Consider the following 72,089-nt stretch of genomic DNA (forward strand, 5'->3'; position numbering starts at 1 on the left):
AATAATCACCCACTTAAGATGAAATTCATTATAAGTTTATATTATGTGAATCATTGAATGTGGATTTGAGGCTATATGTATCAGTCTTGTATCATAGGTGCCAATAAGTCATAGCAGTCTTGTGCACTAAAGTTTCTCCTATCAAGAAGCTCTAACTCAATGCAAGACTCTAACTTAAACACTTTGTTTTTGCAGGGTGGAGGGTGTAGGTGTCAAAATTGTAAGATAGAATGGGAGAGGGAGGGTCGTGATAGATTGTGGTTGTCTACATATTATGAAAGGTTTCCTCCGCAACCCACCTTGAAAATTAAAACTTGACAGACCTTAATGCCCTTTTAGCTATTAAATCATGACATATTATTTTTAATTTTATATCTATTGTAATATTAAATTTATTAATAATCAAAATGAATTAGAGTGTAAAATTTAAGTTTTTTTACCCTTAGGAATACGAGGGAAAGCCAAGTCTTGTGTTGGATTTTGGCATTGAAGGGTTGCCAATCTAAAGGGTTTCTTTTTCACAGAATCTATCTTGCAAAATGGAAATCACATCCTAATTTAGACTGCTCATTTATTAGCACCACTGTGACTTGTCCTGAATTGTAAAAACTGAATAACCAAAACACAGGGTTATCCTGAATTCAAAAAACAAAATTGATTTTTTTTCCACTTTATCATGAATTTTTTGTTAATCAAATTCATCTAACTCGAAGGCCTAAAATTGTTATTAACCGAATTCATCTAACTCAGAATCCTAAGATTGTTATTAATCAAATTCATCTGACTTGGAAACCTCAATAGAAACAATAGTAGGTACTCCATGGCATGGAATTAGACTGATTCCAACTAGTCCAGACATTTCTTTGTATTCAAGTGGACATCTTAGATGGAATTTTGGTTATGAAAGTAATGTAAATGAACTATTTTTGGCTTGATCTTGTGTCTCAATAATCAAACAACATTTTAACTTACATAATAAAATAAACATTTATATAACAATTGTTACCATATATTTTATAATTTATGAAAACTTAATAGATTCACATAACTTGGTAGATTAAAAAGTAAAATCTTGTTCGATACTCAAGGAAACTTAACATTTGGAATTTTGCATTGAACATGTTGACTTAAATCCTACTTACATTGGCCACTTCTTCAAATCCCTTATTCCAATAATTGATAACAACATAATATGAAAATATGTAACTTTTTCCTACCACCATTCATAAAACTTATCAATATGTATGTAGTTATGAAAATAGTGTCGTGATATCAGTTATGTATTAATGTACATAGATAGTTCCAAATGTATTTGTCATCATATGTGTTTCTCTTGACTTGATAATTGCAACAAATTATGCAGCTTGAAGGTTATGTCATGGTTTATTTATTATTACTCCTCACTCCTCTACAAAGCACAACTCTATTACGAAGCAACTTCTACTTCAACTTACAATGACAACAATTTTCATCTTCACTTTTCAATGGATGATCCCTAAAGAAGGGGTCTATGATGGCCAACCTCTGGTGAGCAATGAAGGAATGGTTGTTGTGATATGGACTGCTCCAATCTAGGTCTTTATGTTACCATATGTGCATAGAACACAGAGAAAAATGAGGGGAAAAAACTAAAAATCAAAGGTACATTGGTTATACTTATATGACAGCTCAATCACACAAACACAGTTAGTCTGCGAGGTGTCCAAGCAACCAAAGACTGCTAGAATTTCACAAATGATTGACGATGGATTTATTTGAAAACAACAAAACCAACTTACAATTATGCATCAAGAGGAGCAATGGGATTGATTATATATTATATATGGAAGAGGGATAGACTAAACCCTAGGGATTGATGTTATCTACATCTCTATAAAAATAAACTGTTTGAATACAAATATTTGAGCATGAGCAAGATGGAGTTTCATCTGTGTACTTTACCGTTAGTTATGAGACTCTACTTGGCAAGAGTTTCATCTTTGTATTTTATCATCGGCTATGAGACCCTATTGTAGCAAGATGTGTCAAAAATATCTTACCTCAAAAGAGGTAAGCATCAACATGTTGTCTCATTTAATAGGATTTTTCATTTCAAGCATCTTAGAAAAATGAATAAGGAAGAAAATGGTTTTTTGTAGGTTTTATCAGTTTATCTAATATGGACTAATCAACCTAAGCCAAAAAACCATCCTAAGCAACTAGTATAGAAACCCAATCAGTTAAGAAGAGGAAGACATGTATCGACCACTTATGTTAAACTAGTAAATGGGGGTGGAAAAAATAGAAGAATGTTTTGAAGGTTGCAGGGGAATTAGAGTAGATCGTAGAAGCAGTAGAGGAAACTAACTAGGTCGATGTTGCATAAGAAACCACCATATAGGCCTAACTAGTTAAAAATAAGAAGGGTATTGGCCACTTACAAGGTAACACTCATGACATTAAACCCTTATTTCAAATAAAACCTTCTTATGTTACATTATTGAAAATTTGTTAGAGAATAAGGAGGATGAACAAGAGGTTATCTCAAGAATTGGTTATTGCCCAAGACAAAATGAAATATTCCATAGCTGAAGAAAACTTATACACTTTGGTCCATGCTATTGAGGAGCAATGTAAAGGGGAACAACCACCTTCCCTTGACTTATCCAGTTATAATGTTAAGTTTAGATCAAAACCCAATTCCCATTCCAAGGCAATGAGTATGATTCAAATTGTTAATCATTACATAACAATGTTTGAAAGAAAATAATGTAATTCTCAAAATAATCATAGAAATGAAATGAAAATGATAGGAATTATAAATACAAAATATGAATTATAGATTAATCTATAGGAAATGAGTAAAAAGAAGGTTAATCATCAATGTTGTATGTGTTTGTTAATTACATAATTAATAAATTACTCAAAGGGCTAATGAGCATTAATAAGCATATATTCTATATTTAGTAATTCCTATATTTGAAAATAAATTTTGATGAATTTTATGCTATTTGAAATTTTTTATTTTTATTTTTATAAAACCTACATGATTCTATCATTTGTTTATGTTTGAAACATATATTTTTCATTGTCATCAATTGAATAAAAACGATAGCTTTTATTCATATATTTCTTATGTTTCTTCCGCTTTCCATCTCCCCATTTTCATACATAGCTTGAGCATAAGGTAATAATGGCTTCTCTTTATATAGTGCTCATACTTCTTCAACTTTCCATCTCCCAAATTTCAGAGATAGCCTGAGCATAAGGTAACAAAAAGCATAGCGAGGATTTTTCAAGAAGGATGTGTGCCCAATCTAGGCAATTGAGCGAACAATTGGACATATGTGTGTACCATAGGGTCCAGGGGATTGTGGCGAGAGTTGGGGGATCATGGAAAGACTTGATGGTAGTGCCAACAACCAAGCATTTAAAAAAAAACAATTAATGTTAATGAATAAATGCTAGAATAATGATAGCATTACTTCATTATGAAAAAAAACATTACCATATGCTTTTAAAATTAAGTTTTCCATACTATATGTGCCTCTTCGCCTTGGAAAGAGGCTGAATAAGACGTACATAAGATGTACAAATTGCTCATTTGCTGATGAAAAGCATTATCAACATTTAATATGGTGGACGAGAAGTATATTATAACACTTGTCTTCAAACTTTAGGTTTGTTGTTTTAATTGGACTATTACTAATGACCGATTGATTACTATATTCCTTGTTGCCTTTCGAAAGGGACTAATAATACTAATTAAAATTCATATTAAATATTTCTGAACAAGAAAAAGATATTTTGTGAACTAGACAAATATCGTGATTATCATAAACAATAATTAAACATTAAAATTGATTTTTAGTTCATGAGAACCATTCCTATCAAGATCTACTTCCAATAAATTTTAATTTCATTTGGATACATATACCATGATCTTGTTATATGCCGTATGTTATATTATTTAAATATTGATTTTTTTTTATAATTAAAATAAATATTTTAAATAGTCTTTTTTTTAATTAGTGGGAAATGTGAATATACTTATAATAAAAAGATATAATATAAAAAGTTTAAATAATTTTTATTATTAAATTAAATTAACTTAATTAGTGTTTTTAACCTAACTGTGAAAAATTATATAATAATAATCCTATAAAAAAAACTTTCTAAAAATGATTGAATTAAGAAGAAATAGATTATCATTATATATCATAAAATTAATGTTGAAACCATCAGTCCAATTAAATTCTATAATGCAAAGTCCCGCTATGTAAAGTGCATAGCTTTAGCCATTTGAAGCAATAACCACTCATTAACTTCAAATAACAAGTTTTAGAGAAGAGAGTTTTATCCAAGATACTTACAAAATTCACTCATAATTATTAATTGAATCGTTTCTTCCCTCTTCTAATTGGTTTATATAAGTATGAAGCTAACAAGTTTCTTATCAGTTCTATTTGTATTTATATATAGTTTACATCTTACATCCTTCTATAGAAGATAACATGACATCGTGTTTGATGAGAAGTATGTGATAATATTCGCAAGAAAATCAAATATCTAAACATTAAAATAAGGATAAAACATGTCTAAACACGGTTGAGGAATCCAGGATTACGGGTAAAATAAACCATATTATTTCCTCTACTTTCATTACCTTAACCCCCCCCAAGAAAAAAAATGTTTCTTTCACTTTCTCAGATTTTAGACCCATTTCTCTTTGCAATACCATATACAAAATCATTTCCAAAATCATTTCAGAAAGAATTTGAGGCATCCTATCAAGCTTTTTGACCCAGGTACAACATGGCTTCCTAATCAGAAGGAACATCCTAGAAGCCATTGCTATTACTCAAGAATGCCTGCACTCAATGCACACAAAAAATATTGAAGCGGCCATCTTGAAAACAGACCTTAAGAAGGCCTATGATTGTCTCGACTGGGGATTTTTGAGGTGCTTCCTTATCAAAATTGGGCTCAATAATCAATGTACTAATTGGATAATAGCTTGAGTGGGAAATTTCAACTATGCCATTCTTATCAATGGTATTCCATCTACCTTTTTCTCTGCTGCCAGAGGTCTTCGACAAGGGTGTTCCCTTCCCCCCTTCTGTTCATTCAAGGAGGTTAGATGTCGCCCACTAAAAATCAATAGGGAAAACTTTTTTTCTCATAACTTATTTGTCGATGACATTTTGATTTTTGCAATGCTCTGCCGGCATTCCTGGAATTGTCTACACAGAATTTTGGGAAATTTTCAAAGAGCTACAAGTTTTCTTATAAATGATGACAAGTCTTCCTTTCATCATGGGGATGTAAATATGGAAGTAATAGATTATTTGGTCCAACTCTATAATATACAAGCAAAACCACTAAAAGAGGGCATGAAATACTTGGGGTATCATCTGAAACCATTGGGTTATACAAGTGTTGATTGGACGTGGATCCATAACAGGTACTTTATGAGAATAGCAAGATGGGAAAATAAATGCCTTTCAATGGTTGGGAGGATGATTTTAACTCAATCTGTGTTGGCCCAACTAATGGTATATTGGGCCCATTTATTTTATATACCGTCAAGTGTTATCCACAATCTAAATAGATTAACAACAAATTTTATAAGGTGGGGGGGGGGGGGGCGGGGAATAAGGGAAAAAGGAAATTTCACCTGTCTAAACTGACAAACCTCACCCTTCCAAAGAATGTGGGGAGATGGGGTATCATGGATCTACGAAGTTTGGTCTAGAATTGCTGTGTAAATCTCTATGGAGAACCGTTTTAGGGGACAAGATATGGAGTAAGCCCATCAGAATGAAATACATGGGCAATAGAGATATTACTTATTGGTACATGAAAATATCGATAGGATCTACTATATGGAGGAGCTTCCTTAAGATAGAACAGTTCTTTCTCAAAAACCTTGTGTGGAGCTTTCAGATAGGGAACAATATAATTATTGGCCTTGATCCCATTGTGGGCGGAGAAGAAGATATATCCTTTTCTCCACTAAAAGGGAATTTTTAACTGGGCACAAGTTATAGATGAATGGCAGGGTATTCTTCCTATCTGGAAAAATGCCTCTGCATTGGGCCTAAATGGTTTATTAGCCCTACAGTGGAATTAGATTATTTGGATAATGAAAAATAGGGGAATATGTAGATCTGAAGCTGAGGATGTATTATCTAGAAGGGGAAGGGAGGGAAGATGAAAATTGATGGAAAAGACATATATTTATCTCTTCTAGAGGTCCATATTCCACTTTCCGAAAAAATCTTCCCTTTCATGTTTTGGAAATCTGGGTGTCCCTATAAGATTATCATATTCTCATGGCTTGTTTTTCACAATAAAAATCTTACCTGGGACAATTTGCAAAAGAGGAACTCGTATGGCCCTGCTATCGGCTTAATTTACAAATCTGAGGAAGAATACAATTTACACATTTTCTTAAAATGTGTTCATTCCCAGGAGCTTTGGAAGAATCTGGCCCCTTACTTTGGCTTCAATTATGTTACTCATTCCTCAATAAAAGAAGCATTTTTTAGTGGAGTAAACAGAAAGCGATTTGGAGACCTATCCCTCTATTAGTCTTTTGGTCAATCTAGAAATGGAGGAATATGGTCTTGTTTCAAGACAGAAAGGATAGTTTTAAAATTGTTTTTGAACTTATCATTTCCCAGTACAATTCATTTCCACCCCCCATCCCTCAGTAGAAAAATGAAAATTCAAAGGAAATATTACCTTTCGAGAGGAGTTTTCTTAGGGCTTATTTTGATGGGGTTGCTCAAAATGGAATATGTGCTTATGGAGTCTTCATAAGTATAAAGGAGGATCAGCATTTAGCAATCTATTGGAATGGGGGAGAAGGTACAAACAACAAAGCAGAAACTATGGCTCTATCAAGACTTCTTCTATTCTATAACTTCCTAAATATAGATTCCCTACAGATCTATGGACACTCCAAACCTATAATAGACCATGTAAACAGTAATTTTTCCATAAAAAATCACAATCTATCCAACTAGATGAACATAAGCACTTCTCTCTAGAAAACTACAAAGGATTTCTCCATTAACCATGTCAACAGATCCCAGATTATACTTGCAGATTATCTTTCAAAGAAAGGGCTCCATACACAGATTGGAAAATGGAATATGAACATAACCGTGGGGAACGAAACACATCAAATCCAGGATTTCTCTCTTCCGGGTACATAGTGATCATACTACAGGCCCTGGTATGTTTCATGAACCTGTTTTTCATATTTTTCTTCTTAACTGCACATGTTTCTCAGTGATTGCAAGTATCGTTGGTTGTGGGTTTTGTCTCCTATCCCCAGAATCTATCTATGGTATGGTTTCTAGAGCATTGTTTTCTATCCTACATCTTTGCAGCATAGCTTGTTTATCGAGCCACAAGTATTCGGCTCTCTATCCTACTGTATTGTATTTTGGAATCAATGATTTATAATACTATCAAGCTTTTTTCATACTAAAAAAAGCCTCATACCTTTTCAATCAGACCCTTGCCCTCCTACCCTTTCCTTACGCATTCAGTCCCCATTCTGAAAGCTGCCATAGCCCTGTACATGGGCCCCCATAACACTATCCTAGACCAATCCCAGGATGATTCACATTATACAGACATGCATTATGCGTTACGACCAATGTCGACTTACTGCTACGGCACACACCAAGAGAACGACACACTGCTAATGGTGGTAGCTAACAGCACAAGCCCACACTAAGGCACTTGCAATACATTCAATTCCGTTACATCCAGAAACAACCATCCCAAGAATGTGAGTTAGGTGTGCGCAACAATTACCCTTACAACCGACGATACTACCTGACATGATGTGTTACCACTGACCGATATCAGCTTACTGAATGACCCTGCACTTAGACACTGCCTAGTTTCAGGTCGGGTGAACAAGACAAGAAAGAGCAGAAGGAAGTTAAGTTGTGGCCGAAAGATTATGTGGAGGCAGAGAAAACTAGAAGAAAGAGCTGAAGCGGAAGTGATGTGGTGGAAGAATTTAAGGAGTTTGAGTGAGGTGCAGGGTTTTAGGGTTTGAGCTGAGTTTGAGTTGAAACAGAAAAATGGTTTGAGAACTTTTCAAAAAAGAAAATAGGAATACAACATAAAATCATATTTATTAAAAATATTGAAATAATAATATTATTTTAAATAGTTAAATTTACAATATATGAATTTTTATAAAATTTAATATAAATTTCAGAAAACGTAATGATATAAAAGGTGTTTATTTAGAGGAATCACATGTTAATCCAGTGAATGTGTACCATATGATTAAGCACAAATAAAGTTATATAATCAGAACCATCTTAACCGCAGATAACGCATATTCCAACTGGGATGAAATATATTTTTTTAATATACCCTAGTGAATTTGTAGTGGTTTTGCTTTTATCCACAAGTCATGTGTAAATTTTCGTTGTTTAAGTTATATTTTTGAATGTTATATAAAACATATAACATAAATTTTTAAGTCCAAAAAAACTTTTTATGGATTGAGAAAATTGACAATAAAAAGACCTAAACAAGAACCAAAATGTAAAATAGTGAGACTTGATCTTGCATATTAAAATATTTTATTGATGGCCCATATTGAATTTTTTTATTACTATGAATGTTTTTAAATGTCACATATTTATTTTATATGAAGTATTGAACAAAATAACACATCTCCTTATTATTTTTATTAGGAATCACTTGATATTTTTTAACTTTTAATTACTTTTTTCTTTGGACATTGAATATTTTATTATATACAAAATTAAAACATTTTCTTTTTATATATAGATATATATGAAATTGATATCAACATATAGTTAATATAGATATTGAAATAGTTTAGTTAAATTTTATGTAGAAATATTTTTTTAAAGTAAGACTTAAGAATTTTACTCATATTCTTTTTACTTCTAACTATATTATTATTTTTTTAAATTAGTACCGAATTAATTTTATTTATGACAGAAAGTGAGTGAAACATTTTTACCACATTGGATTGTGATATCAATAACAAAATGAGCGACCATATTCACTGTTTGGGCTTCAAAATGTCATACAAATGTCACTCATTACCATACATTTTTCACCTATGCTTCCATTATATCACTCATTATTCGCCGCCATGTCACTTCATTTTCCCTATTCCTCACCTTTAATGGGTCTCATTTATATCTTCCAAATATTATTTATTTTTAAGCATTTTGAGAAATTCTTGATTAAATATTAGAAAATAATATATTTTACTTCAGATATGGAAAGTGGATTGTTTTTGTGACATGTGTAGGTGCCAAGGAAGCTTCCAAGACACCTTTATGTGGCCTTGAAGGATCAAATCCGAATTTGAAGAGATAAACCTCATGGAGAAAATCAAGGACAAAAAGGGGTTAGAATTTGAAGAGATAAACCTCATGGAGAAAATCAAGCACAAAAAGAGGATATGTATCTAAATGCTTGAGAGATTTGTGGGATCATATTCTGGGAAAGTAGTGGATGATCATTATGAATTTTTTACTCATCCCATTGTATAAATAGGAGTACAATCTCCTCCATTTGTAATGTTTAAGTTTTTGTAAATCTTGAAGTTTTTTTAATCTGGAAGTTTTTGTAATCATGATTTTGAAATAAAGGATCATACTTCAATTTTGCTTCTACATCTGAGTCTCCATTGAAGTGGTATGCTTGTGGAGTTATGGAGGGCCCCCATGGCCTCACTTGCATGCTTATTTGTTTATAATTTACTTTATGTTTTTGCTTGATTTCAACTTTCAAGTTTTCTTAAATGTTCTAATATTGGAAGGATCTTATTTGAAGATGTTCTTGTAAGAGAACTGTAAGATCTCAGACAATTATTAGATCTAGGTTTATTTCATTTCAGCTGTTAATTTCTTATTAGATGTTCTAATTTTGGAAGAGATCTTGTAGAAAGTATTCTTGTAAGAGAATCATAGATCTCAAACAATTGTTAGATCTAGGCTTGATTAGTTAATAGGAATCTTTCTAGATCTATATATTTTAGATAAGCACTTCTAAGTTTACCTTCTCGGGTTGACATTAAATTAAGCTCTAATTTGCATCCGCATTTTAGACCACACAATGGCCTTGTGTTATCCATGCTTTATAATGCTTTCAATTGAAACTAACTAAAAATGCATATTCTTTTTTATGTTTTCTTACAACATACATTGTGTTTGTATTTAGATTTTTTTTGAAAAGGAACATGTGTGAACTTCATGTTGAGCATGGACGGAATCACATATCTTGCTCATATTGGATGTATAATGTGCCTCTAAGAAAAATGACTTGCATACTTTCACTACAAATTATGTTATTAATATTCTACATAGTAGTAAAAAATTTCTTTAAAATGATATAAATTTGTTGATTTGTGGTGTTAGGATTAGTCAAGTATTCTTAGATTTTATTATAGGAGAGTCACCTAACAATCACATAAGTACTATATAAGTTTTAGTTAAAAAGTACTCTCTCACAAAATGTCACATCATTGCTATTCAATGCTTACACATAACATGTATGTGTTGAAAGTTTGTGTACGAACCAATTTCTTGTTTGAGAAGAATTAGCTCAAATAACCATCAATTATAACCCATGCACTAAAAAACATCATCTTTTTTATTTTTAATAAAACATCATCTTTTATTTTCTTTTCTTTTAATATATTTTGACTTAATAATTTTAATTTTCATCTCACCCTTTTTCTTTATTCTTTAATTGAATTATTCCAATTATACAAAAATATAAATTAAAAAAAATACTCAAAAAAATATCGCCCTCAAACCTACCTTAATTCAACATTTCTCCCCATATTTCAGTTGATAATCAATTTATCTAATCTTCTAGACTCCACTATGATCTATTAACAAATATACCAAATTAAATAAATTCTTTACTAATCACCTTATTTATAAACATTTAATTATCAAATTTATTTTGACGTTTCTTTTTCCCTTAATTCAACATTTCTCCCCATATTTCAGTTGATAATCAATTTATCTAATCTTCTAGACTCCACTATGATCTATTAACAAATATACCAAATTAAATAAATTCTTTACTAATCACCTTATTTATAAACATTTAATTATCAAATTTATTTTGACGTTTCTTTTTCCCTTCCACCTCCTCGCAAAATCCACAATGTTAGGTTGATAAAAAATTAACTTTGAAGAATATTATTTTATTGTTATAATATTTCGTTGCTTATTACTAAATAATTAATTCGAATTCTCAAGAACAGTGTTTTCTTTTTCCCTTTCGCCTACTGTCGAAATCAAAATTATGATAATAAAAAAGTTTCCAGAATGTGATTTTATTGTTATAATATTTCCTGGTAGTTTGTGCCTATTACTCAATCACTTGTAATAACTTTCTCAAAATCTGTAGAACATGGTTTTCACTTAAGAATGTGTGAAATGTTACCAGTAAAAAAATATCGTAGGTATATTCAAATAAAATGTTACGAGTAAAAAAATATTGTAGGTATTCGATTAATTAAAAATTAATAAAATTACTATAATTATTTTTAGTTTTATTTTTATTTTTATTATTATTATTATTAAAATGAAAAAAATAATTAATAAATTTATTTTAAAATAGAATTTTTAAATTTTAATTCAATTATCAATAATATAATTATAAATAGTAAAGAGTTAAAATTTATAAAATATTTTAGTAACATTCAAATTTCAAAAATTTTGATTTATCTGAAATGAAGTTATGTTTTTTTTACTTTTAAGTTTAATTAAAAAAATATTATATATTTAATTAAAAAATAAGCTCTTAAAGATAAGAATTAATATATTTAATATAAAGTAGTGGTTAAAGTTTTTCATTATATTAAATAAACTAATTATAATAACAAAATTTTAATAGATTTATAAAGAATAAGGTTAAGAATTGGTACATAGATATTATATATTTATAATGTAGTTAGAAATTTATTTAATAAGTTTAATTATACTAAATAAATTTATAATATTACAAAAAATTGAATAAAAATAAAGAGTTAGGAAATTGTTATAAAATATTATTTATGTAAAAAGAAAAAGAAAATGTTAGAAGTATATTTATAATGATTATGTTAAACAAAATAAATCATAATCTAGCAAAATTTAAATAGTAATAAAAAAATAGGGACCATAAATGATAAACCCCATAATGAGGGACTATAAATATCTAAATATTAGTGACTAGCTAATATTAGTCATATGCTAGGACAATTATTTCCAATATATTAGGTGTGAAATGAATCATATTTCTTTTCTCACCTAATATTAATATGGTATTGACTCATAATATTCTAACCAAACTTATTTATAAATTAAAAATAATATTAATAAAATATAGTATTGACCAATAATATTCCAACTAATCTTATTTATAAATTAAAAATAATAAAATGATAAATAATGATGGAAAGGAAACCAGGAGTCTCTTTGTTTTCAATATTTTTACAGGCTTGATCTTGGGACCAATGGCTTATGGGCCACGAGTCCTTCATATTCTTCAGCTGCAGATTCTGGTTTCCGCTCTTTCTCCAACATCTTGCCCACATTTTCACTTACTTCAACCGTAAGAAAGTTTACGTGTACCTAATCCTACAACAACTTTGCTGCTTGTGGATTTTATAAGTTTGGGGGTTTCATAAAATGCATCGTACACATCTATTCCCAGGCCCACTTGTTGCAAAATTATTCTACCTCTGTCACAGAGAGCAATGAGTGACTACAGGGCTTGAGCCCAATGGAATTTGGTCTTTTCAACAATTTCGGTCATGGTTAAACATTACCATATCCCCATGTCCCAGACACAAAAACACACCCAAAACTACGTATGGTAAGAAGCGTGTTGTACTCATGCAATTCAAAAACTTTGTATTCATCGCGCCATAGATTACCAACAATACCCATATGATGGGGATGAATCGGGGAAGCCTCGGCCCTGCACCGTCCTCATCCTCTGCTATTGCTTGGCTCTCCTCTGGACATGAAAGCCTTGAACCTATGCTTTCAAATGTTCATTCTAAAATTTGAGATCATAAACAAATTTCACAAGCAACTCCTTATTACCTCTCACGCTGGAACAAATGTTTCATCTTAGAGATTACCTGCAATATATATATTTGATTGACGTAGAGGTTTGGGTCCTTCACACAAGATAATTACACATACGCAGACAAAAATTCACAATGAAGCATTCCTGTATAAATTCACAAAACACGTTTTTATTATTTGCAACTCGGTTACAACTACACACTTGTCCAATTAACCATGGGGAGATCGAGTCACAAAAATCAAAGAACTATTACAGTTTTCATATGCAGAATCTTTATTAGCATATTACCGTCACCTCCACAGCTTGACCATACAAGGATGGGTGTGCTCTGCCCTGGCCCTCTCACTTTGTCAGACCTTCCCTCACTCGATCTATCTCTCCCCTGCTGCCTCTTTTTTTTTTTCCAGAAAGAAGTTATACATAAGTCATAGCTAACTACTTCTTTCCGCACATGAAAGAATTAGTTATACAGTTATAACTCAATCTTTATCTTCATTTAACTAAACTAGACCACTTTTAACTACTTGCCCTTATTGAAATTAACACAAATTTAACAACTAAGTCTTCCTCAAGTCTTGCATTAGCCACAACATGTGACCACTCTGTCACATTGTTGGCCAAAGTCTAGATGCTCCTGCATCATACTCTCACACTTGAAAACATTCATGATCTCCTGATCATGTGCTTTCAAGAAAAAAAGAATTCCTCCTGGATCCCAGACTTTGTCCTAGAGTTGTCCATATGTTATGTTCCTCCATTTAGGTTGCATGTCAGCTACTTCCTACTTCATCTTCCATCTTTGGTCGCAATAGTTTGGAGCTGCAAAAACCGTAATAAGTTTTCCATCGTGTTCAATTTCATAATCTTCCTCTTTAACTTCATGAGACCTGACCACCAGCTCAAGATTGTCTTCTTGGAAAGACCTTTTGGTCACATCTTCTCCAAAAGAAAAACCAACAACTCATTTGTTGGGTCCATGCCCTTTATGGGGCTGTCGATCACTCTAAAGTATTCCACACATCAGACCCTATTTAGGTGGTTCTCGAAATCAAATAATTTCTTTGATATCCTCCAGTATTATACCATCAACACTAAAAAGACTACCACAAACAACAAAAATCTTGTCATTGAGGATATGAGCCAAAAGCAAGCAACAAAACGCTTCAGCAAAAAGCTCAACCATGCTTTAATTGTATTTGGACTTGACTTCACCCTCAAAACTATAAATCTGGTTCTTACTCCTGCTTTCATGACTTCCTCTTGCAATATAGAGCTCAGTTGGACACATACACTTGAATACGAATAGCACAAGTGTGACCTCAACTGAAAATGATCCTCAATCAACAAAATCACCATTAAAAAGATAAGGATTGTCCTCCGAAGGAAGCCTACTAATCTCAAAGATGTTAAAAAGGTCATAATACTAACCATAGGTGTCATCACAAATAGTGAATTACTTTCCAATCGAAATATTGATGTCAACCAGCGATGGCATCGCCTCCAGCAAATCCTCTACTTGCAGTAATATTTGAAATGCACACCTTCTGCGTATGTTTTCCAGATTCTTGAAGTCTTCCATCACTTTCTTTATAAGTTCCAATGTTATATTTTCTCCTTCTATTCCATGCTGTAGCTCTACCTTTATTAAATGAAAATCAATGGAATCAACAACAGAATGATTCACAAGATCAGTCACTAAGATGGCCTCAACAAATCTAATTTTTTTTACTGTTGTTTCGGTCTCTTCAAGATTTTTGGTGGCATCAGGATCATTTGGTCAAATTCTCTTACCCTGCTAAAAATCTTTTAGTACTTGACTAATCACCTTTTCTGATGCTGCCAGCCTTTGCCTTCTGGTCTGCTTCAACATCAGTTTCTTTATGTTCTCAATCTCTGTTTCTAGTCGATCTTCTTGCTGGTCTTATTCATTAATTCTCCCTTCCTGATTTAGCTGGTTGCTACTATCTAGCTGCATCTTTCTCTATTTCACACATTTAGACTGTGTGTCTCCTTTCAACACTACTTCAGCTTCTTGTTCTAGACTTTCTTGTTTCATCAACACTTCAGTGTGTTGATTTAACTCATTCAAAAAGTTTTCAAGTTTTTTCCCTGCATCATCTATTTTAATAATGCTTCCTCGCCCTGGTTCACAGTTGTTAACTTCTTCCTCTGCTTCTGCTTCCTTTACTACAAACCTCTTGCAATTTTCATCAGGTATTGGTGCTTTTAACCATTTCTCCAGTAACTCTAGCTCCTTCTCCCATACATTAGCTTCTTGATGAGCACTGCTTCCTTTTTCTCCTTGATCCTGTTGTTGACTTCTTGCCACTGTCAGCACCTCTTCCTTTTCTTCACCTTTTGCCAGGTGAATTTCTACTTTAGGTCATCTTCCTTGAGGTACTTTTTCCAGGTTGATCAACTCAACATTTCCCACGGTTAACTCAATCATGCCTATCATCATGACATCATGATGATCTTTTACTATGCTTTTAGAAATTATGGTCTCTTCTTCTTGAAATTCTTTGACAATCTTCATTGGGTGTCCCTTTTCACCTTTATATGTTGCTTCCACTAATATTTTTTAGCTCTCTCCTTCTATGCAGTTTTCCCTTCCAGGACTATAAACTACATTCTGTGTAGGTGACACTGAATCGCTTGAAAAAAATGTTGAGGAGTCATTCAGTGGAGAGGAACAATAGCTAGGACCACATGCTTCCTGCCAAGAAATGTCTCTACCAACTATGGGCAACCCTGTTATTGATACATTAACCAACTCAGTGGAATCAGAATGTCCTGAGTGGACAGGGTGATTGTTGTTTCCCACAGTTAAATTTTCCAAATTTCGAGTTTCTTTTAATGTTGTAAGATTACCTCTATTGCCGTGAAGACAAGATGTCAGCAACTTAACCCTTTCTTCAATTGATTTCATGTCCCCACCTGCCAATTTTTCAAGGGAACCATCTTGATATGCATCCCAAACCACGGGAACAGAACAGGGTTGATCACTACATTTGATGGCATTTCTGCCAGGTTTCTGTTGACCAATAAATAGAAAATTAAACGATGATTTGTCTTCCCCTGCCTGTCGAACTGATACTTCCACGTCATTTAAACCCTCTTTAACCTCTTCTGTCTCTCTCGGGCTACTCCTGGAAAGTTGCACATCCTCTACAGAATATTTTTTAGATGTTACATCTTGAACTAACGAATTCTTTCCTACTGATAAAACACTCTTCCTGATGCTCACCTAGCCCTCTTACATACCTGAACTTCCTTCGAGCGGTAACATCGTAGCCAAGATTTCTGGCAACGGTGTATGCAATGTTGGAAGCTTATGTGGAACATTAATTATTTTATTTGCGTCTTTCCCGTAAGGTTGTGTTTCCATGGTTCCATCAGTTTTACCTTCTGCCACTAGTTCAACCTGTTTCTCTGAATTTCCTTTGAGTCTTCGTGTCAACATTTCAATATGTTGATGCAAGTTCTCTTCTGAACTTTTGAGACCCTCATACAGTCTCACCTCTTCCTCATCATCATCCAGAGATATTCCTTCCTCTGGCTTGCAGATAACTTCATCTGCTTCATCTGCTTCTCCTGCTTCTTCAACCATTTTCCTCTGAACAAATTTGCCTGCGACATCTTCCATTCTTATCCTTGACTCAAAGAATTTGAGTTTCCTTGTCCATAAGACAATCTCCTCTTACTTCCACCTCATCTATAATGAGTTCCAAATCACCTTCTTTCCTTTTAATGGAAAGGTTTGTCCTCTTTTCTGGTCTTCTAGTTCTTGTAGCAGCTCTATCAATATCTCCAATCTTGCTTTCATGTCAGCAAGTTGCTTGTCAAGCTCCTATTGACTCATCCTCTTCATGCCCTTTGTCTTGGCATTCTTTCTTCTATAGTGACTTTCTTTGGAACCTCTGCAATGGTCTTCCATCATCTTTGTCTTCATCCTTTCTTCTTGAGCTACTCTCTCCACTGCAATAAGCCTCCGCAATAGCAAGTCCTCCTCACGGCAATCTTACCTCACTAAGCTCTCCACACTCAGTCTTTTGGTAAGCATGGTCTTCCATCTGGAACCTCCTCTTGACCACCATCTTTACTCTTCTTAGGCTTTTGCAAGCTCTCACTCTCCCTTGAGAACACCTCAGAGTGCTTTCTTTGCTCTGCTTTTCCCTTTGCCTGCTACTGAAAACCTTCACTCATAGTTTATCAACTCAGTTAAAACAAATATCATCATATATATATTTTTTTATGATCCCTGCAGGATCATGTTCATCTGCATTTTGCATGCACTGTCTCAAATTATTTTCTTTCTGCAAATTCTTTCTTTGAGAGTTAAACTCTTCTCCTCTCTGTTCTCCTATGTGTTCAGATTTAAAATCTCCCTTGAAAATGAAATTCTCAATTCTCTCTACTATCTTCCATTTTTGTTATCCTTGATCTATTTTTGTCTTTGGCCATTTTCCCTCTGCAACTTTTCCTTTACTATCTTACCTCTTTACTATAGTTAGCATTTTTCTTCTTCCAAGACCTGCTTTCTCCCTGTGTAACCTTCGAACCCTCGCACACAAAATGTGCTTGTTTAGTCTTTTTATCCTGCCAGTATTTCTGATTACCAGCTCTGTCACCTTGGCTGCTCACACTCTTCTTTCTCAGCACACAAAAACTCCTTTCCACAGGAAATATTTTCCCGCTCTGATACCACTTGATGAAAACGAAACCAGGAGTCTCTTTGTTTTCAATATTTTTACAGGCTCAATCTTGGGACTAGTGGCTTATGGGCCAACGAGTCCTTCATATTCTTCAACTACAGATTCTAGCTGCTGCTCTTTCTCCAACATCTTGCTCGCATTTGCACTTACTCCAACCGTAAGAAAGTTTACCTGCACCTAATCCGACAACAGCTTTGTTGCTTGTGGATTTTATAAGTTTGGGGGTCTCAGAAAATGCATCGTACACATCTATTCCTAGGCCCACTTGTTGAAAAATTATTCTATCTTTGTCACAGAGAGCAATGAACGACTACGGGGCTTGACCCCAATGGAATTTGGTCTTTTCAACAATTTTGGTCATGGTTAAACACTACCATATCCCCATGTCCCAAACACAAAAAGACACCCAAAACTACATATGGTATGTCGTGTGTTGTACTCATTCAATTCAAAAACTTTGTATTCATCGTGCCACAGATTACCAACAATACCCATATGATGGGGATGAATTGGGGAAGCCTCGGCCCTGCCCTGTCCTCATCCTCTACCACTGCTCGGCTCTCCCCAGGACATGAAAGCCCTGAACCTGTGCTTTCAAATATTCATTCTAAAATTTGAGATCATAAACAGATTTGACAAACAACTCCCTGTTACTTCTCACACTGGAACAAATGTTTCATCTCAGAGATTACCTGCAATATATATATTTGAATGATGTAAGGTTTGGGTCCTTCACACAAGATAATTACACATACGCAGAAAAAAATTCACAATGAAGCATTCCCGTATAAATTCACAAAAACACGTTTTTATTATTTGCAACTCGGTTACAACTACACACTTGTCCAATTAACCATGGGGAGATTGAGTCACAAAAATCAAAGAACTATTACAGTTTTCATATGCAGAATCTTTATTAGCATGTGACCGACACTCCACGGCCTGACCATACAAGGATGGGTGTGCTCTGCCTTGGCCCTCTCACTTTGTCAGACCTTCCCTCACTTGATCTATCTCTCCCCTGCTGCCTCTTCTTCTTTTTTTCTAGAAAGAAGTTATACATAAGTCATAGCTAACTACTTATTTCCGCACATGAAAGAATTAGTTATACAGTTATAACTCAATCTTTATCTTCATTTAACTATACTAGACCAGTTTCAACTACTTGCCCTTATTGAAATTAACACAAATTTAACAACTAAGTCTCCCTCAAGTCTTGCATTAGCCACAACATGTGACCACTTCGTCACATTGCTGGCCCAAGTCTAGATGCTCCTGCATCAAATAATCTTTGCAATTAAAAAATTTCTAACAAGTTCCTTTAAATGTAGATATCTATCAATTACTTTTATAATTAATAATACTAATATTAATTTAAAATTATGGCGTCACTCATGAACAGCGACGCTCACTATTCAGATGGGGCCGATCACTAGTCAACAATCAGCATAGTCGGGTCACTCTCATCCCGTGCAGTTATTGTTCATTTGTAGCTAGAAATGTGTATAAATTGTGATGTTTAGTAATGAACCAAACAAGCTTTCAGTGTGGATTATGTTCTCTGATATGGTATCAGAGCCAAAGTGTGAAGGCTCGGTGGAGTAGTGAGCTTGTCCACTAATAGTTGTGTGCCTACGTTGAAGAGGGATGCCTTGGAAGATTAGTGAATCAGTTTATCGTATTGTTGTGTGAAAGATCTGCCAGTTGCTGCATGAAAGATACTGATGAGTAACGCTGTTATAAGTTGGTTAGTGTGAAATCGTGTAGGTGTGTTTTCAGTTGTAGTCGCTGTAAAATTGAGTAGTTGTTTTCATCTTCAGTTTGCTCAGTCGCTGCACTTCAGCAGTTGTTTTCATTTACATTGTGCTCGGCCACTGTATTTCAAAGCCTTTGTTGTGGTAACATCCTTTATATGTTTTTTAGTATTAAAATGGAGCACACATTCTTTTGAGATTGATGTTATAAAGTGTAATGAGAGCAAGTGGGTCTATGAGAAGAAAAAAAAAATATTAAGCGTCGTGGTTTCTATAAATGGTGAGAAGGAATATAGTTGAAAATAATTATATTATTTTGTATTAATGGAGAAAATGGTTACACAAGTTGTAACGCATCTCCCTAGTTTAGGATTAGTTCCTAGAGTTAGGGGTTTGGTTGCAACTTCCTAATTTCTAGTATTGTACTTAACGATGTAATCCTTCATTCATGAATGTAGAGTGTACGAGAGTGATCTTTCTGTTCTGAGTGTAGTCTCCAGGTGCAAGCCTCACCTGTGAGCTACATCTCCTTCTTTTCCAATTATGTTCACATTTTATCTTGGTATCAGAGCTTAGATTGGGTGAGCCTGATCTTTCATTGTCTTTGTGGCTGAAGTGCCTTTGTGGCTAGCTTGCCTTTGTGGTGGAATCACCTTTGTGGCTTGAGGTGCCTTTGCGGCCGTGTGTACACAAGAGATTTGTGCTCAATTGAGCAGGTGGATTGCAGAACACTTGGCTCGGACTCAGATGATTTTTAATTTTCTGAGTAGAACGGGGTTGGCACATTTTTCACACCGACAAACATGCTAGGAAGCACAACTAGTGCATCTGTTCGGCCATTAATCGCACCACCACATCAAAATACCAGACTGGTGTGGAGTCGCACGGAAAATCGCGCCAAGCATTCTAACTTAAACCAATTTCATCTGGGTGCAGGTTTTTCACTCGGGAGGGCACCAACTCACCTTTAAGGAGATCCGTGGGAAGCCTCATCTTCGTTGGACAACTTGCGAAGGGTGCAGATCAGAGAAGCTATGGATCTATCTGGGAGAGGCAGATCAGATCAGTTTTGATCATATCGATTTTTCCACTGTATTGAAAAACGACGAATTTGCTCATCAGAGCGGGATTGATTTTGCAGATTTGTCAGATATTGCAAGATCTGAATCAGTGGGTAGATTCATTTTGTAGATCTTATCAGAATGAGTAATACGATGGAATCTTATCTCCATGAGTTTGGAAAACTCGATCGATCTAACTTCACGAACTGAAAGTTTAAGTCTAGACCTTGCTTGAGGGTGCAAATGCTTGGTCCATAGTTACAGGTGATGAACAAAGGCCGAATTTGATTACAAGGGCGACTACACAGGAACAAGAATGGGATAAGCGAGAAAACAAGGAAAAAGTTTTGCTGAAGATGTCCATCAAGGACAACATAATCCCCCATATCAGAGACTGTAAAATGTCTGCGGAGATCTAGACAACCATCAAAATGCTGTATCAGACCTAGAACACAAGTCAAATTATGGCACTCAAAAGCAAGCTATTTTCAATGAAGATGGACAAAAGAGAGAATGTTGCTGCATTTATTGCGCGAATTAGAAGTGTAAAAGACGGATTGGGGAACATTAGGGAGAAGGTGTCTGACTCAGATCTCATCACAATCACAATGAATGGGATGGAAGATGAATTTCAAATGTTCATCACTGGATTGGTAGCAAGGTAGAAAGTGCCTACATTTGAAGATCTGACAGGGATGTTGCTGCAAGAGGAGGAGTAGCGACAGAACTTGAAACTTCAGAGCGATGATCTTGCTATGATGGCGAAACAACGACCATTTAGAGGGAAGCAGGCATAGCAGCAATCACAGTCGCAACTGCAGCAGAGAGGAGGAACATCGCAAAAGAGTCCGTATAAAGGTATGCGTGTAAATCATCCTATAAAGAAATGTTATTATTGTGGAGAGTAGGGTCATATATAGCATGAATTCTTTAAGAAGTAGACACATGATGCAAAGAATAAGTTGGTGATAGCAAAGCATAGAGGATATTTTGTTGAAGAAGATGTTGAAGAAGATAAAGATTTCAGTCATGAATTTCGACTGTTCACAGCTAACCGTGCCCTTTCAGCATCTAGTGAGGACGATATCTGGTATGTCGATTCCAGAGCATCCTCTCACATGACAGGTAAAAAGGAATTTTTTGAAAGTCTTGAAGAAAGTACATACGGATCAGAAATCTATGTAGGAGATGATAGTGGATATGAGATTAAAGGTTATGGGGTTATTCTAGTCAAGTTACCAAATGGAAAAATTAGTCACCTTAAAAATGTTTTATATGTACCTGGAGTTAAGAAAAATATGATATCTATATCCATGATAACTGATCAAGATATGCAAGTCGATTTCTTCAAGACTCATTGTGTGATAAAGGATTGCAGGAAAGAAATAGTTGCAACAGGCGTGCGCGTTGGAAGCCTATACAGACTGGATGTAAAGATTATATCAAAGCGAGCCATGGTTGTAGGTGGATCGACAGCCGAACAACTCTGGCATCAGAGATTCAGTCATTTGAATTTGTAGGACCTCATGTTATTGTAGAGGAAAGGTATGGTTGAGGGACTCCCTGTCTTTCATAATACTCAGTTAAATTGTGATGGATGTGCCTTAGGTAAAATGCATAGAGAATAGTTTCCTGTGCATGATAGAAGGAAGGAAACATATATTTTAGAACTAGTACACACTGATATATGCGGACCTATGTAGACAAGGTCGCTAGGTGGAGCGTATTATTTTCTGTTATTTACTGGTGACTGCACTAGATATTCATGGGTTTATTTTCTGAGTAAGAAAAGTCAGACTTTCCAGTGCTTTATAGAATTTAAAACCTTGGTGGAAAAATAGTTTGGTAAGAGTATAAAAATTCTCCGATCTGATCAAGGGGGAGAATACAAGCTAGGCGAATTCATGAAATTTTTCAAAATATCACGGGATCGTTCAGTAGTTTACAGTGCCACACACACCACAGCAAAATGGAGTTGCAGAGTGCAAAAATAGAACCTTAGTGCAGTGCACAAGGAGCATGTTACAAGGTAAGGGTCTGTCTAATAGTTTTTGGGCAGAGGCTATTAATACTGTTGTATATTTGAAGAACAGAAGTCCTACCAGGTATCTTGACTTCAAAACTCCTTTTCAAGCTCTATATGGATTCAAACCAGTAGTAAACCATCTAAGAGTATTTGGGTCAAAATCATTTGCCCATATACCCAAAGTTGATAGGAAGAAATTAGACCCTAAAGCTGTTAAATGCATCTTTGTTGGTTACGGCACAAAATTTAAAGCATATAAATTGTTCAATCCTGAGTCTCATAAGATATTTGCAAGCAAGGATGTAGTGTTTCATGAACATGTTCAAGAAGGGAAAGATGACATTAGTGATGATTGGCACATTCCATTGTTGATAGACGAAAGTAGTGAGGATGAACAGGAGCAGAAACAGGAGCAGAAAGAAGAGCAGGAAGAAGGTGATAATGCAAGCCAAATTAGATCTAAACAAAGCAAATTTGAGGTAAGTCCCCTACCAAGGAGGTCAGGTAGGAAGACTCAAAAATCAGTAAGATTGAAAGACTATGCTTTGATGTCAAATATTTTGAACATTGTAGAGCCCACTAATTACAAAGAAGCTAGTCAATCTAAGGCATGGAGGGCTGCAATGAATGAAGAGATAGAATCTATTCATAGAAATAATACTTGGCATTTAGTTGAACTACCTAAGAATAAAACACCCATAGGATGTAAATGGTTGTTTAAACCAAAAATGAATGCAGATGGAAGTATAGAAAAGCTAAAAGCAAGGGGTACTCACAGCAAGAAGGTATAGATTTTGATGATACCTTTGCACCTGTAGCAAATTTAAACACTATCAAAAAGCTTATCTGTCTAGCAACTAAACATAATTGGGAGCTACATCAGCTTGATGTTAAATCTGCATTATACTGGACAAACTTTTCTTACCCAAGGAAAGTATGCCAGAAATCTGTTGGAAAAGTTTGCCATGGATTAGTGTAGATCAACAACGACACCTTTGCAGCAGAATTTGAAGTTGTGCAGTGACGATGGCACTAAGGAGGTGGATGCCACTATGTACAGACAACTGGTTGGAAGCTTGATATATCTCACAACAACCAGACCAGACTTGGCATACTCTGTTAGTGTGTTGAGCCAATTCATGTCAAAACCACTTGAAAGTCACTAGGTAGCAGCAAAAAGCGTGTTGAGGTATCTTTGTGGTACTGTTAATTATGGAATTTTATACACTGACTCATCTGATGTTACTTTAGCAGGTTTTTCAGATTCAGATTGGGCAAGTAACTTGGATGATCGAAGGTCCATCACAGGTTACACATTCAGCATAGGATCATAGGTCATAGCATGGAGCAGCAAGACGCAGAGTACTGTAGCCTTATCTTCGTGTGAAGCTGAGTACCAAGCATTGTGTGCAACAATCTGTGAAGCGATCTGGTTGAGAAGGCCTCTCAACGATGCAGGAGAAGAACAGAAGAACTCTACTTCCATCAAAAGCGACAACCAGAGCACTATTAAATTAGCATACAATCTAGTGTTCCATAAAAACACCAAACATATAGACACTCAATTCCATTTTGTTAGAGAGAAACTACAGTCAAAAGAAATTATTGTTGAATATTGTAAAACTTGTGACAATATGGCTGATATTTTTACAAAGCCTCTTGCACGTGTGAAGTTTGAATTGTTTAGAAGGATGCTAGGAGTTGAGGACAACCCTTTCTCCATTAAGGGGGGGAGTTGAAAATAATTATATTATTTTGTATTAACGGAGAAAATGGTTACACAAGTTCTAACGTATCTCCCTAGTTTAGGATTAGTTCCTAGAGTTAGGGGTTTGGTTGCAACTTCCTAATTTCTAGTGTTGTACTTAATGATGTAATCCTTCATTCATGAATGTAGCATGTACGAGAGTGATCTCTCTATTCTGAGTGTAGTCTCTAGGTGCAGGCCTCACCCGTAAGCTACATCTCCTTCTTTTCCAATTCTGTTCACATTTTATCTACCCAACTCCAACTATCGCCCATGTACGATCTATATTAGATCTAACCAACTACCCACTCTACCTTCTCTACATTCTTGATAGCCCATCTTTCTTTGTCTTTGTAGAGTTTTTCAGTGGCATGTTTCGGTCCTATTCCCCATTACTGAGAAAAAGTAAGCCACCGGTTCGAGTAAAAGATACTATCATTACCACCTCGATGATTAGACATCCAACTCATAATAGCAACGATCCTATTGCAAGAGCGGAGCTCTACCAACTGAGCTATATCCCTCGTACTTGGACCAAGTGGTCCATACATGAAAAAAATAAAATAATAATAAGATGCTTTTTATTTTTCTACCTACTATTTTCCCTGGTGTAGCTGGGCTATCCTGGACTTGAACCAGAGACCTCGCCCGTGAAGTAAATCCTCGCACCTACGATACTATCCAATCAAATAATTGGAAGAGAATCAATAGATTCCTTTTCAGGATCGATTCATCCTTCCCGAATGCAGCATACAACTTCCTCTCCATTGTACTGCGCTCTAAAAGTGTGCTTGTTCCCCTTTTCTTTTTATTTCCTCACCGAGCCAATGGCGAGCAAATGGAAATCACTTTTGATGAGAAAAGGAGGTGTTGAAAGACCCTCCTGGCCCAACCCCGGGACACTCCAAGATCCTTTTTCGAGCCTGCTCTGCTCCCATGTGAGGAGATGGATAAAGACATCCCATCCGTTACACTCATCCAAGGGTTGTTCGTAGTGGGGGGTCGAAGACCAAGGAGTTATTTTTATTTACACCAAGCATTCTTCTATTCTTATGACTAGAGCCAATCTACTGGGCCCTATGGAAAATGAATTGATAGAATTTGATTTCACGTTATTCCTTTAGGGAATAATGAGGAGATCCTATCGATTGTTATTTCCTACGGTCCTACAAAGCATGAAAAGGCTCAAAAGGTATGATCCCTTCGTCACCCTACCTAGAATGAAAAGGGTGATCCCGTAGTTCTTGGTCTATGAAGATGCGTTGTTAGGTGCTCTATTTTCCACATCTAGGCTGAACTTCAACCTGTGCCCAAGAGATAGCCATCCATACATTGATAAGGGATGTATGGATTCTCGAGAAGAGAGGATCTAAGGTGGATAACCACTGGCACTACTAGACCACCCAGATCCACAAATGAATAGAGAGTTGGATCTGTATTCGATCTCACCTGAATCGCCCCATCTATCCTCCTGAGGATAATTTCAGTTCCAAGCCCCAGTTCGAACAAACGAGAGGAGTACACCATGCTAATGTGCCTTGGATGATCCAAATCTTCGGGTCAGGCACTGATGAACACATTGAACTATCCATGTGACTAAAAGCCTTCACAGCCCAGGCACAATGACGCGATTATCAGGGGCGCACTCTACCACTGAGCTAATAGACCTTCGTGCACGCCTCTAAGTATGGAGACCTGCCCCTACACCAACACAAATATATTGGAAGAACCAATATAGAAAATAAGCTAATAGCCCATTGTGCAAGCCTCCCGAGGATGGAGGCCTCAATATATCCAAAATAGTAGATGAGAAACCCTAACTCTTTTTTTGCTACCCCATGTTCCTGCCTGGGTGGCAACATGGGGAGGTAAATGGGAGATGAGATTCTATCAACTTGTTCCAACCTGGGATGATAAGCTCATAGTTTCACTTCATTGTCGAGACCCGAAAGAATACTCCCATCTACGAGCTTTACTCAGATGTGAGTCCTTTCGGAAGCAGTGTCAAACGAAGAAGCCCAAAAAGCATTAGCTCTCCTTGAAAAGGAGGTGATCCAGCTGCACCTTCCAGTATGGCTACCTTGTTACGACTTCACTCTAGTCACTAGCCTAGCCTTCACCATTCCCCTCCTCGCGGTTAAGGTAATGACTTGGGGCATGGCTAGCTCCCATAGTGTGACAGGCGGTGTGTACAAGGCTCGAGAACAGATTCACCGTCGTATGGCTGATCAGCGATTACTAGCGATTCTGGCTTCATGCAGGCGAGTTGTAGCCTACAATCCAAACTGAGGCCAGGTTTTTTAGGTTAGCTTGCCCTCGCGGGGTCCCGACCCTTTGTCCTTCGGCTTATCACCAACAGTTTGTTCAAGGTTCCAAACTAAATGTTGGCAACTAAACAGGAGGGTTGCGCTCGTTACGGGACTTAACCCAACACCCTACGGCACGAGCTAACAACAACCATGCACCACCTATGTCCATGTTCCCAAAGGCACTCCTCTCTTTCGGGAGGATTATCGGCATGTCAAGCCCTGGTAAGGTTCTTCTCTTTGCATTGAATTGAACCACATGCTCCACCGCTTGTGCGGGCCCTGGTCAATTCCTTTGAGTTCCATTCTTGTGAACGTACTCCCGAGGCAGGATATTTAACGCATTAGCTACAGCACTGCGCCAGTCAATACACACAGCGCTAAGTATCCATCACTTACGGCTAGGACTACATGGGTATCTAATCCCATTTGCTCCCCTAGCTTTTGTCTCTCAGTGTCAGTGTCGGCCCAACAGAGTGCTTTCGCTGTTGGTGTTCTTTCCGATCTCAATGCATTTCACGTCTCCACCAGAAATTCCCTCTGCCCCTACCATACCCCAGCTTGGTAGTTTCCACCGCCTATCTAGGGTTGAGCCCTAGGATTTGATAGCAGACTTGAAAAGCCACCTATAGATGCTTTACGCCCAATCATTCCTGAGACCGCTTGCATCCTCTGTCTTACCACGGTTGCTGGCATAGAGTTAGCTGATGCTTATTCCTCAGATACCATCATTTTTTCTTCTCCAAGAAAAGAAGTTCATGACCCATGGGCCTTCTCCCTTCATGCAGCATTGCTCTGTCAGGCTTTCACCCATTGCAGAAAATTCCCCACTGCTGCCTCCCGTAGGAGTCTGGGCCGTGTCTCAGTCCTAGTGTGGCTGATCATCCTCTTGGACCAGCTACTAAGCATTACCTTGGTAAGCCATTTCCTTACCAACTAACTAATCAGACGTGAGACCCTCCTCGGGCGGATTCCTCCTTTTGCTCCTCAGTCTATGGGGTATTAGCAGCCGTTTCTAGCTGTTGTTCCCCTCCCAAGAGTAGGTTCTTATGCATTACTCACCCGTCCGCCACTGGAAACACCACTTCCCATCTGACTTTCATGTGTTAAGCATGCCGCCAGTGTTCATCCTGAGCTAGGATCAAACTCTCCATGAGATTCATAGTTGCATTACTTATATCTCCCTTGTGGACAAGGCTGATTCAACATTATCTCTAGGCATAACTTGTCTCCATTTGCTTTATATAAGCTCATCATGGAGTTTCCAGTATAGCCATCTCTACCCTCTCTGTCAATCCCACGGGCCTAACATGACGATAGACCCATAAAAGAGATGGGAGGACCCATGAACATATTTCAGCAAATGCTCTCAGGCATAACTTGTCTCCATTCATTTCATATCAGCTCAGCCCAGAGTTTCCAATATAGTGATCCTTACCCTACGAGCTTCTATAATATATGTTCTCAACTTGATATCTATAAAGATAGATGGATCATCCATATCCAATTTTTTGTCCATCTACCATAGTAGACTCACTCATTCATATATGATGAGGGGGCCCTTTTAACTCAGCGATAGAGTAACGCCATGGTAAGGTGTAATTCATCAGTTCAAGCCCGATAAAGGGCTCATGTTTCCAATGAAGAAAGAAGGCTCGGGTGTCCATTTCTCATCGTATGATCCACATCTTTTCAAGATGAAAACCCTTTTTTAGGGATGAAAATTATCTGTCATGATAGGTTTCAGGCAAAACATTTGTTATGACGGAGTCTCACAACTAATATGGGGGGAGGACCACTATATTTTTATCAATAATAGTCTTCTTCATCTTGCTACTATAGGATTAGTATATAGTTTACTCGATCTTTGTCAATTTTGAACATATCAAAGATATTATGGATACTTGGTAATTTCAAGTTACTAGTCTTCAAAAGAAGTGGAAAAAACAGAGAAGTAAGTGAACTTGACCCATTGGCATATGAATATATAAGCTACTCTGGTATTGAAATTTGATGGAGATTTGGAAAGTGGTCCTTTCCTATCTGAAATTAATCAATCTTATTTAGTTGATCGAACTCCCTATTTTTCTGTTGATTGAATGTTTTGTTGGATCGATTTTTATGATCTCTTCTCCCTTCCCTGGACAGAAAGAGATATAGATCCTGAAGTAAGTCCATTCCGAGCCGAATTACAGACAACATATTTTCTCTGTTTAGACGAAATTGATACACAAATAAAATATGTGATTCTGTTATGATGTACTAAATATTTTCATATGAATGTACCGTATGGTGATTACACTGGTGAGAAACGGATCGAAATTAAGATGTGAAAAGAGAAAACAAAAGGGAAAAAAGGTTTTCACTTTTGGATCACAATGGTTCAATATATAACTTATTGCTATAGAAGGAGAAGAACTTTGGAGTCATTTCATTTAGCTCTATGAGTTATGAAAAAATCGACTCGTTCTTGCCCGTAGACTCATTCGTATCGGACCACGATATAGTATACATAGAGATGGATGAGAGAGAATAGAAATACTCCTTTTCATTTTGTTGCATTGTAGAAGGTTCAAGATGAGAATGAATAAAAAATATTGAATGGAATATATACTGTGAATAGAATCTGGTCAATGGAAGGCAGAAAGCGCACTTCCCTCCCCTTCAATTGTTCCATTGATGTTATTCAATAGGTGATTCGAGGATCAGATAGGAACTCTAAAAACTCGGGATCGAGCGATCATGCATTTACCTATATTGAATCGATTTGGTCCATTTTCAAATATTTGTTCCAACAACGAATCTTCGGAACCTTATTTTTTTGAAAGGATGATGGATGAAAAATTGTCCCCAATTCATCGTATACCTTTTGATCATATAGGGTGCTCGGAAAGGGTCGAAATAGTGAAATAGGAGGATCGTTATGACTATATCCCTTGGAAAGTCTACTAAAGAAGAAAAAGCTTTATTTGATACTATGGATGACTGGCTACGTAGAGACCGTTTCATTTTTGTGGGTTGGTCCGGTCTATTGCTCTTTCCTTGTGCCTATTTTTCCTTAGGTGGATGGTTCATGGGTATAACCTTTGTGACTTCATGGTATAGTCACGGATTGGCCAGTTCCTATCTTGAAGGTTATAATTTCCTAACTGTCGTAGTTTCTACTCCTGCTAATAGTTTAGCACATTCTTTGCTGCTATTATGGGGACCCGAAGGATAGGGAGATTTGACTCGTTGGTGTCCATTAGGTGGTCTATGGACCTTCGTTGCTCTTCACGGTGCTTTTGGTCTAATAGGTTTCATGTTCTGTCAATTTGAACTTGCTCGATCTGTACAATTGCGACCTTATAATGCAATTGCATTCTCTACTCCAATTTCTCTCTTTGTTTCTGTTTTTCTGATCTATCCATTGGGATAGTCCAGTTGGTTTTTCGCACCTAGTTTTGGTGTAACAGATATTTTCCATTTTATCCTCTTCTTTCAAGGTTTTCATAATTGGACCTTGAATCCATTTCATATGATGGAAGTTGCCAGAGTATTGGGTGCTGCTCTTCTATGCGCTATTCATGGCGCGACCGTGGAAAATACTTTATTTGGAGATGGTGATCGTGCAAATACGTTCTGTGCTTTTAAACCAACTCAAGCCGAAGAGACTTATTCCATGGTCACTGCTAACTGCTTCTGGTCCCAGAATTTTGGCGTTGCTTTTTCCAATAAACGTTGGTTACATTTCTTCATGTTATTTGTGCAAGTGACTGGTTTATGGATGAGTGCCATTGGAGTAGTTGGTCTAGCTCTAAACATACGTGCCTATGATTTTGTTTCCCATGAGATCTGTGAAGCAGAAGATCCTGAATATGAGACTTTCTACACAAAAAATATTCTCCTGAACGAAGGTATTCATGCTTCGATGGTGGCTCAAGATCAGCCTCATGAAAACCTTATATTCCCTGAGGAGGTACTACCCCATGGAAAGGCTCTTTAATGGAACTATAGGTTTAGCTGGTCGTGATCAAGAAACCACTGGTTTCACTTAGTGGGCCGGTAGTGCCCGACTTATCAATTTGCTGGGTAAATTTCTTGGGGATCACGTGGCTCATGCCAGATTAATTGTATTCTAGGCCGGAGAAATGAACCTATTCAAAGTGGCTCATTTTGCACCGGAAAAACCTATGTATGAAGAAGGATTGATTCTGCTTCCCCATCTAGCTACTCTAGGATGGGGAGTCGGTCCTGGTGGGGAAATCGTGGACACTTTTCCATATTTTGTATATGGGGTACTTCACTTAATTTCTTCTATGGTTTTAGGTTTTGGTGGTATTTATCATGCACTCATAGGACCCGAAACGTTAGAAGAATCTTTTCCATTCATTGGCTATGTATGGAAAGATAGAAACAAAATGACCACAATTTTGGGTATTCACCTATTCTTGCTAGGTGTTGGTGCTTTCCTTCTGGTGCTAAAAGCTTTGTCTTTTGGAGGTGTATATGATACTTGGGCTCCCAGTGGTGGAGATGTAAGAAAAATTGTGAACCCGACACTTAACCCAAGTGCTATATTTGGTTATTTACTGAAATCTCCTTTCGGAGGAGAAGGATGGATCGTTAGCATGGACAATCTAGAAGATGTAATTGGAGGACATGTATGGTTAGGTTCCATTTGTATCTTCGGTGGTATCTGACATATCTTAACCAAACCTTTTGCATGGGCTCGCTGTGAATTCGTATGGTATGGAGAAGCTTATTTGCCCTATAGTTTAGCAGCTCTATCCCTCTTTGGTTTTATTGCTTCTTGTTTTGTTTGGTTCAACAATATTGTTTATCCCAATGAATTTTATGGGCCCACCAGCCCAGAAGCCTCTCAATCTCAAGCGTTTACTTTTTTAGTTAGAGACCAACGTCTTGGAGCTAGTGTGGGGTCTGCCCAAGGACGTACTAGTTTAGGTAAATACCTTATGCATTCTCCGATTGGAGAAATTATCTTTGGAGGGGAAAGGATGTGTTTTTGGGATCTCCGTGCTCCTTGGTTGGAACCGCTAAGGGGCCCCAATGGTTTGGATTTGAGCAAGTTGAGAAAAGACATAGAACCTTGGCAGGAATGATGTTCAGCAGAATATATGACTCATGCTCCTTTAGGTTCTTTAATTTTGTGGGTGGTGTAGCTACTGAAATCAATGTGGTGAATTATGTCTCTCCCCGAAGTTGGTTATCCACCTCCCATTTCGTTCCAGGATTTTTCTTCTTCGTAGGTCATTTGTGGCATGCGGTAAGGGCTCATGCAGCTGTAGCAGGATTTGAGAAAGAGATTGATCATGATTTCGAACCTGTCCTTTTCATGACTCCTCTTAACTGAAACAATAGATCAAACCAGATGGAAGAAAAATTGATTCAATTTCATTACATCTATCTCCCATATCGGCGGGATAGGAGTCTTTTCAAATACTCTTTTTCCAACTGGATCCTTGTAGCTCGGCTATATATAGCCGAGCTGTTCTCTGTTTTTTTTTATTGGACCGGTTAATGAAATTTTTGAAAAAACAAAAGGAGAGAGAGGGATTCAAACCTTGATAGTTTTTTATCTATACCGGTTTTCAAGACTGGAGCCATTAACCACTCAGCCATCTCTCCCGGGGACAACTTCTATTCTACCCCTTCGTATAATCCCTAACTATAAGCATAAATTTAGGTCGATACCAACTATACCTATGACATATGATGATTTTTCATCATCTAGAATGGAAGAAAAAACGAAACGAATTTCCCTCTCCTCTCACACTCAAATATCAAATTGAAAAAGTTTGAAAGCTCGATCAATTTATGGTCAAATCCTTTCCATAGTGCATTTGATCAGAATTGAAAATTGGGGATCGGATGGTATAGTCTATTCAATCTGTTGGGAGCTTATAAGATCACAACCATGACTATTTCTTTCCAATCGGTTGTGTTTGCATTAATTGCTATTTCATTTTTACTAGTGATTGGTGTACTTGTTGCACTTGCCTCTCTCGATGGTTGGTCAACTAGCAAAAATGTTGTATTTTCGGGTGTACCATTATGGATCGGATCAGTCCTTTTTGTAGGTATCCTTAATTCTTTCATATCTTAGATATGTTCTAGATGTTTTAGGTTCACACTCCCTCCCCCTCCTCCTAGAGGGCTTTATAGCTTTTATGAAGGGCCTTTTACTTCAGGCCCAAGGAGGAGGGGTTTTCCATATCTGTAATTGAATTAATAATTGGACCATTCAAAAATGGTATCTACTTATGAATGGGATTGAACATATATGTATTTTCCATTTCAATTATATGAATATATAGATATTTATATAATTGAAATGCCGGTATAGTTGAATGGTAAAATTTCTCTTTACGAAGGAGAATATGCGAGTTCGATCCCCGCTACCCGCCCTTCACATGGAATATGAAAAAGAATAGTTCATGTATTGATCAGAATTGAAAATTGGGGATCGGATGGTATAGTCTATTCAATATGTTGGGAGCTTGTAAGATCACAACCATGACTATTGCTTTCCAATCGACTGTGTTTGCATTCATTGCTATTTCATTTTTACTAGTGATTGGTGTACCTGTTGCACTTTCCTCTCCTGATGGTTGGTTAAGTAGCAAAAATGTTGTATTTTTGGGTGTATCATTATGGATCGGATCAATCCTTTTTGTAGGTATCCTTAATTCTTTCATATCTTAGATATGTTCTAGATGTTTTATGTTCACACTCCCTCCCCCTCCTCCTGGATGGTGTTGGGTCCCTATAATACTAGTGATTACCCCATTAATATTGTAGTTATACCCCTTATTTATACTGTTGTGCCCCTATTACCCCCATGTTGTTATTTCTGTGCCCCATAGAATCCCTCTATTTTTATTTTTGTGGATTTATATTATTATTGTTAGGTCGGCTGGATTATATTGTGACTCCTTACACTCCTATATATAGAAAGGAGGTTTTGTCATTTGTATCATCCAAGAATTGTTCATTTATGTAATGTAAAGGAGGTTGCCCCCTCGAAGAGGCTGAATTCTAAGGTGTTGATCTATCTTTTCTATCTTTTCTTGAGCTGGTTTCATAACATTTGGTATCAGAGCTTTGGATTCTAGGGTTTCGCTGCTCCAAACAGGTCATCGTGGCATTTTCACTATAACTTTGTTTCTGTGACGTTTCAGAAGTCACAAAAAAAACCCGTTTGGGAAGAAATCACGCTGAACCTTGGGTGGGAATTTCAAATCTTTTCGCGCGATATTTGCGGAGATATGATCTGAGGAAGTTGGTCTTTTTGCAGACTCCTGAATTACATTCAAAACAGGTGACCTGGGGAAAATCGTCATAACTTTCTCTCTGGGGATCGGATTGAAATTTCGTAAGAAGGTACAGAAAGAGAACAGACTGTAGTTTCTTGTGTGCAAGTTTCAGATCCAAAGGTTGAAACAGTGACTCGTGGCATGTCGTACAAGTTCGCTCTACTGAACTAGTCTAAAAGCAAGTCACTGTGGGAGATTTCACATAACTCTTCCTTGGAGAATCCAATTTGGGTCAGACTTGTGGCATTGGAAAGAGGACGCAGAAGGCTACTACAAGTTGCAACTTTAGAATTGGATGATCTGAAATTACAGAGATACATCAGATTCAATATCAGGCTTCTATAAAGTGAAAAAAGGTGTGTAGTTTTTTTTAATTTTTGTGTAAGCTTGGTTTAACGGAATTCAAAGGGCATAGTAAAGCATTATTATCGGTAACTGATGCCCCGAGGAAAGAAAATGCAAACACCTAGTAAGGAACCTGAAAGCTCTAGCATGACTCATGAAGAAGAGGAAGAAATGCTACATGATATATCAAAATTACAAGAACAAGTGCAACATATGTCACGCTCACAAAAGCTAACAGAAGCTAAGATAAATGGCGTGGAATCTAAGATAAATGGCGTGGAGTCTAAGATAAAGGGCATGGAAGCTAAGATGGATGATTTGAAGACAGATTTGAAGACAAACATGGCAGATTTGAAGACAGATTTGAAGACAGATTTGAAGACAGACATGGCAGATTTGAAGACAGATTTGACAAATTTTCTACAAGAAATACTTACTAATGGTGAAAAGGTTGTAAAGGAAACTCATGATGTGAACAAAAGTAATGTTAATCATGATTCCATAGACTCTAATGTTGGATCGAAGACCCACCATATTCCAAAAATCGATATGAGGAAGTTTGATGGCAAGGATCCCGCCACATGGATATTACAGATGGAGCAGTTCTTCGATCTCAATAATGTGCAAAACACACAAAAGGTACGTATGGAAACTGTATATTTGGAACCAAATCAGTTTGTATGGTATCAATGGCTTTGCTCTCGTAAAAAATTTATCACTTGGGCAATTTTTACGGAAGAATTGATAGCACATTATGAAGATACAAAAAGCAACACTTTTTTTAGCCAATTGATAAGTCTCAAACAAAAGGGTTCAATAATGGAGCACATTGAGGAGTTCCAAAAATTGAACATAAGGGTAAAAGATATTCCAGAGGAGCATAGGATTGATGTGTTCATAGGGTCTTTAAAGGATAATATCCAACATGATGTTCGCCTTTGGGAACCTGATTCATTAGAGAAGGCATTCAGGTTAGCAAGAAAAATGGAAAGCAAAATTATGGCAACTAGGAAGCATACCACTCACAACTATAAAGACGGAAGTGTTGTTGCCCCTAGTCTTCCACAACCTATAAGGTTGACACCACAACAATTGGAAGAAAAAAGAGCAAAAGGGCTTTGTTACAGTTGTGATAGCAAATACACTAAAGGTCATAAGTGTGCTGAGAAGAAATTATTCTACATAGATTGTGAAGAGGAAGAAGAAAAGGAGCAAGAAAGGTCAAAAGAAGAAGATATACTCCAGGAACAAAGCCTAGATGAAGAAAAAATAAATCCGACCATATCTTGTAATGCATTGGCGGGAATTACCACTCCTCAAACCATCAAGATAGAAGGACAAATCAAGAAGAAAAAGGTAATAGTGTTGATTGATTCAGGAAGCACCCACAATTTTATTCATTGTAGGGTAGCAAAAGAATTGAATTGCTTCCTATATCCAGCACCAGAGTGTCAAGTGATGATTGCAAATGGAGGAACAATAAATTGCTCTGGAAAGTGCCATAATATCAAGCTATCCATGGGAGAATATGTATTGACTAGCCCAATGCTTTCCATTCCAATGGGAGGTGCTGATGTTGTACTAGGAGTCCAATGGCTACAATCCTTGGGTACAATAGCTTTTAATTTTCAAGAACTTTTCATCAAATTTTCTACGGAAGGAAAGGAAGTTGAATTAAGGGGTATTGCAGGGAAACCAGGAAAGATAATCAGCTCTAATGGTATGACAAAGCTTCTAAAAAAGGAGCAAAGAGGTGTAATTGCACAATTATGTTCGCTAGATGTTTCCACATTGGAATCATCTATTTCTCCAGATCTCCAAAAAGTCCTGGACAATCATTCCAAGGTATTTGAGACTCCCAAAGGTCTCCCACCTATGCGTGATCATGATCATGCTATTCATCTGATTCCAGGAAGTGTTCCTCCAAACATCAGGCCGTACAGATATCCCTATGTCCAAAAAAGTGAAATTGAACGTATGGTTGCAGAAATGCTAGAGGCTGGTATAATTCAACCAAGTCAAAGTTCTTTCTCTGCTCCAGTAGTATTGGTGCACAAGAAGGATGGATCATGGCGCATGTGTCCAGATTATAGGGAGCTCAACAAGCTCACTATTAAAGATAAGTTCCCCATTCCTGTCATTGATGAATTACTGGATGAATTGCATGGATCAATTTACTTCACCAAGTTGGATCTTCGTTCAGGATATCATCAAATCAGAATGAAGATTGAAGACATTCCGAAAACGACATTTAGAACTCATGAGGGTCATTATGAATTTTTGGTCATGCCTTTTGGCCTTACCAATGCACCTTCAACATTTCAAGGTTTGATGAATTCAATTTTCAAACCATTCCTTAGAAAATTTGTGTTAGTATTTTTTGATGATATACTAATCTACAGCAAGTCTTGGAAGGATCATGTTGAACATGTTGACAGGGTGCTACAACTATTGGAGGAGAAACAATTATATGCAAAAAGATCCAAATGTTTCTTTGGAGTCCAGGAGGTGGAATATTTGGGTCATATTGTATCTCATGAAGGAGTTAAGGTAGACCCTAGCAAAATTAAAGCCATTAAGGAATGGAAAATCCCCACATCCATAAAGCATCTGCGAGGATTTCTTGGGTTGACAGGGTATTATCGCAAGTTTGTTAAGAATTATGGGAGAATAGCAGCACCTCTAACAACATTATTGAAGAAAGATTCATTTTCATGGACTCCGGAAGCAACAAAGGCCTTTGAACATCTTAAAGAGGCAATGTGCCAAGCACCGGTCTTAGCTACACCGGACTTCACAAAAACCTTTATTGTGGAATGTGATGCTTCAGGAAATGGAATTGGTGTTGTTCTAATGCAAGATGAAAGACCCATTGCTTTTGAAAGTCGTCCAATCAAGGGAAAGTTTTAAGAAAAGCTATTTATGAGAAGGAAATGTTGGCAATACTCCATGCACTTAAGAAATGGCGACCCTACCTAATGGGAAGACACTTCAAGGTAAAAACGGATCATGATAGCCTTAAATACTTTTTAGAACAAAGATTATCCTCTGAAGAGCAACAAAAGTGGGTCACAAAGATGTTGGGTTATGACTTTGAAATCATCTACAAAAAAGGGAAGCAAAATGTGGTGGCAGATGCACTCTCAAGAAAGGATGAGGATGTGGAAGCATTGTTGTGCGCCATTTCTATTATCCAACCAGATTGGATAAACGAAGCAAAGGAGGAATGGAAGAATGATGAAGAAGTGTGGGCACTTATTCGAAAGCTACAACAAGATTCCAGTACATCTGATACATTTAGCTGGCAAAATGATTCGTTATGGTACAAAGATCGCTTATACCTCTGTAAGAATTCCCAGCTAAAACAAAAGATTCTTATGGAATTGCACACTTCTCCCTTAGGAGGGCACTCAGGATTTTTAAAAACTTACCACAGGGTTAAGAAGGAATTTTTTTGGGATGGCCTTAAATCAGATATTCAAAAGTTTGTGGCGGAATGTTTGGTTTGCCAACAAAATAAAGTTGAAACAATTAAGACACCGGGTCTATTACAACCTTTATCCATTCCAAGCCAACGTTGGGAGGAGGTTTCAATGGATTTTATCACAGGTTTACCCAAGTCTGAGGGAAAGAGTGTCATCATGGTGGTAGTTGACAGACTTACCAAGTATGCACACTTTTGTGCATTATCACATCCATTTAAAGCCAGTACAGTTTCTACTGCATTTATGGAAACAATTCAAAAGCTACATGGAAACCCAAAGATTATTGTAAGTGACAGAGATCCCATTTTCACTGGAAATTTTTGGACAAAATTATTTTCTTGTCTTGGTACTCAGTTAGCTCATAGCTCATCTTATCATCCTCAATCTGATGGGCAAACTGAGATAGTAAACAAATGTTTGGAAGGATATCTTCGTTGCTTTGTATCTGATAAACAGACACAATGGGTCAAATGGTTGCCTCTGGCTGAATGGTGGTATAACACTTCCTTCCATACAGCAACAAAAATGACCCCATTTATGGCACTTTATGGGTATCAACCACCATCCATCACATCATATTTAAGAGAAAATTCTAAGGTTCAGGCAGTGGAACATCACATCGAACATCAACAACAAGTCCTCCAACTCTTAAAGGATAACCTCGTGTTGGCACAAAATAGAATGAAACAACAGGCAGATCAACATCGCAGTGAAAGAAGTTTTGATGTAGGTGATTGGGTATTCCTACGGCTACAACCATATAAGCAAATGTCCCTAAAGCAAGCTAAGAAGGATAATAAATTATCACCAAAGTATTATGGTCTGTACAAGGTGTTGCAAAAGATTGGTACTATGGCATACAAATTGGAGCTTCCTGCAGCTTCTCGATTGCACCCAGTTTTCCATGTTTCATGTTTAAAGAAGGTTATAGGCGACAAGCTCCCAGTTCAAACAATATTGCCAGAACTTGACGAGGAAGGAAAAATTATATTGGAACCAGAAGCAGTCACAGAAAAAAGAACTCGACAGCTACGAAATCGATCAATTTCAGAGTATCTTATCAAGTGGAAGAACTTATCCACTGAAGATTCCACATGGGAGGATGAGAATTTTATGCAGAAGTATCCAGAACTACTCAAGCGTTGAGGACAACACTTTTTTGAAGGAGAGGGGCATGTTGGGTCCCTATAATACTAGTGATTACCCCATTACTATTGTAGTTATACCCCTTATTTATATTGTTGTGCCCCTATTACCCCCATGTTGTTATTTCTGTGCCCTATAGAATCCCTCTATTGCTATTTTTGTGGATTTATATTATTATTGTTAGGTCGACTGGATTATATTGTGACTCCTTACACTCCTATATATAGAAAGGAGGTTTTGTCATTTATATCATCCAAGAATTGTTCATTTATGTAATGTAAAGGAGGTTTCCCCCTCGAAGAGGCTGAATTCTAAGGCGTTGATCTATCTTTTCTATCTTTTCTTGAGTTGGTTTCATAACAGATCGCTTTATAGCTTTTCTGAAGGGCCTTTTACTTTAGGCCCAAGGAGGAGGGGTTTTCCATATCTGTAATTGAATTAATAATTGGACCATTCAAAAATGGTATCTACTTATGAATGGGATTGAACATATTGGGAAGCAGACATTAAAATTATTGTGTGATTTAAGGAGTGATAAGGTTTTCATAAAAAAAAAAAATTAGTTGGTGGAAGATTATTAAAACGAAAAACAATTTTTATTTTTATTTTTAAGTGAAGTTTAATATAAGGAGGTTTTATTCTCTTTATGGTGAAAAATTTATGATGCTTTTTTTAGAACACTTTGGATGTGGTGAATTTGAGTGCACTTGGATTTATATTTGATGGCATTTTGTTGATTGGAGAAAGTTTTCTTTCCATCATGTCAAATTTGTTGGCTAATAATTATTTGAATGAATCCACCAAACTCGATGGAGAAAATTATATGAATTGAAAATTCAAGTTCCTGATTATTTTAGAAGGTTATACTTTATAGTCCATCGTGAGTAGGGATGAGCCCAAACCCATTGTTGCAGCTTCTATTCCAGATTGGGAGAGAAGGGAGACGAAAGCAAAAGTGTTGTTCCATATATCCTTAAAGGACAACATTATTCCTCACATCAGTTATTGCAAGACATCAAAAGAAACATGGCATATGCTGAAGGGTTTGTATGAAACAACAAATACAAAGTAGATCTTATTTTTGAAGAATAAGCTTTTATTTCTAAAAATGGAAGCAAATGAACATATAAGCAATTTCATATCTCGTGTCAAAGATTTAAGTGATAAATTAGGATATATTGGTGAAAAGGTGTCTAGTACTGATTTAGTTACCATCACATTAAATGGCTTAGCGCAAGATTATCAAATTTTTGTTTCAAGTTTTTTAGCTAGAGAGAAGCCCCCTACATTCGATCAATTGGCAGGAATTCTTTTACAAGAGGAGGAGAGGATGAAGATATTTAATTTTGGCTCTAGTAGTTCAGAATTGGCTTTGGTAGCCAAGGGAAAACATCCATACAGAGGCAAGCTATGGGACAAGAAGAAAGGAGGAAAGTTTCAAGCAAAAGAAAAAGGTATGACATAGTCTAAATTTCCATCCATGATAAGAGAAATGACGATTGTTATTATTGTGGCAAACCTAGGCACCATTCTAAAGATTGCTATAAAATGAAATATAATGAGTCTAGGCAAAGAAACAGAAGGCATAATGGAAATTTTGTGGACAAAGACACCTCAACCAGTGATGGATTTAAAAATTTTAAATTGTTTGTTTCGGATGCTACATTGTCTGTGGAAAATGATGATGTGAATGCTTGGTTCATTGATTCTGGTGCATCACTCCATATATCTTGTAATAAGGAGTGGTTTGATGAATATTATGAAAACATTGATGGAACATATGTTTATCTAGGAGATAACGGATCACTTAAAGTTCAAGGTTATGGAGTAATAGGTGTGAATTTACCCAATGGACGAGAGAGATAGATCCATAATGTGATGTATGTTCCGGGTATCAAAAAGAATTTAATTTTTGTTTCTACTATTTCCAACCAAGATTTGAAGGTGGAATTGGTTAGATTATAGTGTGTAGTGAAAGACATTCAAGATCAGTACAAGGTTATTGCCACAGGTAGCAGAGTTGGAGGCTTGTATAAGTTGGATGTGACTAGGAAAACTCATCAAGCGTTGGCATCTACAACAATATCAACAATAGAGTTATGGCATCAAAGGTAAGAAAATCTAAATCACAAATATTTACTGCTACTTCAAAAGAACACAATGGTTGAAGGTCTTCCTGTCTTGAAGAATGATCATGTTGAATGTGAAGCATGTGTACTTGGCAAGCAACATAGGTAGGAATTCCCTATACATAAAGAAAAAAGACAAAGGGAAATACTTGAATTAATTCATATTGATGTATGTGGACCTATGCAAACTAGATCTATAGGTGGCGCATGGTATTTTCTTATGTTTGTGGATGATAGATCTAGGTATACATGGGTTTATTTTATAAGAAAGAAGAGCGATGTTTTTGAGTACTTTAAAGAGTTCAAGAATACTGTGGAAAAAAAATGGCAATTGCATAAAAATTTTGAGATCTGATCAGGGGGGAGAATACAAATCAAGAGAATTTAATCAATATTGTAAAAGCAATGGGATTCTACAAGAAGTTACAGTGCCATATACACCTCAACAAAATGGAGTTGCTGAGAGGAAAAATAGAGCACTAGTTGAAAATGTGCATGTAGTATGCTTCAAGGTAAAAATATTTCTAATCGTTTTGGGCTAAAGCCATTAATACTGTTGTTTATTTGAAAAATAGGAGTCCAACCAAAAGTTATAGCTTAAAACACCTTTTGATGAATTTTATGGGTACAAACCAAAAGTGAGTCATTTAAGAGTTTTTGGTTGCAAGGCATTTGCCCATATTCCAAAAGATGAAAGAAAAAACTTGATGCAAAGTCCATTAAGTGCATATTTATTGGTTATTGTGATGATCAAGAAGCATACAAGTTGTTTGATCCCAGTACTCATAGACTGCTTGCAATTAGGGATGTGGTGTTTCATGAGAATGCAAATGAAGGTGATAAAATGAATAATACTAGCGTAGCGTATGGCATGATACTAATGATTATATCAAATTAGATACAAGTGTTGAATAAGAACAGGAATAAGCACAGTAATAGGTACAAGTTCAAGAGCAAGGAGCATCAAGAAGTCATGATACTTCGAGAAGAGGAGAGGAGACTCCACAAAGAAAAAAGAAATATGAAAGTAGTAAAAATCCAAGAAGGTCATCATGTCAAAGTCAACTACCTATAAGGTATAAATATTATGCATTAATGTCTCTTGTTATGAATGTTGTACAACCTTCAAGCTATAAGGAATCTAAAGAATATGAAGAATGGAGAGATTCAATGAATGAAGAATATAACTCTATAATGAAGAATGACACATGGGAATTAACAAAATTGCCTAAAAACAAAGTTCCCATAGGATGCAAATGGCTTTATAAATCCAAGTTTAATGTTGATGGAAGTATTGATAAGCATAAGGCTAGATTGGTTGCAAAAGGATACTCACAAAAGGAGGGAATCGATAATGAAGATGTTTTTGCACCTGTAGTTAAGTTGAACACAATTAGAATCATGATTGCATTAGCTACAAAATATAATTGGAAAATGCATCAGTTAGATGTCAAATCTGCATTTTTGAATGGTGAGTTAAAAGAAGAAGTTTATTTGGTTCAACCTGAAAGGTTTGTAAAACAAGGACAAGATCCTGTGGTTTGCAGGTTAAAGAAAGTTTTTTATGGTTTGAAACAAGCACCAAGATCTTGGTATGTGAAAATTGATTCTTTCTTTTATGAGAAACAAAAATTATCCTACCTTGTACATCAAGGAAGATGAAGGTGGGAATGTTGCTTTAATATCTATATATGTTGATGATTTTATCATAATAGGGAATGCATGCAAGTTGATTAAAGAAATTAAAATTCAGTTGTCACATGTATTTGAGATGAAGGATCTTGGTGAATTGCATTATTGTTTAGGTCTTGAGGTTTGGAGGGAATCTAGTAAGACACTAATCACACAAAGCAAAGATACAAGGGAAATTCTTCAGTGGTTCAATATGATTGAATGCAAGGCAACATCTACTCCTTTAGAACAGAATGTCAAATTGTGTAGTGATGATGAAACCAAAGAGGTGAATGGAACTGTGTATCGTCAACTGGTGGGATGTCTAAACTATCTCACCACTACCAGGCCAAATACAGCATATTCTATCAGCATACTTAGGCAGTTCATGTTAAGCCTTGTGAAAGCCATTGGAAAGCAACAAAGAAAATCCTTTGATATCTGAAAGGAACACTTAATTTTGGTATTATGTCTACTGATGAATTTGATGTTGAGTTGCCAGGTTACTCTGATTCTGACTGGGCTGGAAATCTAGATCATAGGAAATCTACTACTAGATACATGTTCAATATTGGTTTAGAACCAATATCATGGAGCAGTAAGAAACAATCAAATGTTTCCTTCTCATCCACTGAAATTGAGTATAAAGCATCATGCAGTGCTACTTGTGAAGCAATATGGCTTAGCAGGATACTTGAAGATGTTGGAAAAACACAACAAACACCTACAGTAATCAAATGTGACAATCAAAGCACTATCAAATTGGCAAACAATCCTATATATCATGCAAGGACAAAACACATTGACACATAGAAAAAGTCAAAAGAAATTTACTTTTCATATTGTAATAGAAATGAAAATGTGGCTAAAATATTCACCAAGCCTCTTGGAAAGGCTAAATTTGAAATTTGTAGAAGTAAGTTGTGCATTATAGAAAATCCAAATTATGTTGTAAGCCTAGTTGAGACTGTAGACCGTGATTAAGGGGAGGTGTTAGGTATTAATCATGAACAACACCACTCACTATTGAGATGGCGCCAATCACTATTCAACATTCAACATAGTTAGCTAGTGTCAGTACCATCTGGCACAGTTATTGTTCTTATGTAGCTGGAAATGTGTATAAATTGCAATGTTTAGTAATTAACCAAATAAGCTTTAAGTGTGGATTATGTTCTTTGATAATACCTACACGAAGACTGCAAAAATCACATCTTACATTTTGATATAAAGCCCCATAATGTTGTCCTTGATCACAATTTTTTTCCCAAAATTGTAGACTTTGGTTGGTCCAAAATATCCAAGAGAGAAGAAAGTGACATATCAGCAGCGCACAGAGGTACACAAGGTTATGCTGCCCTAGAGACGTGTTCAAGAATATATGGACCTGTAACTGACAAAAGTGACGTTTATAGCTATGGCATGTTGATTATGGAGATGGTGGGAGGAAGGAAGAACATTGACCACAATATAGACAGTAATGCAAGAAAATTCTTCTATGCAAAGTGGGATTTTAAGTAAGTAGAGAAAGGTGAGTTTGGAAATCTCAGGAGGACAGGTCACATTTCAGAGGAAGATCAAAGATTAATGAAAACTTTATGTCTAGTGGGACTATGGTGTATCCAGTTTCGTGCATCTCGCCATCCCCGGATGAGTAAAGTGATCCATATGTTAGATGGAGACGTTGAGATTACAACTCCTCCTTCTCCCTTTCCTGCTGATACACCTCTAATTGCTATCTGAGATCAATCGTTTAATTCTGATATATGTTCTTCAACTTATGCTCTGGAGGTTCAAATGACAGATCCCAAATCCACTGTTGAAACACCTCCACTTGTGCAGTTATTTTCATCAAACAAATGTTCTTCAAGTTATGGTTTGGAGGTTCAGACGACAGATCGTAGAAGTACTCAGATAGGCAACACTTCCGATTATCGCAAAAAATGTTTATTTTACTTTTGGATTAGGTAGTATGCATGAATAGCAGAAAATGTTGATTTGCGTTAAAAAAATTGCATGTAGAAAATGTTTACTTCTGCATTGAACTGTAAAATAATTTTGTCTCTTCAATGACCAAACTCACGAATGTGTACTCCTTCAAAATTGTGAAGCAAGCGTTAATTTTGTCTCCAAAATTGTCAATATTGTTTGAGGTATCTTGCGACAGATTTTGGAAATCTAATAGCAGAGGTCAATTGTATCGCTACACATATTTTTTGAATGACTAGTTTGAGATGGAGGATAATAATAATAATGTAAAAGGAAAGGTGTATGAAGTGACTAGTCGTGAATCTAAGGTTGCATCTATGGGCCCTCAGTTATCACCAGAGATGATATTAACCACTCTAAAATTTTGAGCATCAGAAATATTGATGGTGTGGTACCCAGGCCGTTGAACTTGCTCTCCAGTCCCTGCTCCAGGTCCCGAATGGATGTATTCACCGTATGACAGCGTTATCAAAGAAAAACAATAGTTTTACGGACTCCAAGAAATAGTTTTATGGGCAAAAATGGTTGTCCAAGAAAATCAATATTTTCACGGACTCCAGAAAATAGTGAGGAAAAAAATTGTTGACAAAGATGGTTTTCTATGTATAGTGTGGTACAGGACAGAAATATGAGACAGGTAAAGATACTCTCTTTTGTCCCTTTGCCATAGGAAAAAGTAATGCAGTCTACTAAAAGGGATGTGATGTCTCTTTATTTAAGCATTCTTCCGAAAGGGATATGATGTCTCTTTATTTAAGTGAAGGGTCAAATTCAGAATTGGTAACTTAAGTGAAGAGTCTTTTTGTTTAATTTATTAATAGATAAAAGTGGATAACATTTTGGGTTCGTTGCGATGTGATGCATACATATTAACCTAATTATATTTTTTCTAATGTAAATACACTAAATCTAAAGCTATGTTTTAGATGGATGCATTTTTATGTTATGCTATTTTTTTAATATAAATACAATAAATTTAAATGTACACCTTTGATTAATTAATTTCTATGTTGAATAAAATAATGGTTTTGTATGAAAACTATTAATTCTTCTCGTTGGAAGATTTCCCAATAAAAATGAGACTAGAAGTTTTGTTTGGCTTTTTCAAGCCCAGCTTGAGCTGAGGGCTCAATTATATTAATCGTTTCTCAATACAACATTGAGGCTCCGAGTAAACACTTATCAACAACATCATGTACGAGTAATCTTGACTACGTTTTTTTACACACTTTTACTTTGTATTTTCCCTATTAAACCTACAACCGAAAAAATGATAAGGTAATGGCTACATTGCACAAAGACAAGCACTTATTGTTTTGTAGCTTCTCTTTCTCCTTTTTCTTTTAATAAAATTTAACTCACAGTTACATGGAAAAACGTTTCGAAGTCTTAACTTCAATTACACTAATTGGAGTAATGTTATAAATGGATTATCTTACGGTTCAGTTAATATAAAATTTTGGAATAATAATGTGTCAATAAGATTATGTTTTTTAAAAAATTAGTTAATATAAAATTGTTTAATTTGATTAAAAAATGTTTTCCATTTATTTTTGGTAAAAAGACAATGTAATAATTTATTTAATTAAAAAATTAATTTTATGAAATTTTAATTATGATATTGTATTAATTAGTAATGGTCGTGGAAATGAAGTATTTTGGGTTCAAATTTTGTGCTATCCCTTACATCAAGCTAAGAAGTTGGACATAATCAAGATGTAGTTCTACCAAGCTTACAAAAAAAAATTGTAATACATAAAAAAACTAAATTTATATGGGTGAATTATGAAGTTGGATTACACTGTTGGATCAAATATGATGTAACATCCCTATTAAGATGCATGTAATTACATAATTTTATTATTTAACTTGTTGACATTTGGAATCAAGTAGTCATGGAACGGAACGAATTGTAACTACCATTATCAGTGCCAATGAGAGCGGGTTGAAGGGTTCTGTTCTTTCCCTTCGACCAGATGGAGGTCTATTTTTTTGGGTCGTAGGTTTGTGCATGCGTGAGTTTGTTACGCATTTGGACAACAACTTCTTCCTCACATCAGTAGAGGGACTTAGTGTGGACATGGATGCCATGGTGGGTTTGCGCATGCGTGAGTTTGGTGCATGCATTTTAAAGATGCTAAAGCTTGACTTATCTATGCCTTTGGACAACAACTTCTTTCTCATAGTAGTAGTAGGACGTAGTGTGGACATGGATGCCATGGTAGGCTTGCGTATGCGTGAGTTTGGTGCATGCGTTTTAGAGAGGCTGAAGCTTCCCTTATCTATGCATTTGGGCAGTAGCTTATTTCTCATATAAGTAGTAGGACTTAGCATGGGCATGGATGCCGTGGAGAGACCACGATCGACAAGGATGGTGGTAAGTACCTGAATTGGAGAATGTTGCAATTATTATTTGCATTTTTTCCTTAATACTCTTCACACGGTTCTCTAGTCTGCAAGAGATTATCTGGATATATTTTGACTAGAGACAAGTAACTACATTTTTTTTACTCAGAAGGATAAGATGTTTTTGAGATTTTTGAAAATATCATATTGTTGCATTTAGTGATATACATGTCATTATTGAAATATTAAGCAATTATGATAGATTTCTAATTTAGATATATATATATATATATATATATATATATATATATATATATATATATATATATATAATAAATTTATATATTACTACATGTGGATAAAGATTGATTATTATATATTTTTCTTGGTAAAGAAAATATATTAGTGTAGGTACATAAGGATTGTGATCATATATTTTTCTTGATAAAGAAAATATAATACTGCAATAGATAAAGATTGTTATTATATATTTTTCTTGGTAGAGAAAAATATATTACTACATGTAGATAAAGATTGTTATTACTATATATAGAAAAAGATTGATATTATAAATATATTTGCAGCATTAAAAGATGAGTAATATTCTTGTCTTTATATGAAAATGCAAATGCCTTAACAATCCAAATGCCTTTTATGTAAGAAAAGATAGGATGTAAGCTCTTTTCTTATCCAAGTTATTTTCTTGGAAGTGAGTATAGATTAAAGATAGTAACTTATGAAATAATTTCATGGGTGGTGAAAAATAAAAGAGAAAAGTTAATTGAATTGTTTTCTTGGAAAGTGAAATTTCCTTTTGAAACATGTAGTTTTAATAACTACCTTATGTGTTTATAAGACATAATTATTTGTTGAAGAAAAGATAAGTTAATTGCGTTAATTCCTTTGCAAGGGTTTGAAAAAGTTGCATCTTTTTATGGCTATAAAGTTACATTATTATTTGCATTTTTTCCTTAATACTCTTCACACGGTACTTTTGTCTGGTCTATAAGAGATTATCCGAATATATTTTGACTAGAGATAAGTAACTGCTTTTTTTTACTCAGAAGAATAAGTTGTTTTTGAGATTTTGGAAAATATCATGTTGTTGCATTTAGTGATATATATGTCATTCTTGCATGGAAAGATTAAGCAATTATGATAGATTTCTTATATATATAGTAAAAAAAATATATGACTGCAAGTAGATAAAGATTGATTATTATATATTTTTCTTGGTAAAGAAAAGATATTAGTGCAAGGAGATAAGGATTGTGATCATATATTTTTCTTGGTAAAGAAAATATATATTGAAGTAGATAAAGATTGTTATTAGAAATATATTTGCAGCATTAAAAGATGAGTAATATTTCTTGTCTTTATATAACAATGGAAATGCCTTAACAATCCAAATGCCTTTCATGTAAAAAAAGATAGGATGCATACTCTTTTCTTATCCAAGTTATTTTCTTGGAAGCGAATATAGATTAAAGATGGTTACATGTGAAATAATTTCATGGGTCGTGAAAAATGAAACAGAAAATTTAATTGAATTATTTTCCTAGAAAGTGAGATTTCCTTTTGACACGTGTAGTTTTAGTAACTACCTTATTTATTTATAAGACATAATTATTTGTTGAAGAAAAGATAAGTTAATTGCCATGATTCGGAAAAGTTACATCTTTTTATGGCTATAAAGTTACATTATTATTTGCATTTTTTCCTTAGTACTCTTCGCACCGTACTTTTCTCTAGTATACAAGAGATTATCTGAATATATTTTGACTAGAGATAAGTTACTACATTTTTTTACTAAGAATAATAAGTTGTTTTTGATATTTTGGAAAATATCATATTGTTGCGTTTAGTGATATATATGTCATTCTTGCATGGAAAGATTAAGCAATTATGATAGATTTCTAATATCTATGTATATATATATATATAGATAGATAGACACACACACATAGTAAAAAAAAATATTATTGCATATAGATAAAGATTGTTATTACTATATATAGAAAAATATTGTTATTATAAATATATATGCAACATTAAAATATGAGTAATATTTCTTGCATTTATATAACAATGCAACTGTTTTAACAACCCAAATGACTTTTATGTAAGAAAAGATAGGATGCATGCTCTTTTCTTATCCAAATTATTTTCTTAGAAGTGAATATAAATTAAAGATGGTAACTTCTGAAATAATTTCATGGGTGGTGAAAAATAAAAGAGAAAAGTTAATTGAATTATTTTCTTGGAAAGTGAGTTTTCCTTTTGAAACGTGTAGTTTTAATAACTACCTTATGTGTTTATAGGAAATAATTATTTGTTGAATAAAGGATAAGTTAATTGCGTTAATTCCTTTGCAAGGGTTTGGAAAGTTACATATTTTTATGGCTATAAAGTTACATTATTATTTGCATTTTTTCGTTAATACTCTTCGCACCGTACTTTTCTCTAGTCTACAAGAGATTATCTAGATATATTTTGACTAGAGATAGGTAACTACTTTTTTTTTACACTGAGAAGAATAAGTTGTATTTGAGATTTTGGAAAATATCATATTGTTGTGTTTATTGATATATATGTCATTCTTACATGGAAAGATTAAGCAATTATGATAGATTTCTAATATATATATATAATAATAATAATAATAATATTATTATTATTATTATTATATGTTTTTCTTGGTAAAGAAAATATATTAGTGCACGTAGATAAGGATTGTGACCATATATTTTCCTTGGTAAAGATAATATAATACTGTAGTAGATAAAGATTGTTATTATATATTTTTTTTGGTAGAGAAAAATATATTACTACATGTAGATAAAGATTGTTATTACTATATATAGAAAAAGATTGTTATTATAAATATATTTGCAGCATTAAAAGATGAGTAATATTTCTTGTCTTTATATAACAACACAAATGCCTTAACAATCCAAATGCCTTTTATGTAGTAAAAGATAGGATACGTGCATTTTTCTTATCCAAGTTATTTTCTTGGAAGTGAATATATATGAAAAATGGTAACTTGTGAAATAATTTCATGGGTGGTGAAAAATAAAAGAAAAAAGTAAATTGAATTGTTTTCTTGGAAAGTGAGATTTCCTTTTGAAACACATAGTTTTAATAACTACCTTATGTGTTTATAAGACATAATTATTTGTTGAAGAAAGATAAATTAATTGCGTTAATTCCTTTGCAAGGGTTTGGAAAAGTTACATCTTTTTATTGCTGAAAAGATAAATGATTTTTTTGTTGTAAGTTGGATAGTTTGGTTTAATTGCATGGATTTGTAGAAATTTTGCGTTAGATCTTTTTAAATAGAAATATGGATTACAATAATTGATTACATGTATGGAAATATAACTATTGTGTTAGATATTTTAAAGGGAAACATGGATTTGTAGAACTATTGGGTTTGATATTTTAAAGAGAAATATAGATTTGTGTGCCGAAAAGAATAAGTATTATGGAAAGTTGTTAAATTGGCAACTAGGGCCAAAATTCATGTGGGTCATCTTATCCATGGCTAATAATTTTTATTAGATTCCTCTCGTCAAGACGTCTAGGATTGATCTAAATATCATCCGATTATGATAAGTATTTACGAAGATATGAAGTTATTTTGATTATGGAATTATTATCAAGCCGACCTACAACTCATGTAGGCTCAGAAGCCCAACAATTGCATCTATTCAAACATCAACATTGTTTATAAATTTAGGAGCACTCTTCCTCATTTGCACTCACTCATCTCATCACCTCTCTCTCTCTCTCCTGCGCAGAAAAGAAGGTCTTCTCTACTGTGTAGAAAAGAGTCTCTCTCTCACACCTAGTTTGAAGGAAGTTGCTGAAACTGAAGTTGCAACTGCAGATCAAAATTTTGACCAGTGTGGACCATCAAATATCCTATTTTGAACTATGCTATAGGTTCATCTAAATCTCCTCTGAAGGTTGCAACTTTTGGTGGTGGAATCAAGTCAATCCAACAGTCGGTTTGTGAGATATCGACTGCCCTATTTTGAAGGAAGCTGCTGAAACTGAAGTTGCAACTGCAGATCCAAAGTTTGACTAGTGTGGACCATCAAACCTCCTCTTCTGAACTGCAATGTAGGTTGATTTGAACCTCCTATAAAGGCTGCGACTTTTGGTGGTGGAATCAAGTCGATCTGATGGTTAGTTTGTGAGATATCGACTGCCCTAGTTTTGATGATGAAGCCGCTAATGCTGATGCTGCTAATCTAGGGTTTACTACTGTTCATATAAATCAGATTTATTGTATTATTTCTCTCTGTTGAATTATTAAAGATAAAAGAAGATTTGATCAAAGGGTTTCCCCACACATTGTGGGGTTTGTCCCTGGCTAGCCACCACATCTTGTGTCTCTTATCCTGGCTTGTTTTCTGTCAATCATTTAATGTTCTATCTGCACTTTACTTTATGTACATGTGATTGCTAATATGTGGAATATAATAAGAAAAGAAGTAAACTATTATAAGCATAGAACATACCATAACTTAACATGGTATCAGAGTTGAGGTGAAGACAAAGCTCGAGCAAGAGCAAGAGCAATCACAGAAGAGAAGGTTGGCAAGGCTATCCTAAAAGAATTATGGGGTCCTCAACACTTTTTCCTGCCGAAGACAAGCTCCGTGAGAAAGTTGACTATCACATATGGAAGATGTCTATTTATCTAACCCTAGAAGAACAAGGAGTGTTGGACTATGTAAGAGGCAATATTGTTGAGTCTCCATCAAATGCATCCGCTGCTGCCTGGAAAAAATGGAAAAATGGAGAAGTCAAAACAAAGAAGATCATCCGAGACTTTATTGACAAGCACTTGGTGGCCTACACCTCTGAACTGGACACCTCCAAGGAATTCTACGACAGACTGGTGAGTATAATGATGCAAATCAAGTTTTGTTTCTTAGAAATAAACTGAGGTAGATCAAGAAGGGTAAAAATGAGAGTATGCAAGCATACTTCTTAAGAATCACCGAGATCAAGAAGGATCTCATATCTATTAGGGAGACTATTATTGACAGAGAAATAACACTCATGACTCTTGGAGTATTACCATCTGAATGGTACATGTTCAGGACTACTCTTCTGAACAATAATATAATTCCTGGTTTGGAGGAATTAATGGCTAGATGCATTCAAGAAGAAACAAGGCTAGAAGAGCAAGAAATGCCAATGCCTAGAGGTCCTCCTGCTTCCTTTTCTTCTCATGTTAAGAAAAGAAATAATTCTGGGAATAAATCAAAAGGAAACGTTGGACCTAAGGGTGGAAGAAAAGGACGATGTTACATATGCATTAAAGAAGGTCACTATGCAAGGGAGTCCCCTGATAGAAAGGACTCACACTGGGACTATGATCAAAATCCCTCTGATGGCAATTAAAGGAATGACAAATTCAATAGCAAAGATAAGAGGAAAGCTGGGAATCAAGGAAGAGGGAAACCATTCAAGAAGGCTATGAATTCAAAGATGTATTAAATGCACCTGACCTCAAAAAGAACCTAGTGTCGATCTCGGCAATGGAGGACAAAGGCTACAAGGTAACCTTCAACGATGGCAAGGTATGTATATGGAAAAATAATGTTAAAGATGCCTTTATTCTTGGGTTTCGTGTTTATTCATTATATCAGGTCGATGGAAGTCCGCTAGGTGTCATGTCTTATGACACATCTCTTCAGTCCGAACTTTGGCATCAGAGGTTTTCCCCCCATCATTATAAAGCTCTACTCGGTGTAAGACAAATGGTGATAGGGATGCTTGAATTCCCAGTAGAGAAAGGAGGTGTATATCCAGGATGTGCCGAAGGAAAGCTCAAAAGGGGACCATTCCCCTCAAGCCAAAGCAAGACCTCTAATATATTACAGCTGGTTCACTCAAGCATATCTGAGGCTGGCATTAAGAGGGAGACTACTACACCACATACTCCTAAGTAGAATGGTGTGGCAGAAAGTAAGAACTGTACGATTGTGGAAGCTATCTCTATGGGTAGATGATGTAACAATGACTGAAGTGGAGGAACCCATGGATCCTATTTATCCACCTGAGCATTCCTCTTCTAGGAAGAGGTCTTCATGGCTTAAGGGGATAATTGATGATGCTTAAGGACATGATGCACCCCGAGGAACCTTCCGTGAAAGTAAGAAAGCTAACAGGTATCAGGGATACCTGACCATCATGAGCACGATCATACAAAATGAGCCTTGGTCATTCTCAGATGTCGTCAAGCATCAAGTATGGAATGATGCTATGACCAAAGAATATTAGTCTATTATGGAGAATCATGTCTGGCAAGTAGTTCCCAAACCCCAGGAGAAGACAATTGTTACTTCAAAATGGCTTTACAAGATAAAGATGCGGCAGATGGAAGTATGAAATAGTATAAGGCTCGTTTTGTTGCTCATGGTTTCTCCCAGAAGGAAGGTATAGACTATGATGTGATATTCACACCTGTTGCCAGATATATGACCATCCGCTTGATCATAGCCCTTGTGGCTTCACAAGGATGCAACCCACATTAGATGGATGTCAAGACCATGTTCTTGCATAGTTCGATCAAAGAAGAGGTCTATGTGGTGCAACTTGAAGGATTTGAGATTTATGATTGAAAATATCATGTATGCAAGTTGAAGAAGGCTCTCTATGGGTTGAAGAAAGCACCTTGAGCATGGTATGAGAGGATCGATAGCTACTTGATGAAGCTGGGATTCACTAGGAGTGAAGCCGATCCTAACCTTTACCTTAAGGTTGAAGATGACAAGCCTCTCATATTGGTGTTGTATGTGGATGACCTCTTTCTAACAGGTGCATACCCTATCATTCACAAATGTAAGAGGGAGTTGGCTTCTGAATTTGAAATGAAGAACTAAGGACTTGAAGTGTGGCAGAAGCTAACAGAAATTTTCCTATCTCAAGGAAAATATGTGGTGAAGATTTTGAAAAGATTTGGTATGATGGACTGCAAGCTTGTGACTACCTTGAGGATCTTAACTTTTAGAAGTTATATGGTAGTGATGTCGGACCAGATTTGGGAAATGCCTCCGAGTTTCAAAAACTCATTCGCGTTGATGTTATTGGTGAACCTCCGTCCGAACATATGTTTTGCAGTTAGCATTGTGAGCTCATATTTGGTTGAACCTCACTAGATTGGTGCCAAGAATCTTCCGAGATGTCTTTAGGAAATAATCTCTCATGGATTGAGATACACTATCAGAAATATTAAACTGGATGATTATTTGAATGCTGATTAGGCACGTAGTGTGGAGGATCACTGGAGCACTTTTAGTGTTGTTTCTCTTTGGATTCTGCTTCGATATAATGGATGAGTAGGAAGGAGAAGTTGGTTGCCATAAGCACCGCTAAGACCAGATAGATATCTACGAGTATGATCTCGTATGAAGCTGCATGGTTGGGGAAGCTCTTCAGTGAGCTCTTTTAACACATACCACAGTGATTCTCTGTAACAACTAGAGGTGGGATTTGATTATTGAGGAATCCTGTATTCGTCAATTGCTCCAACAGATAGACATCATCTGGGATATGGTAAGTCAATGAGCAAGGAGGCTCGATCACATTAAGATGATGTACAGGTCGTTACACCTTGTCAAAGCCCCGAGGAAAGATCTAATCTGTGATTTTCCCAAACAACGTGGAGTCGTCAAGAGACCCTTGTACAAGGGTTCTGCATGTTGCATATGTTGAGCTCTAGGAGATCTGACGGCTTGCAGTTCTTACTAGAGCAACATACGACCACAGGGTGACTCACCCTCCCTTGGTGGTGCACACTGGAATAAGATGATTCGCTCTCTTGTGGAACAAGATGATTCGCTCTCTTGTGGAACATGATGATTTGTTCTCCTGTGTAGCAGGATGATTAGTTCTCCTATGAGGCCTGGATTGATGTGTTCTCCTGTGAGGCCTAGATTGATGTGTTCTCCATATCAATTGTAGTAGGATTGATCTGTTCTCCTATGAGGCTTAGATTGATGTGTTCTCCATGGTGATTGTAGCAGGATTGATGTGTTCTCTTGTGAGGACAAGATTGATTAGTTCTCTTATCGAGGCATCCTACCCATGCAGTCTGGGACTCATGGGAAGTACCTCTCATCTGATTAATGAGTAGGGAAATGAAGTTAGGGACCATAGTAGTACCGATGGATGCAACATTTTATATATCGTACTCCCTATGCTAGGATGACCTCCATTGATCTGGGATCAATGATACTGGTCTAGGACCAGTGGTAGGAGTGGTACATTCTATGACACTGACTTTGGGTCAGTTGAGATTGGTTTGGGACCAGTGGTATGCACTCTGAGATTGACTTTGAGTGAGTGGAAGATGTTACTGGTCTGGGACCAATGGTAGGAGTGGTACATTCTATGACACTAACTTCGAGCCAGTTGAGACTGGTCTGGGACCAGTTGTACCTACTCTGAGACTAACTTTGAGTCAATGGAGGATGTTACTAGTCTGGGACCAATGTTAGGAGTTGTATATACTATGACACTGACTTCGAGTCGATTGAGACTGGTTTGGGACCAGTGGTACATACTCTGAGGCCGACTTTAAGTCAGTATGATACATCCTCGATCATTTCTTCTTCTTCATAATTCAGACAAAAGCATAGTAGAACAAAACAAAAGTAGAAGAGAACAAAACAGACCTGAGCAGAGTAGTACAAATCAGTATAGTGTAGAATAATACAAAGTAGATTAGGAAGAATAGATTAGAGCAGGGCAAGGGTCAAGCTGTATAGGGTAGTGCATTTGATGGATGAATAGTAGCGACTGACAGACAGATTGCAGATGAAGCTTTCCCTAGTTGAGAGGAAGTGTTAAATTGGAAACTAGGGCCAAACTTCATGTGGGTCATCTTATTCATGGCTAATAACATTTTTATTAGATTCCTCTCATCGAGAGGTGTAAGATTGATCTAAATAACATCCAATTATGATAAGTATTTATGGAGATGTGAATTTATTTTTATTATGGAATTATTACCAAGTCAACCTACAACTCATGTATGCTCAGAAACCCAACAGTCGCATCTATTCAAACATCAACATTGTGTCTAAATACAGGAGGAATTTTCCTCATTTTCACTCACTCATCTCAACGCATCTCTCTCTATCTCCTGCGTAGAAAAGAGGGTCTTCTGTACTACGCAGAAAAGAGTCTCTTTCTCACACCTAGTTTGAAGGAAGTTGCTGAAACTGAAGCTGCAACTGCATATCCAAAATTTGACCAGTCTGGACCAGCAAACCTCCTCTTTTGAATTGCACTATAGGTTCATATGAACCTCCTCTGAAGGCTGCAACTTTTGGTGGTGGAATCAAGTCAATCCAATGGTCGGTTTGCAAGATATCAATTGCCCTAGTTCGAAGGAAGCTGCTGAAACTGAAGCTACAACTGCATATCCAAAGTTTGACCAGCATGGACCATCAAACCTCCTCTTATGAACTACACTGTAGGTTCATCTGAACCTCCTCTAGAGGCTGCGACTTTTGGTGGTGGAATCAAGTCGATCCGATGGTTGGTTTGTGAGATATCGACTACCCTAATTTAGATGATGAAGCCGCTAATGTTGATGCTGCTGATCTAGGGTTTGCCACTGTTGATATAAATCAAATTTACTGTACTATTTCTCTCTGCTGAATTATTGAAGATAAAAGAATATTTGATCAAAGGGATTCCCCACACATTGTGGGGTTTGTCCGTGGCTAGCCGCCATATCTTATGTCTCTTGTCTTGGGTTGTTTTCTGTCGATCGTTTAATGTTCTATCTGCACTTTACTTTATGTACATGTGATTGCTGATATGTGGAATATAATAAGAAAAGAAGTAAACTGTTATAAGCATAGAACATACCATAACTTAACAAAAGTAAAACAAGTAGTTTCTTGGAATAAATGTACTAGATTTCCTTTATAAAATTCATATATCTGCATGCAAGAAACATTGATTAATACATTAGTTCTTGTTTAGAGCAATGCATGTCTTTGTGCATACAATAGAGTTTGTAAATAGCTCTATCTATATATGCTTTTAAAAAAGGGACTTGCATTTGCTTGCATGATGATGATGTCTATCATGTTGGCCTTCCCTTAGAAGGGGGCATGTATTTTTATAATATCTATTGTATTGGAGAGACTACTTAGTTACATGCACAAAGAAAAGCTAAGGGGCTAACACTCTTTGAATAAGTTTTTATCTAATTACATACATGAAAAACAAAGATAAGTTGTTAGTATCCTTTAAAATGAAATGAATGGTTGCAGTGGTTTCCTTAGATATGAATATGTGGTGGTGTGAGAATGATCATAGTAACATGGTAATTATGTTGACATGCTTGATAATTATCTTTTGTACAATGTTGTTAGAAGAAGCATGTTGCGATATCTTATTTACATCTCATGTATGCACATGGATCGACGTTAAAGGGTCACTTTTAAAGAGTAATTGTTAAATGGATACTACTCTATCTAATCATGTTACCAAAGCTTGTCAACAACAATAATGACAGGAAATGATGGTTGTTTGTGTCAAAGACAAATTATGTTTAACATTGTGGTAGATAAAGAACTAACGGTCCATGTTCATGAGTACGAGTTGCAAGATAGTAAACTAATGGAGCAATCATGCCACAAGGATATACAGAGTGGTGTTATGTAGGTAAATGGTTTCATGACAATTGTAATAGCTTTTAGCTAGGTATGTGATATTTTAATGATATTTCATTGCAATATTTTATAACAATGGATAAGGTATGGAATCCCTTACTCACGAGTGTTTAATAATAAAATTAAACGTTTGCTAGTTTTCACCCTACGAGGTTTCCAAAGTATATTGATATTCAATGATGTGATTGATTGTTGTGTGAGTTTGATGATTTTGATTACTTATCTGATGTGATAATCATAATGTCAAGTATGTGATTAATTAATATGGTTAAGGGAATCATGAAATGGATGCAAGGTTCATCAGACAGTTTATGTTAATATACTACAATAAAACTACAACAGTGATTGTTAATGGTTATGTAACTTAATGTCTTCTATTTAAAGTTACTTTATGTACTAATAAACATTCTATGTAGTGGTTAATGAGGAATAGGGAGTAGTTTGTAAAAAAATTCTAAAGTCCACAGATTTTCATGTGACATTACCGGGGCATTTTATATATGGTGTGAACTTGTACATATTAAGTGGTATGTGTGTGTGAACATGTACATCTTAAGAGGTATGCTTAATTTTTAATATATATATATATATATATATATATAAGCATGATCTACACAAGCCCCAAGGGTTAGCTCAATCGGTCAAGTCAGGGTCTCGCCAAATGGGAGGTCATAGGATCAATTCCCGAAAGCTCTTTGGGTTAGGTCTTGCAGTAGGTTGAGGGGCGTCAGCCCAGATTTTTCCAGTGGATGTACCAGTACCTATTGACCGAAAGTTTCCATGAACCACGCACAAAAAAAAAAGCATGATCTACACATAGAGAGCTAAGTTTTTGCTATTAGAAATTAATTTTTTTGCAAAATTGTATTTTTATTATCTTTTAATGCTGATTAAATAATATTTCAATATGTGTTTGGAAAAGGTTTTTTTTCAACTATTTGAATAAATTTAAAAAAGACTAGTACCTTTTTGAAGAGGACTCTTAAATGAAGATAGTGACATTTTTTGAATATTTTTAGTTGTGTATATTTATGATATTGATTTTTTATTCAACCTTTTTAAGTGTTCAAAAAAATTTCAAGTATTATGTTTAAAAAAAATTAAAATGAAATATCATATGAATTTGAAAATGTCAAACTCATATGACATTGGATAGAGGATTCGTTCATGAATCCAACATGTTCAATTCCACTCTGCCACCTAAGGACACATTTTTCTTTAAGTCTGCTAAGGTACAAAATGGTGTTGCACGAAATTTTACAAAAAGGTGTTAATAATAATAATAATGTAAAAAGAAATATTTCTTGAATGACTAGTGAGTGTGAGATGGACTATAATAAAAATGTAAAAGGAAAGGTGTACAAAATGACTGGGTGTGAATTTGAGGTTGCATGTATGGGCACCTTAGGCATCACCAGAGATGATATTAGCCACTAAAATTTTGAGCATTGAGGGTGTGGTAGCCAAGCCATTGAACTTGCTCTTCAATCCCGAGTTGATGTATTAGCAGTAAGACACCGTTATCAAAGAAAAACAATAATTTTACGTACTCAAAGAAATAGTTTCAGGAACTTCAACAAACAGTGAGGACAAAAATTGTTGACAAAGACGGTTTTATATATATAGTGTGCTACATGATAGAAATATCAAACAGGTAAAGAGACTCTCTCTCTTTTATCCCTTCACCATAGTTAAAAGAAATGCAGCCTTCCAAGAGGGATGCGATGTCTCTTTATTTAGGTAACTTGTGACTTAAGTGAACACCCTTTGTGTTTAGTTTACTAATGGATAAGAGTGGATATAATTTTGGGTTGATTTCAATGTGATGGATGCACATTAACCTAATTATGTTTTTCCTAATATAATTACACTAAATCTAAAGCTATGTTTTAGATTAACACATTTTTATGTTAAATTATTTTTTTAAATATAAATACAATAAATTTAAATGTACGCTTTGGATTAATTAACTTTTATGTTGAATAAAATAATTGTTTTATATGAAAATGATTAATTCTTCTCGTTGGAAGCTTTTCCAATAAAAATGACTAAAAGTTCTATGTGGCTTTCTCTAACTTAGAAAGTTCAAGAAGCCAAGCCAGGGCTCAATTATATTAATTATTGCTCGATATAACATCGAGGCTCGGAGTAAACACTTACTCAACAACATGTTGTTCAAGTAATTGTGGCTACGTTTTTTCGCACACTTTTATTTAGGACTTTCCCTTTTATTTGATTAACTTACAACAGAAAAAATGATAGGGTAATGGTTGCCCTGCCCAAAGAAAGGGACTTATTGTTGTGTAGCTTCTCTTTTTCTTTTTTCTTTTAATAAAATTTTAACTCACAGTAATGTTAATACAGAATTTATACAAATAATCTTTCCCATTAACCAATGGAAGAACTAATTGGAGTAATGATATAAATGTATTCTTAAAAGTGAGTTAATATAAAATTTTGGAATAATATTACATCAATGAGATTAGGTTTTTTAAAGCCTTAGTTAATATAAAATTGGTCAATTTCATTAAAAAATGTTTCTCATTTATTTAGGGTAAAATGACAATGTAATAATTTTTTTAATTAAAAAAATAAGTAATAAAAAATTAATTTTATAAAATTTCAATTATAATATTGTATTAAAAATATATATATAAATTTATGTACAAATTAATTGTGAAATAATTATAATATATAGAAGCTTTTTTGGGGTAATTCAATTGGCAATGGCACTTGAAATCAAGTATCACCAAATGAGAAGTCAGACATAATGAATATGTAGTCTTACCAACCTTACAACCAAAAAAATTATAATATATAGAAAAATGTAAGTTTACATGTGTGAATGTATGAATTTGGGTTACACTTTTGGATCAAATATGGCAACGAGTACTCAAAATTCATATAAGCATTGTGAATTTTGATTCAGATTAAAAACACAAATTGTGCATCTTAAGAGGTATGTGTGTTCTCACGTAACGTACCTTAGTCTAAAAGGTGTAATTTTTAATATATATATATATATATATATATATATATATATATATATATATATATATATATATATATATATATATATATATATATATATATATATAGATATAGATATATATATAAACATGATCTACACACAAAGAGCTAAACGTTTCATATTAAAAATTAATTTGTTATGCAAAATTATAATTTTATTATTTTTCAAAGCTAGGTAAATAATATTTCAATTGCATTTGGCAGACACATGTGTTTGGTTAAGGTTTTTTTACTATTTAAATCAATTTAGAAAACAAGAATTCTCGAGGACCTGTAAATGAAGATACTGGCATTTTTTGAAATTTTTTCATTGTGTATATTTTATGATGTTGATTTTCTATTCAACCTCTTTAAAAGTGTTCAAAAAAATTCAAGCATTATGTTTAAAAAAATTAGATTGAAAGATCATATGAGTTTGAAAATGTCAAACTCATATGCCATTGGATAGAGGATTCATTCGTGAATCCAACATGATCAACTCCGCTCTTCCACCTAAGGACAAAATTTTCCCTAATTTTGCTAAGGTACAAAATGGTGTTGCAGGAAGTTTTGCAAAAGGGGTGCTGAAATTATGAATTTTAGGACTTCAAAGGCTCCATCGAGTGTTTAAATTTCAACATCAAATAATTGGATCGATGGTTTCATAGATTTATCTCAAAACGTAAATCCCAAAACTAGTCATTTACTTGGTTAACAAGATATAGGGGTGCTGAAATTATGGATTTTAGGACTTCAAAGGCTCGATCGAGTGTTTAAATTTCAACTTCAAATAATTGGATCGATGGTTTCATAGATTTATCTCAAAACATAAATCCTAAATCTAGTCATTTACTTGGTTAATAAGATATAGATCTATCATGCCGTTAAAAAAAAATAAAAATAAAAATAAATAAATTGAATCCCATAATTTAGGTTCTAGAATCAATAAAGATTTAAATTTAAAGTTTTTACACATTTTAAAATTCCAATTTTTATTATAATTTTTTTATTATGTCATGTAGAAACCTTATCAAATTTAAAAGTAATATTAACATTTATTATTATTATTCTCAAATTAAATTATGAAATCTGATATTAATATAAAAAATTAATATTAATATATTCTAATGTTAATATTAAGAATTTTAATTTTAGATTAATATAATATTATTATAGAGTGTGTGTGTGAGAGAGAGTTAAAGAAGGAGAGATGGATGTAGATATCAATATAGATGGTGGACGGAAAGAAAGAAACGAAATTTTCTTACACTATATGCATTGGTTTCAGTGTACAAATGTTGATTTCTAATCCTATTTGATTTCTTGCATTAGACACATTGATTTCTATGTAGATGTTGATTTCTAATTTTATTTCATTGCTTGCAATAGATGGATTAATTTGATTAAATATGTTACTTTATAATGTTGTTTGATTGACCTTGCATTAGATGTGTTGATTTTAGTGTAGAATTTGATTCCTAATCCTATTTGATTACTACCACTAGATACATTGATTTCAATGTAGATGTTGATTGCTAATCCTATTTGATTTCTTGTCACATTAGATGCATTGATTTCAATGTAAATGTTGATGTCTAATCCTATTTGATTATTTACATTAGATGCATTGATTTTAGTGTAGATGTTGATTTCTCATCCTATTTGATTGCTTCCATTAGCTGCATTGATTTCAGCGAAGATGTTGATTTTTTATTTGATGTAACTAAATATATGGTGTAAATTAATTTCAAGGTAACTAGTTTAACATTGTGCATTGATTTCAGTGTAACCACAAAAAAATTATTGACCACATGCATTATGGCTAAGCTTTTGTAGATAACCTTAAACAAAATAAAATCGAATAAAACTTGTATTTGTAACTTTTACATCTACACATCTTTTAAAATTGAATAAAAATTATTTCAATCATATTTCTGTATTTTAATTGAACCTTGAGATAAGAAATTTGATTGAAATACTTAAAAACGTTGTCCATGCAATGGTACATGGACACGTCACAAAAATTTTCATATTCATATATATATATATATATATATATATATATATCTATATATCTATCTATATATATATATATATATATATATATATCTATAGTTGACTTTATAATTCAAATAATTTATTTTTAAAATTGAATTGTAATAAATCAGCATAGATCCATTTTAATCTTGAGTCTATCAAGTGCCAAGAGGGAAAGATTTATCAAATCTCTCGAGGTGCAAAACTCTTTTTTGAGTGCAAAACTTGAGGAGAGGTTTTCACCTCGAGAGATTCGATCATTCTTGGCACTTGATAGATTCGGAGTTATGATGGATCTAGGTTGGCTATATAATACTATATAATATCTATATTTCTATCTATGTGTCTCTATCTTATTATTTCTCTCTATCTCGCCCCCAAAAAATACACACTCTCTATCCATATTTATCTCTCTCTCCCAACTCCCTCTTTCTCTCACTCTCTCCCATACCCTTCTCTCTCTCTATCTCTCTTCCCCTTCTCTACCTCTCTCTCTCTCTCTTCCCTCTCACTCTCCTCTCTCCCTCACTCTCTCTCCATCTCTCCCTTTTCATGCCCTCTGTCTCTTAACCTTTCTGTTTTTATGTCTTTCTCATTCCCTCCCTCTCTCTCCTCATCCAACTCCATATCTCTCTCCTTCCCTCTCCTGAATCCTCTCTCTCCTTCTCCCACCTCCATTTGTCTCAACCCCCATCTCTCTCTCTCTCTCTCTCTCTCTCTCTCTCTCTCCAACTTTGTCATTGTCTCCCCCACTCTCTCCTTCTCTCTCCCCCCTTCTCTCTCTCTCTATCCCGCCTCCATCTCTTTCTCCCCATCACACTCTCTCTCTTAAATTTGATCTCATTGTATTCTGTTTATGAAGTATCTAACTTATAAAAACTCAATCGGTTGTAAAATGTTAGGATATTCTGATACATAGGAAATAGTTAAGTATAACTTGGTCTAGTGTAGAGTTATGTAAATTGTGTTTCTTTACTATTTACTTTTGTAACTTACAATCTGACGGTCATGATATGTTCTAGGCATGAAGTGATCCGACAGTTCATTCTCTCCTCAGTAATACCAACACTTAATCTGTGGCTTAACACCCAATTGGTCCATGATCTCTATTTAAAGAGCATGGAAGGTCATTTGTAGGGTAACCGTTCATGAGAGAGGCTTATGTAAATTTTCATTCTTTTATTAATAAATTGTCTCAAGTGGTCACGTTGGCTCAAGCCATGCAATGTTTCCCTCTCTGAGGGTTTTAACCATGTCAAGAATACCGGTGTATTTGTCTGTTATCTATTTATGAACGGTGTCCTTTGGTGTTCTGTTTGAGTAACTTACCCTGTAAATTCCTACATGGTATCAAAGCTATTTGAGGGATGCATCCATTGGTGATCCAAATTTGAAGCTAGTACAACTGCATCCGACTGTCGTTTCCTAGATCTATTTTTTTGACTGCTTTTGGGCCGAGATGACTGCTCTATTGTGTTAGGAACATCTGTTCCGGTGAGGAATCCCTTTCATTTCACCAAAAAAGGTTTCTGATATCCCTAGCTACATCGTTTTTAAGATCTGGAGGTATGCAATATTTATTTATAGTTCTAGCTATTCATCTCTCTGTTTATTTCGGTTTATTTAGCTCTCTGTTTTTTATTACTAGATCTATAACTTTCATTTCTGTGTATGCTCTTTGCCCTGCGACTCTATGCGATATGGGCAAATCATAAACATAAAGGAAGGATTTATCCCATGCGTATGCTCTTTTCTGTTGCACTTTAATGTGATCTCAGAAAATCAGAAACAATGAGGAAAATACTTAGTTTTCGGCTAAAGCTAACTTCAAGCCGTAAGGTTTGTTTTTTTTGTATGTTCATGTCGAATTTTATGGTTTTTTTTTTTTTTTTTTTTTGTAGGCAAAAAAGAGCTTTTTCAAGTAAGTGTGCACCCCAAAGCTTTAGTGGCTAAAAAAAAAAACCCTTTCTCTTTTCCAAAAATTACTGACCTCTTAAACTAGCTCACTTGGTACAAAGTTACTTTATGAGAATAGAACTCTTGAGTTCAAGTCTTCCTTTTGTTGAGTTACTTTTTCAAAAAGCACATGTAACTTATGTTTTAAAGTTACTTTATGTAAAATTGAAAAAAACCCCTTCCTATTCTCCAAAAATTACTAACCTTTTAAACTAGCTCACTTGGTACAAAGTTACTTTATGAGAATAGAACTCTTGAGTTCAAGTCTTTATTTTTGTTCAGTTACTTTTTCAAAAAGCATATGTAACTTATGTTTTAAAGTTACTTTATGTAAAAGTGTTCTCACCCATTATAACAAGTGAGTCACTTATAATTCTAAAGTCTCTTTATTTTTTATTTAAGTTACAATTTAGTGAGTAGCTCATAAAGTACCACTGTAAAAGTGACTTTCACTTATTTATAAAAGTGAGTCACATAATTTTTTTTTTTTCAGTGAGCTAATTAGATTAAGTTTGGAAAGGAGGGGGGGTTTTAAATATAACATTATCATTCATTTCTGCACATTCATACATTTTGTGGGCATGTTCAACAACTTTTCTTCAAAAAGACATAAATTCTTCATCTAGAAGTCATTTTCAGAGGCGTTTTTTTTTTAATCAACCAAATTTTTCGAGATATTTCCATTGGAACATTTAGTTTTAACATCTACAAATTCAGTTTCTGTTAAAATGGAAAGTCCATGCCAAGTTATTCTTGAGAGCACCAACTATTTTCAATGGTGGTCCTACATTGTGGATTACCTTAGAGGTAAAGATCTTTACAGAATAGCCTTAGGTCGAGAAATCAAACCTCAAGATGAAGATAAGGCAACCAAATGGAAAAATAGTCAAGATCAAGCACGTGGGTTGATAGGGATGGCTATTTCTCCAGACCTTATATTCTATATCACAAAACTTGATACTCCTAATGAAGCAATGAAACAACTCACTAAAGTTTTTGGAATTAAAAATGAAATTAGAGCCCATCAACTCAAAATGAGTTGGTTACATTGGACCCCAATAATTTTTCTTCCATTGAAGATTTTTTGTCCAAGTTCAAGACCCTTAGACCTCTTTTGGAAGGTGTTAAGGTTAAGAAAGAATATGGTAGCCTTATTTATTCCATTCTTACTAAGTTGGGACCAGCCTACTCTGTGCTTGTTTCCACCTTCCATTCTACTAGAGAAGCCTTTATTTCTCAAGGAAAAGGCTAAAAGTCCCCCTCTTTTGATGTATTTTATGTTTCTTTAATAAGAGAACAAGAAAAGCTCTTATATCTTAGTCTTCTTAATCTTGAAAACTCTTCTAAGAAAGCCTTAGCTGTCGAGCAACAACCAAATTCAAAGAATCCTAAGAAGAAGTATCCTAAAAAGAATGATCCTAAACCAAACAAGGGTCTTAAGCAATTTCAGTCTCAAAATGAAAAATCATTTCAACAAAATTATAAGGCAAATAAAAACAAAGGGAAAAAGACTGATAGACATTGCCAATTTTGTAATCAAGATGGCCACTTAGAATCCAAATGATTTAAGAATATGGAAGCCTTGGAAGCAGCAATGAAGAAGCATAGCATCCAGTTGGAACACTCTTCAACTTCAACTTCATCTTCAAGAATAACACTTTCTGCATGTGGTTGTCAAGCATCTTAGTCTAGTTATGCACTAAATGTACAATCTTCTTCTTCTCATTCGCATGAGTGGCTCATTGATTCCGGAGCTTCTTATCACATGGCCAAAAACGAAGCCATGTTTTCTTCTTTAAATAATTGTAACACCAAAAATATATATGTTGGTGATCATGATATATCTCTTAGTGTTGTAGGGATTGGAACTATTCATCTAGACAATGGTAAATTTAATGATGTATTATGTGTTCCAACTTTATCCTGCAACCTTCTATCTGTATATTAGATAACTCATTCAAGTGAGCGTGAAATCGTTGAATTTTCACCTCACGATGTTTTAATTAAGAACCTAAGAGATCCTAGAAGGATTTTAGCTACTGACATTACTAATGATTCTACAAGGTTGTATAAGTTTAACAACTTTGCATCATCAAATCTTCCCTCTGTATTTGTTATTCATAATGATGAAGTGAGAAAACTTTGGAATAAGTGATTTGGTCACTTAAGCTATCGCTCCCTTCAGAATCTATGTAAAGAAAATATGGTGACAGGTCTTTCAATAATATCTTGCAGATATGGTGTTTGTCTGGGATGTGTACTCGGAAAATATCATCGGGATAGTTTTGAAAAACGTGCCTTTTGGCATGCCTTAGCCCCTTTACAGCTTATGCATAGTGATTTATGTGGTCCACTTCCAGTTGTTTCATTATTGGCTACAAGTATTTCTTAACTTTCATTGATGATTTCTCCAGATGCACTTGGGTATACTTCTTAAAACTTAGGAGTGAAGTATTTAACATGTTCTTGGCCTTTAACGCCTTTGTTGAAAAACAATCTGGAAATCAAATTCTTAAGCTAAGATCTGATAATGGCGGAGAATATGTTAATATAAAAGTCATCAACTTTTGCACTAAGAATGGAATTCAGACGAAACATATTGTTCCATATACTCCACAACAAAATGTTGTAGCTGAAAGGAAGAATCACACCTTAAAGGAAATGGCTAATTGTATGCTTCAATCTAAAGGACTTAGTCTTAATTTTTCGGCAGAAGCAATTAACTGTGCAAATTACATAGTAAATCGCACTCTTACTAAGATTTTAAAGAATATCACTCCAGAAGAAGCATGGAACTCAATTAAATAAGATGTAAGTCACTTTCGTGTTTTTGAAAGTGAAACATGGACCCATATTCGAGATGAGAAACATAACTATTTAGAACCTAGGAGTGAAACATGTATTTTTGTTGGATATTTTGAAGATGTTAAAGGATATAGACTTATTCCAGTTAAGTCCAAAAATGTTATCATTAGAAGAGATGTAAAGTTTGCTGAAAATATATCGGCCTACGAACCTGGATCGGCGGATGTGCCACTTCTCTCTATCCATTCTACTTCTGAAAATATTTCTTCTTCAGATGATAACAGTGAAGATGAAAATTCTCCCCCACCTTCTCAAGATCCTCCTTCAGCTCCTCATCTTCCAACATGGATCCATGCTACTCGAGATGCAGTAGGTGCTCTTGCCAGTGATCCTATAGATCAGTGACGTACACGTTCTTAGTTCGATAGAGCCTCTTTTTACCGGCTCAAGCTTCAACGAATTATGATCCTGACACCTTTATAGAAGCTTCAAGCCATCCAGATTGGGACGCAACTATGAATGAATAATATCATTCATGATACATGGGATCTTGCTCCTCTTCCAAAGGAATGGGTTTACAAAACCAAGTATGGACCAGATGGAAAAGTTGATAAACATAAAGCTCATCTTGTTTCTAAGGGTTTTTCACAAGTTGAAGGAATTGACTATACTGAAACTTTCTCCCATGTTGCCAAAATGAACTTTATCTACCTTGTTCTTTCCCTTGCTGCCTCTTTCAAATGGGAATTCCATCAGATGGATGTTAAATCTACCTTCTTGGATGGGGACTTGCATGAATAAATCTATATGGAAAAACCTACTGGCTTTATACAAATAGACTTTGGCCTTGTATGCCGGCTTAAGAAATCCCTTTATGGTCTCAAGCAAGCCCTTCGGGCTTGGTATGCCAAAATGGATAGCTTTCCTTTAGAAACTAGCTTTTCTAGGTGCCATTCTGATAATACTGTGTACACCAAGAAAGTTGGCAAGTCTCTTATCATTCTTGTTCTTTATGTTGATGATCTTATCCTTACTGGTAGTGATCCCAAACTTATAAAACATGTGAAGTCCAGCCTTAAAAAAAAATTTGAAATGACAGACTTATGACACTTTCATTATTTTCTTGGTTTTCAAGTCTTGCAATCCAAGGAAGGCATTTGCCTTTCCTAGTCCAAGTATGCCTGTGATATTCTATGCCATTTTCACATGGAAGACTATAAGCCAGCCCCTTTTCCCTTTTAGTTTGGAGCTAAACTTTCAGTCATTTGTACTTCCCTTGAAGTTCATGCTACCTTATAACGTCGACCTGTAGGAAAAATTTTGTATCTGACCCATACCTGTCCTTACCTTTCCTTTGATGTTGGCCTTACTGCTCGGTTTATGAAAATACCACATGAAAGTCATTGGAAAGCAGCTAAAAGAATAATTCGTTATGTTCAAGGTATAGTTCAGTTTGGGATTCATTATAGTGCAAAAGCATCTCCTCTATTGGTTGGTTTCACTGATTCCGATTGGGCTGGTGACCCTGATGATTGGAAGTCTACTATAGGTTATGTGTTCACTCTTGGTTCATGACCTATTACATGGGCTTGCAAGAAACGAAGTTCCATTTCTCTTTCTTTAGCATAAGCAAAGTATCGTGGTGTCGTAGAGGCTTCGTTAGATCCTATCAGAGTTTAGCTTTCAAGAGAAGCATTTGACTACACTTTGGTGTGATAATCAAAGTGTCATTCAACTATGCAAAGATCCAATCCAACATCAACGTAGCAAACACATTGAGCTGCACATTCACTTCATCAGAAAGCTCCTTCATAACCATATTCTTGATGTGAAATATTGTTCAATAGATGATAAAGTTGCAGACACATTTACAAAGGCTCTCATAGAGGCGAAGTTTACTAAACTTCAATTTATTATTGGAGTTTAGGAAGTTGTCACTAAGGGGGGATAGGCTCTAATGCCTCCTTCTTTCTCCTATTGTGTCATATTTTTACATCCTTCAATCCTAACCCAAGTTGTTCTTAAGGGGGGATGTTAGGATATTTCGACACATAGGAAATAGTTAAGTATAACCTGGTCTAGTGTAGAGTTAGGTAAAGTGTATTTCTTTACTATGTAATTTTGTAACTTAGAATCTCACGGTCATGATATGTTCTAGACATGAAGTGATCTGATTGTTCATTCTCTTCTCGGTATTACTGACACTTGATCCATGGCTTAACACTAGATTGGTCCATGATCTCTATTTAAAGAGCATGGAGGCTAATTTGTAGGGTAACCATTCATGAGAGAAACTTATGTAAATTTTCATTATTTTATTAATAAATTTCCTGAAGTGGCCATGTTGGCTCAGGCTATGGACTGTTTCTCTCTCTGAGGATTTTAACCATGTCAAGAATATTGGTGTATTGATCTGTGATCTGTTTGTGAGCGGTGTCCGTTGATATTCTGTCTGAGGAACTTACCCTATAAATTCCTACATAAAATATTAAACCTGTATTTTGGATCAATCATGTCAAAGAAAATACAATAATGAAAACATTAAAAGAATCATCCACTATCTTCCCTATATTATTGTTAGTCACTTTACTTGCTCTCATTTCTTGTATCCTTAGTTAAGATACATCTGTGCTCGTTCTTAATCATATTATTTATATTATTTAAATTTCAATTTTTTATATATAAAAGTATTCTCTTTTCTAATTTTATTAAAACCTTGATTTAATTTCTATGAGAATATTTTTAGTAGTCATGATGATGGAGGGTTTAGATATATCTCAAAAATAATTATAACCTTTTTCTTTTTAGATTTATTTTAAAAAAAGTTATAAAATTAGATTAAAATAAAAATATTTATGAAATAAGTTATAGTTTTTGGGCATGGAGTCTCGATAAGTCATGCTATTGGCCCATGGTATTGTTTCAAAGCCTATTTACAAGTTCATAATATCCATGGTTAAGAATCTTGTCATATTTTTATAAAATATTTTGATTGTGAAATAAGTTATGATTTTTGGGCATGTGGTATTGATAATCCATCGTATTGGCGCAAGGTATCATAACAAAGTTCATTCACAAGTTCATAATATCAATGGCAAGGTCAGGGTGAATAATAATGTCATATTGTTATCAAATATTTTGATTGTGAAATAAGTTATGTTTTTTGGGCATGTTGTATTGATAAGACATGGTAAGGCCCACCGTATTGTGAGAAAGCCTAATTACAAGTTAATAATATCCATGGTAAAGTGGGCATGTGGTATAACCATGGTAATGGCCCATAGTATTGTAGCAAAACCTAATCACTTAATAATGAAATCAAAATATAACAAATTTAATTTTACTATTTTTATTATTAATTGAGGCAACATTTAAATGTATTTTTTTTAATTGAGCCTACATTTCAAATTGTTTACATACTTACGTTACACGTACACATCTAGACACTTTGTATAAGTCAACATGAATACTAGCCTCTCCGCCCAAATACGTGTGGATTGCACTAAAAGACACTTTCTACAAGAACATGATTGTAATTATTTTCATGTTCGATATTAAATTGATACATGATATACTTTAGTTCATTTAAAGTATCAAAGTGACTTGCATCATAACTTCAGATTGTACTTATTTTCTTATTCTATGAAACTTGAAATCAAAATTGTTATATTTTACTAATAAAAGCTATAGTATTTACATATAGTGAAATAATTTTAAGACATCGATAAACTTCAAAAATTAATGAGCATCCATTAACAAGATTAATACAAATCAATAAATTGAAATAGTGAATGCATGTATCAATAAAATATCTATATGAAAATATATACAAATTACAAATATCACATTTAACATCCATAAATTAAAATAATAAGCATCCATAAACTAAAATAGTGTCCATGTACATCTATAAATTGTCCATGTATGAAAATATATGAAGTTTGTATCACATGTGAATGTGCCCTATGAAATGAACCTGAAAATATACAAACTATCCACTCTAAGTACCACTAGAAATCCTATGTGAGTTCCACCACGCAAACTAAGTGTCCATAAGCTGGGACAACAATATAACACATTCAAATTCAAACTAATGATATTATTATTTGTACAAAATAAACAATATCAAAATAAGTAATTTTGAACCACATTTTTAATTACATATACATTAATTTGTGGAGTCCAAATGCAAGTAAGATAAGATGAGAGTCTAATGAATTTGGGTTTGATGCTCCCCTGCCTATGGCACAGTCCGCATATGAACCCGTGTACACAATGGCAAGGACAAATTATAATTAGTCTACAAATTAATTAGAATATATGTGTAACTTATAAAAAAGAAAATGTTGAAATGTTAGGAATTAAAATGTTTACCTCAAGTTTTGGTCCATGTGGTTGTACATAGTGACTCTCCTCCACATTAGTCAAGAGATGAG

The sequence above is a fragment of the Pinus tabuliformis genome, chromosome 6 (assembly GCF_031772625.1).
Source record: "Pinus tabuliformis cultivar Carrire ecotype Pingquan chromosome 6, CPIR1, whole genome shotgun sequence".
Lineage (NCBI taxonomy): Eukaryota > Viridiplantae > Streptophyta > Pinopsida > Pinales > Pinaceae > Pinus > Pinus tabuliformis.